This window comes from Zingiber officinale, chromosome 2B (genome assembly GCF_018446385.1).
Source record: "Zingiber officinale cultivar Zhangliang chromosome 2B, Zo_v1.1, whole genome shotgun sequence".
In the NCBI taxonomy this organism is placed as follows: Eukaryota; Viridiplantae; Streptophyta; class Magnoliopsida; order Zingiberales; family Zingiberaceae; genus Zingiber; species Zingiber officinale.
Window position 1 is genome coordinate 59,433,156 of NC_055989.1, and position 72,089 is coordinate 59,505,244.

A 72,089-nucleotide genomic window follows, 5' to 3' on the forward strand; every position below is an offset into this window, starting at 1 on the left:
TTGGTACATAAAGATAATTTCTTAAAATCAAAGTTTTATTCCTATCAAATGATAAGTAAACATCTCCCACTGCAACAGCCGTCACTTTTGTAGCATTGCCCATGTAGACGGTTATCGCAGACATGATCAGTGACTCCTGTATCTACACACCAGGTACTTGTAGATAACACCACTAAATATGTTTCAACTACTAGAGAATAAGATATACCTTTATTGTTCTCTTTCCTATGAGGACAACCCGCCCTCCAATGTCCAGACTGCTTGCAAATGAAGCACTTGCCCTTCAACTTCTTCACTCCTGCTTTTAGTCCAGTACCTAGAGATCGATTCATTTTCTTTGCCGAGCCAGCTTGTTTCTTCTTCTTCTTCTTGCCTTTCGACTTAGAAGTAGAAACATTTTTCAGCAAAGTGGATTTGAGAACTATGACGAAATAGCCCTTCTGCTGCCTAAAGTTCTGTTAGTAGTTCCGCCAATGAATAAATCCTTTTATTCATATTGTAGTTCAGGCAGAACTACTCAAAACTTTTGGGTAGCATTTGGAGAATAATATCAACCTGGGTTTCTCCATCGATTTCAACTCCAAGGATTTGTATCTCGTTCAAGTAAGTCATCATTTTGAGGATATGATCCCTTATAGATGTTCCCTCTGACATGGTGGTTGTCATTAAGTTTCTCATAGCCTCTTGCCTAGCAACCCGATTCTGGTGTCCGAAGAGTTCCTTGAAATTATACATCATGTTATAGGCAGTAGGCATGGAATAATGCTGATGTTGCAGCACATTTGACATAGAAGCCAAAATATAACACCACGCCATCTCATCTCCCTTGACCCATTTCTTATGATACTCAATCTCCTCTTCACTAGAATCACTATTAGGCTCCTTAGGGCAGACCTCTAACAGTACAAACTTATAGCCTTCAGAAGTTAGGACAATGTCCAGGTTTCTTTTCCAATCTATGTAATTTGGACCAGTAAGTTTGTTCTCTTTCAGAATAATAACATGTGGGTTGAAAATCATCCTAAGAATAATAAAATAAGTTTTGGTCAAAATTTAAGAATTTAGAATAATATTGATTCCTCAAACAATATTATTTAAATTCATCAACACCTCAAAACACCATGAATTTTGTATGAATAATATGGTCCTAGGAAGATCGTACCGGTTCCATTGTACAAAAATTTTATACAAGTGTCGAACCTTTCCTAACCACCCATTGTGTTCTTTAGAAATTAAATTAGGAATCGTAAATGGAACTTAACATTATTGATTCCAAATTTAACTTATATGTTCTTAATGGTTTAGACTTGGATCGCAAACGATGATTAACATTATTGATCCAAATCCACATACGTTATAAATTTAATTAAATATTAATTTCAGAAATCGGCTTCCAGGTTAAACATGGCGAGGCACTAGGCCTTCTTGGATATGGAAGCAACCACCACTTCCTAGAAAAAGTCTTTTAATGAAATCTAATATTTAATTTCCTTATATAACTCTAGGTGTAACCAAAAAGAACAATCGAATCACAAATTCAAAAAACAACAAACAAACACAAACTCGAATATCTAATCTGAAAATCTAGAATCATATGCATCTTGTGTTTGGAATTCATACAAAGAAAAACTAGTATGATGAGAAAAATAATTACTAGTTATACCTTTCTTTATATGCAACGACCTCTTAATCTTCTACCGTATTCCTCTTCTTATCTCGGACGTTGTATGGGCAACGATCTACCGAGATGAGAACCACCCAAGCACTTCTTCTTCCTCACCATGTTTCACCCACCAAAAACTCCTCCAAGGATGTAGAGGTTCGACTACCACCTCCAAGCTCCAAGGGATGCAAGAAACAAAGCCTCCTTTCTCTCTTTCTTCTCCAAGTAATATCCGGCCAACTTCCAAGCTCCAAATGATGAAGAGTTTCAGCCAAGGAGAAGAAAGAAAAAGGAGATGGGAGAACTAGAAGGGCCGACCACACCACCAAGGAAAAGAGGAGGAGAATAGAATAGAGTTCTTTTTTATGAAGGCACCCCTACCCCCTCTTTTATAATCCTTGGTCTTGGAAAAAAAGGAAAATTTAAATAAAAAACTTCCTTATTACTTTGCCATGAAAAGGAAAATTTAATTAATTAAAACATATTTCCTTTTCTTTAAACAATATGGCCGGCCACCTCATAATCTCAAACAAGGAATGTTTTAACATGAATTAAAACTTCCTAATTTGTTTCCAGAAATTTTAAAATAAAAATTCATCTAATAATTTATCCCTTCATGGTTGGTTATAAAAGGAAATATATAAATTAAAATTTCTCTATAAAACATGTGGATGATTTCCAAAAAGGAAAGTTATCTTTAAAATTAAAATCTCCTTACAATCTACAAATATGGAAAGATATCAAATATTTTATTAATCTTTTATAGAAACTTATAAAAGAAAATATTTAATTTTTAAACTCTCTTTTTAAATCATGAACATGGTTACAAAAAAGGAAAGTTTTATCAAAATTAAAATCTTCCTTTCAATCTACAAATAAGGAAAGATATCAAATCTTTTCTCAATCTTTTGTAAAAAGCTATAAAAGGAAAGATTTAAATTTTAAACTCTCTTTTAAACCATGGAATCCACATAAGAAAAATTTTAAAATAAAAATCCTTTTAATTTTCTTAGGGTCGGCCACACCATGCTTGGGTTCCAAGCATTGGTCGGCCACATACTTGTCTTATCCTATTGGTCTTGGCCGACCCCTAGCTTGGGTTCCAAGCTAGCTTGGCCGGCCCCATTAGGATGGGTATAAAGGTGGGTATAGGTGGGTATAATACTTTATAAATAAGAGGCTACGATAGGGACTGAGAGGAGAAATTAGTTTTGGTCTCCCGATGAAATTTAACTTCCCGTGTTCGCCCTGAACACCCAACTTAATTTCATCAATAATAATTCATACTATTAAGAAATTATTATTGAACTACCACACCAATCCCAAATTACGTTTTAGGCTCCTTCTTATTATGAGTGTGTTAATCTCCCTGTGTTTAAGATGTCGAATGCCCACTAATTAAATGAGTTACTGACAACTCACTTTAATTAATTTCTTAGTCCACGAGTAGTACCACTTAACCTTATCGTCATGTGCAGGGTTTAACATGACAATCCTAATGAGCTCCTCTTGGGGGCATTATCAACCTAGATTACTAGGACATAGTTTCCTTCTATAATCAACAACACACTATAAGCAATATCATTTCCCAACATATCGTGCCTATTGTTTTATCGAGCTAAATCTCACTCTTTGATAAGTCAAAGAAATAAATACTAAATATATGAAATTGTTATTATATTAAGATTAAGAGCACACACTTCCATAATAACTAAGGCCTTGTTCTTTTATTAAGTCAGTATAAAAAAAACTTACCTTAAATGGTCCTACTCAATACACTTAGAGTGTACTAGTGTAATTTATTAGTCAAGATAAACTAATACCTAATTATACTATGACTATTCCAACAGTTTGTTCCTTTCCATCTTAGTCGTGAACTACTGTTTATAATTCATAAAGAACCGATAACATAATCTTCTGTGTGTGACACCACACACCATGTTATCTATAATATAAATTAATTGAACAACTATATTTAGCATATAAATGTAGATATTGACCAATATGATTCTTATTTCTAAGTATACATTCCAACAATCTCCCACTTATACTAAAAGACTATGCTACCATATATCCTACCATACATTTGATTCCCATCCCTTTAACATGCCCATCTAAAGCTCTTGCCTTAAGGGCCTTAGTGAAAGGATCTCCCAGGTTATCACCTGATGCAATCTACGCGACAACAACTTCTTCTCATTATACGATGTCTCGTATTGGGTGGTACTTGCACTCTATTGTGTTTACTTGCCTTATGGGATCGTGTTTCCTTCGGGTTTGCTACTGCACCAAATAATTTTGGGCAAGCCAGGAATCACATCCAAGTCCATCATGAGGTTACTGAGCCATTTAGCTTCTATGGCTGCCTCTGAGGCTGCCACATACTCAGCTTCTATGTCCAAAAAACACCTATGCTTAACACTCCTCCATAGTTATGACTTCACCTCCTAAAGTAAACACAAAACCTCGAGGTCGACTTACTATTGTCCCTTTCTGATTTGAAGTCAAAAATCCATCACAGGGAGCAAATCATCTACTTTGTAAGCTAGCATATAATCTTTAGTCCCTCTTAGGTACTTCAATATATGCATTACAATAGTCCAATGTCCTTATCCAGGGTTACTTTGATATCTGCTAACCATGTCTTTGGCAAAACAGATATGCAGTCTCGTACACAGCATTGCATACATTAGGCTTCCGACAGTCGAAGCATAAGGAACTACTTTCATGTCCTCTATCTCCTTTGATGTCTTCGGAGACATCTCTTTAGATAAAGTTACTCTATGTGTAAAAGGTAGAAAACCTTTCTTGGAGTCTTGCATGCTAAAATGAGCTAGGATCGTATCGATATATGAAGCTTGGGATAATCATAATATTCTTTTCTTACGATCCCTTATTACTTTGATCCCAAGAATATGTGCATTCTCCCAAGTCCTTCATATTGTTTCCAACTACCAAATATGTTATCTACGTATAGTACAAGAAATACCAGCACTTTTCCATCACACTTCTTATATACATAAGACTCATCCAGACACTGAATAAATCCATAGGTCTGGATTACTTTATTAAATCGGATGTTCCAAGACCTTGAATCTTTGCTTCAGTCCATAAATAGATCGTTTGAGCTTACATACTAGATGCACTTTGCCCTTTGCAATGAACCTCTCTGGTTGCTTTATATGGATGCTTTCTTCAAGACTTCCATTAAGGAAAGTTGTCTTGACATCCATTTGCCAAATCTCATAATCCATATGAGCAACAATAGATAAAAGAATCTGGATAGAATTAAGCATGACTACCGGTAAAAGGTTTCCCTTTGTCAACAAGACTTGCTTTGAAAGTTTCCACCTTCCCGTCTGTCCCTCTTTTTCTATTGTAGACTTATTTTCACCCAATGATTTTTACACCATTTGGTGGTTCTATAAGCTCCCAGAATTTATTAGAATACATGGATTCTATATTTGAATTCATCGCTCTTTGCCTAGATGCTACATCTTTATCTTAGAGCTGTAACAACCCAATTTTCCCTATTTCAAGGTCTAAAAGTCCTTATTAATACTTAGAAATGCTATAGAAATATTCTAGTGATTTTTAGAAATTTTTAGAGTATTTTTACAAAAAATTTTGGAAGTCGTTTGATATTTTTACAAAACCAAAGAAGTTTTGACAAAAATAATGTTCAAGCCGAGATTCGAACTGGAGACTTCGGACCGAACCAAACCTTAACCAAATCTAGCTAGCCAACTGTTCTACGAGTGTTTCATGAACAATTAGAGAGCGGAATAGATTTAAGTAGTAATAGATGATAGAAATACCGAGAGTTATAAAAGGGATAAGTTAGGGAAAATTTGGAGATATTATTTTCCCTAAACCTAATTCCCCTCCCCTTATCCCTCGCGACGACAATCTCCTCTCTCGGGCGAAAAGGGGCGACAGCCGGTGAGAGGCTCTTTCCGACAGGCTTCCATAAACCCGCGACCACCTCGTCAAGGAGAACACGCGGATAGGAAGGGATCGTCGAGATCTTCACCTCCTCCGACTCACCTGTGGTAGGAGTAGTTCGAGCTTTAGGTTTTGTTTTCCTTGCTCACGGAATTTGCGGTGCCGAATAGATGATGCTAGGGTTTGCTTTTCATTCTTTCTTTCAGTTGCTTAGATATTTTGCCATGTATTCTAAGTTTTCGGTTGGACCTTGCTAATTTCCCAGGTGAGAGACAACTTATAGATTGCCAAGTTCAGTTTGGTTTTCCTTTCCTTGCTTACAGAACACATCAAACAGAGATTTCATTGCTAGGATTTAGTTGGTTTGGGTTCCTTCCTTGCTTTCTGTTTGTCAAGCGAACGATCATACCTATTTGCATGAGAATTTTGAGTTTTGTGATTGATATGCTTCAATTAGGATAATCCAAATAGTCCTCTAATTCTAGTACGTGATTCATGTTTTAAGCATGCCTTTAGCACTTGATGTTATATCCTTGTGCATTCCAGCAAGTTTAGTTTTCTTTTGGGCATGCAAATGGGCATAAATGATCTTTATCATTTCAATCTTACTTAGGTGGTTAATTAGTAGGCATGATCAGCAGGTTTTCTAAGTGGCAATATTAGTTTTGGTGCTATTCTTAAATACGAATAGCCTTATTTCATTCGACATTACAATTCTGAATTCTTTGCTTATTTTGGTTAGCATGAACAGCCATATTACTTGAGTTTGTCTTGCTACCTTATCTAGCATCCTAGTATTTAGTTCCTGTATTTGTAATCTTCTGTACTACCGTAAGCATGAATAGCATTTTCCTTGCTACTCAAAGAGCAAGATGTTAGCTAGAGAGCCAATCATTTGATGATTGTATTTTGGACTTGTTGTATTTGGTTATCATACCAAATAAACAGTATAATAACATCCTTAGCCTATATCAATAATCATTCCCTAGAGCCAATCATTTGATGATTGTATTTTTGTATCATATTCTATATAAATAAAGGCATTTGGTTTTGGTTATCATACTTACTTGTATTGGTGCCAAATAAACTAAGTATAATAACATCCTTGAGTGACCGTCACCTATATCAATCGGTTAGTTGAAATAGTGAGATGATATAGGAACACTACTCTTAATCATTCCTAGTCGAGTATTAATATTGGACAATGTTAATAATAAGACTAGCATGTAGGTCAACTCGATGACTTGATCTCACAAGTCATGGATATGGAGATATCAAGTTGACACATGGGTATGCATTGGAGAATGTATACTGAATGACCCGCCATGAGAAAGTATCATGGATCGTTATATGAGTGTCATATACTTTCTCATGTGACTATTAATATGACTATTGGTCCTTGAACCTGAAGTCACCATGGTTCCCTATATAAGGAGTTATGTACTAGTTGTCAAGCGCCACCGTACAGGTGGACTATAAAGGAGATTCTGGGTATGTAATGAAGGAGGATGTGAGTGATGTAGATGGAATCTATCCCTCCCATATGACGGGAGTGACATCGGTATTCTTGATAGAGTGAGACCACTAAGTGCAAGGTCATGCCCAAATGAGTCAATATGAGATATTGAGCTCATTTGATCGAGTGAGTCTACTTAGAGTTCAAGATTTAGATTGATTAGAGGATGACACGGTCTATGCCTCACATTGATCAATCTAGATGTCTAGGATAGAAGGACAATGTCACATATTGTGAGGAGTCACAATTAGTAGTCACAAGGTGATGTTGGATATCAACATTCTTGTAACTTGGGTAGCAATGATGTATTGCTAGATGTCGCTCATTGCTTATGTTTCTAAAGGAGTTTAGAAGCATTGCCAACGTTACAAGAACCTATTGGGTCACACACAAAGAATAAGTGGATGGAGATTGGGTTCATATGATGAACCAATTGGATTAGGTTCATATGATGCACCAAAGATTAGATTCAAATTAGACTTATTGAGTTAGACTCAATTAGATTCAATTGTTGAAAGAGTCTAATTTAAATTTGATTCATTGAGTCAATTTATATTAATGAATTGAGATTCATTAAATTAAAATTGACTTGAATCAAAGGTTGGATTTGACTCAACAAGGAAGAGAATTGGTCAATTTAGACTTGACCAAATGGAAGTTGAAACATCAAGTTTGACTTGATGCATTGCCACATCATGAAGGTTGACTCATCCTACATGGCATGACTAACCTTGCCACATCATCTCCACATCATGAGGTATGCCACCTCATGGAGGTTACACCTCCCATTCCATTTAATGTGGCCGGCCACATTAAATGGGGAGGTTACAAGGTGTGGCCGGCCACACTAATGTAGTGTGGAGGTTTTGGTTTTGTGTATTGATGTGTGCATTCATTCTATCATCTTCTTCCTTAGTCTTTCTTCCTCCCTGCTGTTGTTGCCGTGAGTTCTAAGCAAGGGTGAAGGTGAGTGAGTTGAGTTCCAAGAGAATAAGGTGGAGTGAAGGTCACAAAGGAGGGTACCTAGAGGAGTATGTGAGATTTCTTTTACTTTCTCTCCTTTCTCCCTTTTCAAATCCTACCCGAGAGCCCTAGAAAGTGCTAGCACACTTGGGTTGCTCTCTTCTCCATCCTTGAGTGTTAGAGAACACATCTTGTTCGTGTAGATATCACTAGAGAGTTGTCTACGTTGACAACTTCGAGATCCGGCATACCTTGGACAAGCGGGACTCGCGAAGGGCACGCATCGAAGGTATAAAATATTTTGCCTTTGTAGATCTACTATAGATCAAAGTTTGAAACTCGTACTCGTATTTTCGAAAGTTTTCATCGCACGGATCCAATGGCTAGGGGGTTTCGGGGTTTCCGCGACGCGAAAAAGTGGTTTTCGCGGCCCGAAAAATCCAACAGTGGTATCAGAGCCACGTGCGAAGCGAGTACGAGTTTAGATTCGTATTTTTATGAAAAATAAAGATCTGTAAACTCTCTGTAAATTCATGTTTTTATAGTTTTAATGGGTATTTTTCTCGTAGAAGCGAAGCACAAGTGTTTAGACGCTTATAGGCTTCGACTACCGAGAAGAATTTTCCTAAACGTCAATGTTTCGCCCCCAAAATTTTTTTTGGGACAGTGGGCTTAGGCGCTGTTAGATCGCAAAGGAACCCTCGAGATGGTTAGATCACGAGTAGGGGCGCTGCCCCTGGCCCCGCAAGGGGATTCGTTCCGCGATTGCGCCCGAAAGTACTAAACGGGACCGCCGGGAAAAGTTTACTCATAAAATTGTAAAAATTATGAAAATTACAAAAAATTATGAAAAATATATAATTTAGAATTATATATTAATTTTTTGATAGTCATGGCCCAAAAGACCCAATTGGATTGGAATAAATGTATTGTAATTCATAATACGTCCTGCGTGCCGTTATGTGATGTGTGTGCTGTATTTTTTTTTTTAATTTTATTCGTGACCTGCGCGTCGTGCCTTTCTCTTATATTTTGGTTGTAAATTAGATTTAGACTCGAATGTAACTCAAGTTTCAAAATTGTATTGTATAAAATTTGAAGCGGTGGAAGGTCCACTCAAGACGGAGTTACGAGGAAGGCGCGAGCAACACAAGGTGGTCAAAAGGAAGGCGCTTGAGAAGCTTTGGCCTTAGGTTGACCATCCGATCTTCTCATTGGCTTGAGAAGATTGTAGTAGGGCCATGACACAATCACAAAATAATTTAATTAATTACTTATATGTATGTGATGCATGTTTAATTAAGTAGTTAATTAGTGCCTTACGATTAGATTAGATCTAAGTCGTGCACATGATGCACCCTTCAATTAGATTAGATCTATCGAGTATATGATACGCATCATCGTTTAGATTAGATCTAAATCACGTCAACTCGTAATGCCTACCATGCGTGATACCTACTACCTCGATCGCATGTTGTTGAATGCAGCGAGCAACACATACTATCTTGGTAAGGGCACGGAGGACAATCTTGGTCCCGCCTATCACGCATGGGTGAGTACAACTCAATTAGATTGAGTATTCCTAGTTAACTCGGTTGGATCAAGTATAACTATAGGCATTCTTCCAACGGTTGGAAAGATAGATCAAAATCACATATATATTAACTCTCTCTCGCGATAAAGCTAACTCGAGTTTTAATATAAATCGGATTTTGATCCTATAAACAAGAGTTGCATAGAGATGTAATTGGTAATCGTTACCTACCGATCATACTAAGTCTTGGGCGTATTAGCCAAAGCTAACTCAAGGGTTAGTATGGTGTGGATCTTGTCCCACATGAATTATAGAATTCAGTGGAAGCATCATTTAGTTAAAGGCCTAATTAAATGATTAAGAATATGATACTTATTTCTACATTTATTTCTGTTGTAGAATTGTCATGACGTCAAACACGAACATCTTCTCTCTTTCTTAAGAAGGACAAGCTCAACGAACAAATTTCCGGACTGCGCAGAATGAATAGTTCTCACCCAAGAGTGCATGCTGGAGGCGGCCATGAGGCTCCTCCTACCAACGCCACACGACAGGCACCGTGATGCTTACAAGAAGCATCAAGATGGGCGATAGATGTGTCTATCTTATGCTCGACCATGAACTCGCTTCGAAGCAACATGAGTTGATGGGTGCTACGATATGGTTGAACATCTATGTCACCTATATCAAGGACAAGCAAGGAAGAGGAACTCCAAAGAATACGGATGATCTTAAGAAGAAGAGAAATAAGATTTCTACTTGGTATACATGTTATAGAAGTCAACCTCTCTATTTCTTCATCGTGGGTATTAGATACCGGGATTCGCACATTTGTACTAATGTACAAGCGTTGAGAAATAGCAGGGCATTGGCGAAGGGTGAGATAGACCTACGGTAGGCAATGGAGCACGGGTTGCTGCTATTGCTGTAGGAACAACTTTCTATCTCTGCCCTCAGGCTTGTACTAGAATTAGATGATTGTTGTTGTGTGCCTTGAATAAGAACATAATTTCAGTTTCTTGTTTGGACAAGAAAGGATTTTCATTACAATAAAGAACAAATGTTGTTCTATTTAAACGATATGTTCTATTGTAGTGCACCTCGATAAACGGACTCTATATTCTAGATCTTGAGAGCCCTATCTATAACATAAATATCAAGAGGTTCAAGTCAAATGACATGAACCAAACCTACCTCTGCACTGTCGCTTAGGTCATAAATGACAAGCGCTTATCCGACTCCATAAGGATGGTTTGCTGGACTCATTTGATTTAGAATCATATGAGATATGCGAGTCATGCCTACGAGGCAAGATGACCAAGACTCCCTTTAGTGGGCACTGCGAGACCGATTTGTTAGGACTCATACATAGTGATGTATGTGGCCCTTTCAATGTCATTGCTAGAGGCGGTTATAGGTACTTCATCACGTTCTCGATGACTTCAGATATGGTTATGTGTACTTGATGACATAAGTCGAATCCTTTGAAAGTTCAAAAATTCAAAAGTAGAGAACCAGCTTGGCAAGAGTATTAAGATACTTGATCAGATCGAGGTGGAGAATACCTTATCCATGAGTTCCGTGACTATCTAGCGAGTCGGATTCTCAACTCACTCCTCCTGGAACACCAGGTGGAATGGTGTATCCGAGAAAGGAGGAATCGTACTTATTAGATATGGTACGATCTATGATGAGTCACAGATCTTCGACATACCTTTGGGGCTATGCTTTAGGCACGGTAGCTTTTATACTCAACCGAGTTCCATCCAAGGCCGTGATAAAGACACCATATAGGATATGGATTGGGAGAGATGCGGTGTCTTTACGAGGATTGGGGTTGTGAGACTACGTTCAAGCGTCAAGTCTCAGACAAGCTAGGACCCAAATCCGACAAGTGCTATTTTATTGGATATCCCAAGGAAACTAAGGGATATTACTTCACATTCCCAGCTAAGACTGGGGTCTTTCTAGAAAGTGACTTTGTTTCTAGAAAGACTAGTGGGAACGCGTTCGATCTTGAAGAAGTTCAAGATGCGAACAATAGCACTGATGCCTCGATGGAAATTGAACGGGAACGACAAGGTGTTGTGGATGATGTTCCACAAGGAGAACAACAACCAGTTCAAGTAGACCTACCTCTTGGCGGTGCGATGTGCGTCGTCAGCTGAGATACTCATCTCTCTTGTCTATCCATGATGACGTTATGCTCATAGAGGATGAGCCTACCACCTATTAGGAAGCTGTGATGAGACCAAATTCAATGGCTAGAGGCCATGAGATCCGAAATGGAATCCATGTACACCAACCAAGTATTGACTTTGGTTGATCCACCTGAGGGTAAAACCCATTAGGTGTAAGTGGGTCTTTAAGAGAAAGATGACATGGATGGACTTATCTATAAGGGTCGCTTGGTAGCTAAAAGTTTCAAGCAGATTCATGGTATTGACTATGATGAAACCTTTCTCTAGTAGCGATGTTTAAGTCCATTCGGATCATGCTTGCTATTGCACCTACCATGACTATGAGATATGGCGGATGGATGTCAAAACCGCGTTTCTGAATGAAAACCTACTCGAGGATGTGTACATGACACAACCTGAGGGTTTTGTAGATCAATAGCAGAGTATGCAAGCTGCATAGGTCCATTTATGGACTAAAGCAAGCTTCTAGGAGCTGTAATCTTCGATTCGATGATGCAATCAAAGCAGTTTGGTTTCATCAAGAATGAAGATGAGCCTTGTGTCTACAAGAAGGTTGGGGACATAGTTATCTTCCTCATACTGTATGTGGATGACATACTACTCATTGGGAAGGACATCCCTTTGCTTGATCTGTCAAGACCTGGCTAGGGAGTTGCTTCTCAATGAAGGACTTAGGTGAGGCATCCGCATTCTAGGATACAGATCTATAGAGATAGATCTAAGAGATTGCTTGGCCTAAGTCGGAATACATATATTGACAAGGCTCCTCTTTGCCAACGAGAACTCCAAGAAGGTTCTAGCTGATGTCACATGGCGTGAGCCAATTCAAGGTCCCTCTTCTATGATGGATGATAGACTGCGCCACAGGATCGATCAGATGCGACCATTATGTTTGTCTCGTATGCATGTCTCAACGCTATGTTTGGTTCATTGAGCAATCTCTGGAAAGTTATGGATATAGCAAAATATTCTTAAGTACTTAAGAAGGACTAAAGAATATTTCTTGATATATGGAGGCAATGATGAGCTAGCTGTAAAGGGTTATAATGATGCTAGCATCCAGACCGACCAGGATGACTATCGATCGCAGTCAGGGTTCGTATTTTGCATTAATGGTGGTGTCGTCAGCTGGAAGAGTTCGAAGCAGGATACAGTAGCTGATTCTACAATAGAAGTCGAGTACATTGCTGCATCAGAGGTAGCAAAGGAGGCAGTTTGGATCCGCAAGTTCATCACTGAACTTGGGGTGGTTCCTAGCATTGCTGATCCCATTGAGCTCTATTGTGACAACAATGGAACTATAGCACAGGCGAAGGAACCTCGCTCACACCAGTGGACCAAACATATACTACGGCGCTTCCATCTCATTCGAGAGATCATCGAGAGAGGAGATGTAAAGATTTGCAGAGTACTTAAAGAGGCTAACATCGCAGATCCCTTGACCAAGGCTTTGGCATAGAGGAAGCATGATGGTCACACTAAGTCATTGGGGCTTAGAGCCTACACTGATTGGCACTAGTACTAGTGGGAGATTGTTAGCTAGAGCCCTAGAGCCAATCATTTGATGAATATATTTTGGACTTGTTGTATCATATTCTATATAAATAAAGGCATTTGGTTTTTGGTTATTATACTTACTTGTATTGGTGCCAAATAAACTAAGTATAATAATATCCTTGAGTAGACGGTTCTCACCTATATCAATCGGTTAGTTGAACCGATAATGAGATGATATAGGGAACACTACTCTTAATCATTCCTAGTTGAGTATTAACATTCAGGGACAATGTTAATGCAATAAGACTAGCATGTAGGTCAACTCGATGACTTGATCTCACAAGTCATGGATATGGAGATATCAAGTTGACACATGGGTATGCATTGGAGAATGTATACTGAATGACCCGCCATGAGAAAGTATCATGGATCGTTATATGAGTGTCATATAATTTCTCATGTGACTATTAGTATGACTATTGGTCCTTAGACCTGAAGTCACCATGGTTCCCTACATAAGGAGTTATGTACTTTAGTTTCGTCAAACGTCACCCGTAACAAGGTGGACTATAAAGGCGATTACTGGGTATGTAATGAATTATGCAGAGGGATGTGAGTGATGTAGATGGGATCTATCCCTCCCATATGACGAGAGTGACATCGGTATTCTTGATAGAGTGAGACCACTAAGTGCATGGCCATGCCCAAATGAGTCAATATAAGATATTGAGCTCATTTGATCGAGTGAGTCTACTTGGAGTTCAAGATTTAGATTGATCAAAGGATGACACGGTCTATGCCTCACATTGATCAATCTAGATGTCTAGGATAGAAGGACAATGCTACATATTGTGAGGAGTCACAATTAGTAGTCACAAGGTGATGTTGGATCTCAACATTCTTGTAACTTGGGTAGCAATGATGTATTGCTAGATGCTGCTCATTGCTTATGTTTCTAAAGGAGTTTAGAAACATTGCCAACGTTACAAGAACCTATTTGGTCACACACAAAGAACAAGTGGATGGAGATTGGGTTCATATGATGAACCAATTGGATTAGGTTCATATGATGCACCAATGATTGGATTCAAATTAGACTTATTGAGTTAGACTCAATTAGATTCAATTGTTGAATGAGTCTAATTTAAATTTGATTCATTGAGTCAATTTATATTAATGAATTGAGATTCATTAAATTAAAATTGACTTGAGTCAAAGGTTGGATTTGACTCAACAAGGAAGAGAATTGGTCAATTTATACTTGACCAAATGGAAGTTGAAACATCAAGTTTGACTTGATGCATTGCCACATCATGAAGGTTGACTCATCCTACATGGCATGACTAACCTTGCCACATCATCTCCACCTCATGAGGTATGCCACCTCATGGAGGTTACACCTCCCATTCCATTTAATGTGGCCGGCCACATTAAATGAGGAGTTTACAAGGTGTGGCCGGCCACACTAATGTAGTGTGGAGGTTTTGGTTTTGTGTATTGATGTGTGCATTCATTCTATCATCTTCTTCCTTGGTCTTTCTTCCTCCTTGCTGTTGTTGCCGTGAGTTCTAAGCAAGGGTGAAGGTGAGTGAGTTGAGTTCCAAGAGAATGAGGTGGAGTGAAGGTCACAAAGGAGGATACCTAGAGGAGTATGTGAGATTCCTTTTACTTTCCCTCCTTTCTCCCTTTTCAAATCCTACCCGAGAGCCCTAGAAAGTGCTAGCACACTTGGGGTGCTCTCTTCTCCATCCTTGAGTGTTAGAGAACACATCTTGTTCGTGTGGATATCACTAGGGAGTTGTCTACGTTGACAACTTCGAGATCCGGCGTACCTTGGACAAGCGGGACTCGCGAAGGCACGCATCGAAGGTATAAAATGTTTTCCCTTTGTAGATCTAGATCCAAGTATTTAGTTTCTTGTATTTTGAAATCTTCCTGTATACCATAAGCATGAAAAGTGTTTTCCTTGCACTCAAACACAAGAACAGCCCTTTATTTAGTTAGAATGAGTTTAGCATTTTCCTTGCTACTCAAAAAGGCAAGAACAACCTTAATTTAAAGTATGTAGTGTTAGTTTCTTGGTTTCTTGAACATGAACAGCTATTAAGCTTATCTTGTAGTTTTATTGGCTTTGCTTTATTTTTATAGTATGCTCAGTTAGTTGCAATTCTCTACTTGTTAGATATACTTACAGTATTCTAGTAAGCTCTATTAGGGGATTATGAGAAGTTATGAGTAGAGAAAAGACCAAGGTCTAGTTAGAAAAGATAACAAGTAATTTAAAGTAAGAGGCTAGTACCTGACTTCCAAGGTTGTCGTTAAACAAATCCAGGTGACAAATTCCAAGCACTACAACAAAAACCCTCATAGACATCGGTTTTCCACCGGTGTCTATTTCATTTTCGACCGATGTCTATGAAGCCGATGTTAAAAGTCTGCCATTTTAGACATCGGGTTAAAACCGGTGCAGTATCACTTAACGACACCGGTTTTCGAATCGGTTATTAACCGGTGTAGTATCACTTAACGACACCGTTTCATCAACGGTGTAAAACTGATGTAATATTGTATGTTAATAACACCAGTTTTGGCAGCAGTATACAACCGATGTAATAGTAGTTAATAACACCGATTTTGCAGCGGTGGAAAACCGATGTAATATCAGTATTTTTTAACAGTACAAATTTGATTTCCGAAACAGTAACCAAAAAAATACACAAATATTCACAAATTACACAAATATTCTTCATTCAACAGTATATATAAAATACACAAATATTCATAAATTACATAAATATTTTTCTTACAATAGTATCCATAAAATACACAAATATTCTTTTTACATCAAAAGCTAATAGATATCAGAATCAAGGTAAAACATTCTTTTAACAACACATCAAGATAGAACCGCACTTCAAATGTAATCTAGCATGCATTCAACCCACTCGAATCGCACTTCATCAATTTCAACTCTAGAGTACTTGAGATTTGTAAACTGTAAAAACACATAAATAATATATTAGTAAACCAAGACTAAAAATTATAGTTGAAAAAGCAGTAAGAGCACTAGGTAACAAGATGACTAATTGGAATGCTTAAAAAGAGAAACATTCATCAATACTATGCTTTGTCCCGGCGGGCGATTGTAGTACCAAATTCCTAGATATCCATTCTCCGAATCTTGATTAGGACTGAAGAAGCCAAGCTGGAATATGCCTCCCGCTGATATCAAGGTTTGGCCATCGATAAGTGAGTTGTTCGGCGTCATTGAATCTCCTGCACAAAAGGTTAGGCTATGAGCAGTCTAATGATAGATCCTGTCATTGTTATAGTTTAATTATGGAATAATTAAGATTTCTTTCCGATACATACCAGATGAAGACTGACCAAGAACAACCAGAGCTGTTGCTGATATGATTTCCAGCGAGAGGAAAAGAAAGAACTGCGGCTTGGCCATGGAAGTTTATTGATTTGCGTGGCTTGCACCAGCAATCTACTACTGCATTTGTTTCTCAAAGTTGCTCAATGAGTCTCTATAATCCACAAACTTATCTCTGCTCTACGTAACAAATGTGGAAACAGAATTCTTAAGTTGAGGATTTTTCTTTTTCACGCATGTTGTTGACTTCACTGCATATAGTGTGGGGGCTTAAAAGCCTTTAAAGAGATACAGCGCAGCAGAAGAACTGTAAGAAGAAATTTAACATCAAAATAGTAACTAACTTAAATCAAAATACAATACTATTTTGAAAAGAAACCAGGAAAATATATAATAACAGTAGTCCTACAAAGACAATGAAAATCAAGTAACTAACTTAAATATGAAGGTGATGCGTAAATTCAAAAATCTTAATAAAATACTTTGAGTGAGGCCATATTGATAACAGGTAGTCAAAGATTGTAAACCTCAAATTTCATTCCCATGCTCTGATGAATCAAGATATAACAAGATTTTAATATTTACGAACTACTAAACAAAAATATCATGAGGAAGAATCTATAGAAGTACTTGGACAACATGGGAAAATTCATTAAGAAGTACCTTAAGGCATTTCTAAAAAAACACATAAAGCTTATAAATTATCAGAACGTTTGTTCAAGTTTGCAGACACACTAGCCTCATTAAATTTGCAAATGCACAACACTTGTACATACAGTGAGAAAGGAATTGCAAATTCTATGGGTACATGATTAGAGTGTTGACTGCCATCAATAAATTATTGTTAACTTCAAATGAGTTAAATGCAGGTCAAACTAAACTAAATACAAATAGAGAAAATGGTTTGCTGTATTTGCCAAGTTAATTGCAGAAAACAATAATTGCTTGTGGGGCAAGCGAATTCACACAAAAAGTCAAAAATGTCTTAGTAATAGCTCAATTTGGATGCTTTCTGAACCATCAATCCGGTACATGAGCTTTCAAGAGCATTCTCAATGTCAGGGATCACACAAGTCGCCTTAACATGAACCGAGTAAGAAGATGTTGAAAGAGAGAAATTATGAAAATTCAGGCAAAAGAGATACTGATTAGATGGGCATGCACCATTCTCATAAAAACATCAATCACCTCAGTCTCAAATCTACCATGAACCAAGTAAGAAGATGTTGAAAGAGAAATTATGAAAATTCAGGCAAAAGAGATACTGATTAGATGGGCATGCACCATTCTCATAAAAACATCAATTACCTCAGTCTCAAATCTACCATGAACCAAGTAAGAAGATGTTGAAAGAGAAATTATGAAAATTCAGGCAAAAGAGATACTGATAAGATGGGCATGCACCATTTTCATAAAAACACCAATTACCTCAGTCTCAAATCTACCATTAACCAACTGGACTGCATCCTTCAGCATTGAGACATCCACATCTCCGTTTGGAAGAGGAACCACGATATTATCCAACATAATCCGAGTCAAGGATGTTCTATTCTGACTAGAAAATTCCAATAACTCTTCCAACTCTTCCAAAGTCCTTATCTCCACCTGTTTCAACATCCACTATTATGGTAGAAGGATTGGCATGATACTGTGAGGCATATATATTGCATACAGATGATAGGGTAAAAGAGCAAAACAGATTTAGCACATCTTCAATTTTTTTGCCTTGTAGGATATATTTGAATGTTTGCACTATATTTGCATCATGGCACTGCATTTAACATAACTATCACAAGAAGCAAAGGGTTTTAACATGATGGATCTTGGAAACCAGAAATCTTAGATGGAATCATTGGAAAAAGTATTTCATGAAAGTTTACTACTAAGCAAATATTGTTCTGTAAAAGGAAATTTGAAAAACAAAGGCTAAGAATTTAGTTGCATTGACTAGAAAAAGTGCCAATTACATTGTCATCCCCTTGACTAGGTAGTTCTACCCTACCAGCTCCAAAGAAACTAGTACTGCTTCCGCTTCATATCCTAATCAGAATAAAATACTCGGAAGCCAGATCGAACCCAAATCGAGCAGGGTCGATTTGTTCGGCTTGTATAACCTGCTTCAAAGCTGTCAAAAACAGGCATGGAGTATATCTGAAAACTGCTGAGGCAGTTAAACACAACCAAGAGGAATGTTGTTGCTAGAAGCCCTCTTGGGATATCATGGCTGTGATATATATCATGTATATCTATGTTTTTACAATAGACAAACTATAAAAAGATAAATGGAATTGAGCAGTTTCATATAGTTTTATCCACCAATATTCTTAATTTCTAGATGAAAAAAAAGTTGGCTTTAGATTTCATATTTATTGAAGTAATAAAAGAGAGAAACATTTGCACTGTTGTAAGGACAAAGACCAAGCTATGGACAGCATATACTATAATTTGAAGCTAGGGAAGTCAATAACTCACATTGCTTTAGAAGCCCCAGGAACATGGTACTTAAAGTGCATCCTGGCCAACCAGTATCGTGCATGAGTATTCATGTTGTCAATCTCAAGAGCCAATTCAAAGTTCTCCTTTGCACCCTATTTGCAACAAGAACATACCACTGAAATGAACCTATCTCAGTTGTTCAGGTGTTCTCTTCAATTTTTTTTTTTAAAAAAAATCTGTTTTCTTTTGAAAATTCAATAGGAAATAAGAGGAAAGTGAGTGTATGCTCGTGAAGGATACAAGAAAAACATTCGATTAGAGAGAAAAAAGATTATTCAGTTAGTTTGTGAGTCCATACTCTGAGTTGCGGGATGAGGCGAGTGTTATTCCGATCGGCATAGTCGATAACCCTATCTACTTCCTATAGAGCACTCCACCCTTTTGCCACTAGTTCCATTGCCTTTTTGTTACGACTATGAATCCCTCTCTGTAGGGTGAAATAGCAAATCAACATATGCAATGCGTTAAAACAAAGGCAAAGCGAAGGAAGAAATGACCTTGTGCATAAAAGAGGGCAGTGGCTTCCACACTTGTTTGGCAACTCTAAAGCATTGTTGCTGAATCATTTTTCAGATATCTCGGTTACACAACCTGCCAATTTTGTCACTGCGAAACACCTAAAATCAACCCTCAAATTGTTAATGTCCAAACTCTGATCGGGTACACCACGTGAGGAGAGGAATCGAGCGAAGGGATCGGGAATCACGTCACCTGCTAGTCTAATTCCCAAATTTTAAATTAGTTAGTTTTTCTAGAATTTGTAAATACACATTTACATGGATTGTATTCTTATTTCATATAACAAACAAACAAAAAAAAAAATCCAGATTTTCATTGAGATGATGGAAAACTTGGTAATTTTTTTAGGTTATGTGAAAGAATAGAATTCTCGAGTGGAAACTCTCTTTTACCGCTGTGCCAGTCACTAGTATGTAAAAGTCTGTAGGTGCTTCGTTCTACAAGATCACATCTTCCCTGGGTGGATAATACTCGGCTTTCATCTCAGATACCTTCAAATATACAAAAGATGAGATACTGAGGTGAGAGCACTATGTTGTGATATTCTGTCTGGCAAAATCTAGAGTTAGAAAATTCTAATAATTACCAGTTGGAATAGCAGGTCATTAGATATTCCATGGAACAAGTAGACACTTTGAACCAGTGAGTAAATAGATAGTGAGTAATGCTGGATCTGATGGCTTTGGGAAGAGCATCCAGTGTCTCTTGTTGTTGGAGGCCTTCTGAGTCAGTCTTGAACTTCAAACTGAGATGTGAGATCATTTGTTCTTGTAAGCGTTCTGGAAGCTAATTTCTTTGTGCAAACCCCATGGCTGCTTGGATTGTATCCCTCTGCAATGATCAGTACATATCTTTAATGCTATAAAAGTAAAACAAGAGTAAATATTGGTTGCAAGTACAACTTGCTGCCATCTGAATGGATTGATCAAGTTTTGCATTGCGAAACTTACATATCTTCTAGTTCTGCTAGTTCCATGAACTACCAAATTGGTCATATTTCTGATTAAATAGGTTGTTAGTCCAAGATTAAAGAGCATGTAGAAAATGTCAAAAATCATCTCTCCTGTATTTTCAGCATGCAAGTCTCCATAACCAACGGTTGTAAGGGTGGTGATTGACTAGTACATCGAGGTCACATAGCGGATCCACAAGCCTCGCTCGTGGAAATCTGGCATAGAAGCACCGATCCAAGTACTGCTTGGATTATGATACCTTGCAGAGAAGATAATAGAATCACCCAGCACAGTGCATAGAAAATAGAGTCACTTATGAGATTGTTATGAAATGACAGTATCAGTCGAAGTATCAACTGCAAAAGGTAAGTGAATGCATGAATTGATGGTAAAGAATAAAGATCCTTACACAAATAAGTTTTGCACATCGAACCCAAAAGTAGTTGAAGTGCCTATCTTTCTCTAGTCTGGTAAATGAAAAATGAAGTGTGTGGAATTAGTTGGAAGGCAATAATATCTCCCCTCAGGGAACACAAAAAGCATTCACATAGTTATTTAAGAAGCATACCTGCAAATAGTGCACTAACTCTTCTGAGACGCCAGAGACGGAGCATGTTGAAGAATCCATAAGAGCGGAGCTTATGAGGCAACAATTTGCGTGCAAGTTCGGAAGGGATAGTGGAAGAAACATCAAGAACAAACCAACTGGTCAAATATTTCCATGCTATTAGCTTAGGATCGTCAACAAGTAGATAAGTTGTTCTATCAAGGTAGGCTAAAAAGAAGGTTAAAATGATGTCAATGGCAAAGAAGGCGTTGACGATATTGTCCACCAGGGCAAGAGTTCCCTTCGCATGCCCAAGGAATCCAAATTCGAATGGAGAAACCCAAGCAGAATAGACAACGAGAACAATCAAGAAAATCTCCCACGCCCTGTGACAGAAATTCAAACATCAGAAATGTCTGCAATACAAAAGTCTCCAATCAATTATCTCTTGGATGTAGTATTCATGAATAGGACGACTGAGGGTTTCTTATTTCCAGACAAGGATAATAAATTGTCACGAAAGAAAGAAAAGTAAAAGCAAAATTACCCCAACAAAAGATTTAGACAACGTAAACCCTGATGCTTTTATATATGAAAAACAAAAAAAAGCCTTTTAGAACCAAGAAAAAATAGAGATGGGGATTAAAGAAGTTTATATGCAATGAAAGAGTAGAAAATCAATATTTACGCATCTGAAAAATTGCACCTTGAAGACTAGGATCCTTAGCTCGAAGCCCTAAATCTTTCTCACAATATCTTCACTAAATTATACAAATTAGGAGTTAGGAGAGAATACAACTCTTTTCAAAAAAATAATAATCATAATAATAATAAAGGGTAAAAAGTTATTCAAAGAGAATCCCACATCAAATCTATCACCGAAGTTCCACAAGAAATATCGATCCAGAAGAAAGTTCGAATTTTTCAAGGGTTCATGACCAAGAAAAAAAGGGTTTACATGCAAGAGGGAAAAAATCTGAACAAAAAGAAGGCAAAGAACAAGAGAAAAAACCCCACAAGCTTTCCATCCAGAGCAAATCCCACAGCTCACAATCTCCAACGGAAAAAAAGGAGTTCGCCCTAGTAATGGCAGAGGGAATAGAACACCAAACCTGTATCGCCGATCGTAAGGGGAAACGATGAACCTCCGGAGCTTGACCCTGTGGTTGCTCCTGGCCCCGAGGGAGGGGAGAATCCCGGTGGAGAGGCTGTAATGGCTGCCGTCCCGTGAGATCTCCTTCTCTGTCTCGATGTCGCACATCATTGCCAACGACATGTTGAACACCTTCGTCGTATCCGCCATAGTCGCCAATTCACGTTATCTACACCCACACTCCCTCTCTCCAACCGCTCCCTTTCCGGATTCAAAGCATCACAGCTCACAAGAATCTCGATTGGTGATGGCGGTCGCTGAGGCATGAGCAAGAGTGGAGAAAGCAGCAACAGCAAGATGACCCGTTGTAAAATGGAGGAGTTGGAGGAGATGCGGAATTGTAAAAGGGAGGAGTTGGAGGAGATGCGGTGTGGTTGGACGGAGAAGCAAGGGCATCGTGCCTTGATCCTGATCGGGAGAGGAAGGGGCGTCGATCTAGGAAGGGGAAGAGGGAGATGAGGTTGAGAGAGATCGTGGAGGTTTAGGTTTAGGTTTAGGATGAGACAGATGGTCGAAGGAAGGGGCGCGATATAGGTTTAGGTTTGGAGGGAACTTCACAGTGTTGCAAATTTTGGCTGGTGGAATATTAAAAGATTTTATTTTGGTTCATTAACACCGGATTTTAAAAAACCGCTGTTAAAATCGGTGTCTATTAATGAAAAAAAAGGCGCTCATAGACATCGCCTAAAAAACCGATGTCTATGAGCGAAAATCTGCGCTCATAGACACCGGTTTTTAGAAAAACCGGTGTAAAATACTCAAAGACATCGGTTTTTGCTTAAAACCGTTGTTGTTCCACGGATGTCTATGAGGGTTTTTGTTGTAGTGAAGGTCTTGGCCCTGGTAAGACCAAGGTCTTTACCCTCATAGGACTGGAGGCTCGCTCCTCAGTCTCTATTAGGGAGCGCGCATTTGGTACTAAGCCTGGGCCCAAGAAAGAGAAGAAGAAAGTAAAATATTAATTTCAAGTATAAGGCTATAAGTAAATGAAACAAGTATCACCTATGTTTAGAACCAGCAAAGTTTAGCTCTTATAATTCTAAGCATACAATATTTATTTTCATTTGCTTTCCTTATGAGTTTATTGAGCATGATTAGCTTTATTTCCAGCATGCAGATTTATTCTTGTATATCATGAGTATGCAGATTATTTTAGTGCTTTGCTATTAGATAAGCATGAGTAGCTTTTCTTTTTAGCATTTCAGTTTTAGCATCCTTTGTATCTTATGCACTTTTGAGTTTTGTGAGATAGTTTAGTACTTACTAAGCAATTCACTTATAGATTTATTTTCCTCCTACTGCAGATAAAGGAAAAGCTAAAGTATAAAGAGGAAGGCGACAAGGAGGATGCGTGATGGATGTGTGTGATGTTTGGATCTATGGAAGCTTGGGACCTTGCTAAAGGATTTAATTAGATTTTTGCTAAGAATCTATTAAGAGTTTATATGGATTCCTCATTCATATTGTTAAATAAGTTAGTAGCTGTTAAAGATTAGTTCTTCTTGTGTTGATAGAATTGAGTTATTTTGCGTTCTTAGTTGTATTCTTTTCCTCACTGCTGGAACTATTCACTTTGTGATGCTGGAAATATTTTAGTGTTGCTGGAATTATCTTCTTAAGACAAATGCTTAGCTTAATTAATCATCTGCCATGTGTTACATGTGAAATATTTGTGATGAATGCTACATGTCGGAACTTTTATTCTCGGGATTCTTTCTTTATGTTGCCACTCCCGAGAAAGAATTGTTATAAGAGTTAATTGGGCAATTTGTAGTGCTTTAAACTGCTAAATGTCGTATGGTCTCTATGGGTTTTCTTGCTTACCTGCTGTTATGATTAAAGGTTAAATGTTATACTTATTATTCCTTTGCACCTTCTTAGTGGTAGAAAATAGCTTGTACATGGGTTCAGTTTAATGTTTCACATTGCTTTATTTGATGTATTCCTTATTAATGTTTAAAGGATTGGCTACCAATTATGTTGCATGCACCACCAGTACCATGACCGAACCAGGCAAATATATATATATAAATGTATACAAGTTCTAAATGCCATGATGGAAACATAATATTACACTTTGTTCGAACATAAGGCTATGATTGATAAGCTTGATTTGTGACAAAATTTAAATGTTAGTAGTAATGCAGCATGCCTTCATTTAGGTTTCAAAAAAAAAATGTTAAGTTTACTATCTTTAAAGAAAGCAATATCAGTTAAGTAGAATGAGTAGTTAAGTAGCGTCCACCCCTAGAGAGTAGTAAGGAGGGTGGTCGTTACAGGAGCACTTCGTCATATTTTCAGGATCAGGTTCATGTTCACTAGGGATCAAGTCCAAAGACTCTCCCAAAACATGAATTTTTAGGTCGCCTAACAACCCTCCCACTACAACGAAGCACTATCTGTAATTGTGTATCATTTGTGATACGTGTTGCAGTTTCTTGTGATATCTCATCTTGTACAGATGGTACTAGATTAGACGTGTCCTTTATGATTTCCTTAAGAACAAATTTACTTAAGGGCTTGTGGTTCATTACATAGTCCTCTTCTAAAAATGGGGCATTGGTGCTAACCATGACCTTCTAATTTTTAGGACTATAAAACTTCTTTCGTTTCTCTAGGATAACCCACAAACAAGTGAACTCCTGTCCATCTTATTAGTGTCTTCCTTCAGCATATGTGCTGGACTACCCCGAATCTGAATATGCTTCAAATAGGCTTACGCCTATTCTATAATTCTATGTGAGTAGAGAGTTCTGACTTAGAAGGCACTATGTTCACTTCTGTTTCCAGAGTATATCCTCAAAATGAATTTGGTAATTTTCTGAATAACTCATCATCGATCTAATCATTTTCATAAGAGTCCTATACCTTCTTTCTACTACACCATTTTGTTGGGGCGTACCAGGTGCAGTTAGTTTGGATTGAATCCCGACTTCTGATAAGTGACTCCTAAACTCTCCCAAGAGGTACTCGCCACTACGATCTCACCGTAGTGTCTTGATACTTTTACCTTGACGTTTCCCCACATCAGCCCTGTACTCTTTGAATTTATCAAAGCACTTAGACTTGCGGTGCATCAAGTAAATGTACCCGTATCTTGAATAGTTGTCTATAAAATAGATGAAATATTCGAATGCACCTCTTGCCTGGATAGCCATAGATCCACACAAATCAGAATGAACCAATTCCAACACATCTTTAGCTCTATACCCCTTAGACTTAAAAGCTTCTTGGTTATTTTTCCTTGCAAATAAGACTCGCAGGTTGAAAAGATTTCCACTACCAATGAACCTAAAAGTTCATCGGCTATTATCCTTTAGATCCTACTTAAGTTAAAATGACCTAGCCTTAGATGCCAAAGATATGGTTGGTTCATTTCCGAAGGTTGCTTTCTCTCTTTAGAAGATATGTTATTAATTTTCATTTGTTGCATCATGGGAGATATTGGATTTATAAATTGCCAACCAATGTACCAGAACAGATAACTTCCCTCTTTTCCTTAATAACAACTTTGTTATTAAAAGAGGCAGAATATCAAGTTCTTTGAAAGTTTAGAAACCGAAATCAAATTCTTTCCAAACTTGGCACGTAAAGATAATTTCTCAAAATCCATATTTTATTCCTATCAGAGGATAAACATCTCCCACTGCAACAGCTGCTACTTTTGCAGTAGTGCCCATGTAAACAGTGTTTTCCCTTTCATGTAGTTGTCGAGTTTCCTGGAACCCTACAATGAATTACAGACATGATCAGTGGCTCCTCATATCTACACACCAAGTACTAGTAGATAATACCATTAAACATGTTTCAACAACTAATGAATAAAATATACCTATATTATTCTCAGTTCTGAGAAGATAGTCCATCTTAATATCCATGTCTTATTTCCAATCATTATAATTTCGGACTACTAAGTCTATTCTATAGTATAACAGCTAGGGGATTGACAAACATTTGAAATCCTAAGAATTACTAAAATATTTGGTCAAGACCAACACCTTAAAATCCCCGTGAATTTTATATGCCATGATAGTGTGGACGTATACAAAATCAAAAAGGAGATTTTATCCATTAATTTTATTATATCGTCAACCTAACTTTATGACAAATAAAATTAATAGTTGGTCTATCTTTGATCAAATATTTGGTCAAAACTTTGAATTTAAAATAATATTGATTCCTCAAAATAATATCATTTAAATTCACTAATAGCTCAAACTTCGTGAATTTTGTATGCCACGATAGTGTGGACGTATACAAAATCAAACATTTGTAAGAGGAGGGGTTTACCCATTAATAACCTTGTCAACCTATCTTTATGACAAATAAAATTACCTCAAACACCATGAATTTTGTATGCCACGATAGTGTGGACGTATACAAATCCAAACATTTGTAAGAGGGGTTTTGCCCATTAATTTTATTATCTTGACAAATAAAATAACCTCAAACATCGTAAATTTTGTATATCACGATAGTATGGACGTATACAAAATATCAACATTTGTAAGAGGGGGTTTTAATTTTATTATCTTGTCAACCTATCTTTATGACAAATTAATAGTTGGTTTTCCTTCGGTCACACAAATAATAGCAGTGACTCCGATGAGGAGGATACTATTAGATGTGGCTAAGTGTATACCATTACTTGACACTTAGTCCATTAATTAAGATTGTGCCTGTAACACCCCACCCTCCTCACTACTAGTCTGTGAGGGTGGAGCACTACTGGACTACTAACTTTACTTAATTAGAGTTGTTCACATGTAAAGATCAATACATAAACTCTCTAAACATGCAACTGATAGCAGCGGAAAACATAAACAACTTATCTCTACATTCTACTCCAGTATATGAACACAACTAAAACTATACATCAATCTAATCATGCTGAAATATATGTATTAATCTGAACATGCATGCAACCATTATACAACTCAGATCATAGGTCTAATGTGCATAACAATTTAAATGAAAGAATTCTAAATACATGGCAATCTTAATAAATTGTTATGCTAAATCCCAAGGCTTCTATTGTCCAAACATCACACATCCATCCGCACCTCCTTGTCGCCTTCCTTCGCTATAGTTTTTCCTTTCCTTTATCTGCAGTAAGAGGAAATGCAACTATAAGAAAAATTGCTTAGTAAGTGCTATCTAACTCACAAAACTCGAATATGCATGTGAACATACTAAAATGCTAAACATGTAAAGCTGCACATCTTAATAGCAAATAACAGCAAGAAAATTCTAAATGACATGCTAGCATAAAAGGGAACTAAACTTGCTGATCTTTAAACTTATGTGAAGCTTATTTCTTTTTTTTTAAAACTAATACTTTAATACTTCAAAATAATAATCAATCTCTTCTTGGGCCCAGGCTTAGTACCAAAGCGCGCTCCCTAATAGAAACTGGGGTAGCGTGCCACCAGTCCTACGAGGATAAAGACCTCGGTCTTACCAGGGCCAAGACCTCGGAATTGGTCACCTGGATTTGTTTAATGACAACCTCGGAAGTCAGGTACTAGCCTTTCAAAGTAAAATATCTTAATTACTTCTTCTTTAAATGCCTTGGCATTTTAACAAGTACCTTGTGTGCCAAAATCCCTAAAATCTTGACTTTGAGATCTACTTGAGGCCTTAGCCTTTTTCTTTCTTTCCTTTATCCTTCTTATACTTTTCTTAAACTCAAAATACTGATAGGGAACTCAAAATCTGGAACTAAAATGCTTAATGAAAAATCTGCACTACAATGCATATTAAAAATCTACAATGCATATTAAAAATCTGCACTAATGCTTAACAGAAATCCGCACTAATGCTTAACAAAATCTGCACTAAAGATTAACAGAAATCTGCACTAAAGCTTAACAAAAATCTACACTAATGCTTAACGAAATCTGCACTAAAGCTTAATAGAAATCTGTACTAATGCTTAACAAAATCTGATCTACATACTAAAGAGGAACTGTACATGCTTATCAATTCAGCAAAAGAATAACTCTACACTTCTACTACGAGTTGTTCCTGCCTAATTACTGCTAACAAAACGAAGGAGATTCTGATTGCAAACTAAAGAACCTGTTCTTACCCCTATCAGAGCACAACCTGCACTGCACATCAGCTCTAAAGAACTATTCATACACCCCTAACGAGTTTAATAGGGTACCTATATTCCACATATAAGCAAACTCTAGGTTTCTTTATTATAGGGCACAGAATTCCTTCAACTAACTATTGCAGAAATGAAAAGAGATGACAAATCTCAGAATTTCCCTTAGCCCACAACAAATCTCAATTCTTTACAACATATTTCGAAGCCAAGAGGAAAACCAAACCGAAATCTGCAGAATTCCAGTCCATAACAGCATATTCTGAAATATGAACTTGCATTGTACTGAAAAGAACTAAATTTGCAACCATGCTAAAAAAAAAACTATTCTTAAACTAACTGTTCATGCTATTAAACCACACGACTGAATCCTCTTTAAGCATGCTACAACGGAACACAAAGGAGCAAGCAAATCCTTTTTTAAGTGTGCTACAACAGAACTACAAAGTAGCAAGCAAATCTCGAAACTACTCTTAACCCTCTAGCACCCTAAATTCTGCACAACATGATCCGAAACAAGAAGGAACTAAATCCCTAGCAAGCATAAATTTGGCACAAACACAATCTGAAAAAAAAAGAGCATGCCGTGGATGGTAAGGAGTGAAACAAAGCTCCAAAACTACTCTTACTGCAGGTGAGAAGTAACTTACTCTTGTTCTTTGACTTACAACCGGAAACAACTTCTAGGGTTTTGGCGAGCTCGAGATTTCCAGCAACTCCCCGCGTCCATGCACTCTCCTCGACGAGCGGATCGTGAAGATGTGAAGAAACCTTCGGATTGGACCCTTAGCCAGCCACCGAAGACGAGTCCTAACCCTCCTTGCTTTCCGCCCGAGCACAGCCGTCACACGTAGAAGAGGAGGAATTAGGTTTCGGTCCCGGACAACAGAACAATGCTTATCTCTCTTATAACTTCGAATTTATGTTACCTACTTCCATATAAATAAATTTCCGCCTGATATTTGCTCAGCACCGCCCGCTTGGGCGCTTGGTCATCGTGCTTCACTTAAGCCTCTGACCGGGTCAGAGGTCGCGGGTTCGAAACTCAGCCAAATCTCTTTTATATCTAAATATTTTCTGTTTTCTATTACTGCTTAAATAAATTTCGCGCCTTCTTTAATCAGCACGGCCCTGCTGGGTTCCTGGTCAGCCGAATCAACTTAAACCTTTGCTTAACCGAAGGTCTCCAGTTCGAACCTCGGCTTAACCTCTTTATTTTTTTCAACTTCTTTCTTTTGGTAAAAATACCAAACGAACTCCAAAAATTGCATAAAATTACTCTAAAAATTCCTAACAATCTCTAGAATATTTCTAAAGTATTTCTAAATATTTTCAACCACTATTAGAACTCATAATGAGGAAATTTGGGTTGTTACAGTGCCCTTCCGATGGGAAAGATCACACGCTCCTAATTAATTTTCTATAGTCATCCAAAATGAAAGTTTGATCTAGTGATCCACAAACAAACTAATCCGATGTAGAGGAAGGCACTCAAAGCCAACGTGCAAGTTTGTTTATATCACTTACAAACCAGTAATGGAGACCGTGGAATTTATTTAAAAATCCCTCTCCCACTTAGTTATTTAAGGTGAGGAATTTTAACTAACAAGCACACATCACAGTAAATAAAAGCAATAATTATGGAAATTAATTTTTTAACTATTATGACCTTTTCCATCACTGTCCTTCACGTGCTGTCAGCCCTAGGGTTCCTGCTGTCGAGTCCATCGAGCTTCCTTTTCTGCTGCGCCTCCGGTCCTCCAATAGCACCACGCCTCACAAGGATACGATCCGCGACATAAAAAATAAAATTTTACATACTTCGATCCTATATTCCACGAGGGAATGTACAGCAAGTCTAGATCGAACATAAATGCAAAATCCTAGGGTTAATACAGCTCCTGCTGTATTAGTTAAATACAATCATGCACACACAATAAAATGCCCTTGACATATCCAAGGGTCCAATCACACACAATAACCATAAGCCATAATAGTTGGAGCCTGGAACCACAGAGTTAGCATATCCTACTATTATCCTGCCTAAATTATGTATGTTATATGCATAATTAAACTGAAAACCAAACACACAGAGGTAAACCCTAGCTCTTATACCAATTGTTGGTTGGTCCTAGGAAGATCGTACCGGTTCCACTGTACAAAAATTTTATACAAGTGTCGAACCTTTCCTAACCACCTATTGTGTTCTTTAGAAATTAAATTAGGAATCGTAAATGGAACTTAACATTATTGATTCCAAATGTTCTTAATGGTTTAGACTTGGATCGCAAACGATGCTTAACATTATTGATCCAAATCCACCTACGTTATAAATTCAATTAAATATTAATTTCAGAAATCGGCTTCCAGGTTAAACATGGCGAGGCACTAGGCCTTCTTGGATATGGGAGTAACCACCACTTCCTAGAAAAAGTCTTTTAATGAAATCTAATATTTAATTTCCTTATATAACTCTAGGTTTAACCAAAAAGAACAATCGAATCACAAATTCAAAAAACAACAAAAAAACACAAACTCGAATATCTAATCTGAAAATCTAGAATCATATGCATCTTGTGTTTGGAATTCATACAAAGAAAAACTAGTATGATGAGAAAAATAATTACTAGTTATACCTTTCTTTGTATGCAACGACCTCTTAATCTTCTACCGTATTCCTCTTCTTATCTCGGACGTTGTATGGGCAACGATCTACCGAGATGAGAACCACCCAAGCACTTCTTCTTCCTCACCATGTTTCGCCCACCAAAAACTCCTCCAAGGATGTAGAGGTTCGACTACCACCTCCAAGCTCCAAGGGATGCAAGAAACAAAGCCTCCTTTCTCTCCTTCTTCTCCAAGTAATATCCGGCCAACTTCCAAGCTCCAAATGATGAAGAGTTTCAACCAAGGAGAAGAAAGAAAAAGGAGATGGGAGAACTAGAAGGGCCGACCACACCACCAACGAAAAGAGGAGGAGAATAGAATAGAGTTCTTTTTTATGAAGGCACCCCTACCCCCTCTTTTATAATCCTTGGTCTTGGAAAAAAAGGAAAATTTAAATAAAAAACTTCCTTATTACTTTGCCATGAAAAGGAAAATTTAATTAATTAAAACATATTTCCTTTTCTTAAAACAATATGGCCGGCCACCTCATAATCTCAAACAAGGAATGTTTTAACATGAATTAAAACTTCCTAATTTGTTTCCAGAAATTTTAAAATAAAAATTCATCTAATAATTTATCCCTTCATGGTTGGTTATAAAAGGAAATATATAAATTAAAATTTCTCTATAAAACATGTGGATGATTTCCAAAAAGGAAAGTTATCTTTAAAATTAAAATCTCCTAACAATCTACAAATATGGAAAGATATCAAATATTTTCTTAATCTTTTGTAGAAACTTATAAAAGGAAATATTTAATTTTTAAACTCTATTTTTAAATCATGAACATGGTTACAAAAAAGGAAAGTTTTATCAAAATTAAAATCTTCCTTTCAATCTACAAATACGGAAAGATATCAAATCTTTTCTCAATATTTTGTAGAAAGCTATAAAAGGAAAGATTTACATTTTAGACTCTCTTTTAAAACCATCGAATCCACATAAGAAAAATTTTAAAATAAAAATCCTTTTAATTTTCTTAGGGCTGGCCACACCATGCTTAGGCTCCAAGCATTGGCCGGCCACATACTTGTCTTATCCTATTGGTCTTGGCCGGCCCCTAGCTTAGGTTCCAAGCTAGCTTGGCCGGCCCCAATAGGATGGGTATAAAGGTGGGTATAGGTGGGTATAATACTTTATAAATAAAAGGCTACGAAAGGGACCAAGAGGAGAAATTGGTTTTGGTCTCCCGATAAAATTAAGCGTCCCGTGTTCACCCTAAACACCCAACTTAATTTTATCAATAATAATTCATACTACTAAAGAATTATTATTGAACTACCGCACCAACCCCAAATTACGTTTTGGGCTCCTTCTTATTATGAGTGTGTTAATCTCCCTGTGTTTAAGATGTCGAATGTCCACTAATTAAATGAGTTACTGACAACTTACTTTAATTAATTTCTTAGTCCAAGAGTAGTACCACTCAACCTTATCGTCATATCGGACTAAGTCCACCTGCAGGGTTTAACATGACAATCCTTATGAGCTCCTCTTGGGGACATTATTAACCTAGATTATTAGGACACAGTTTCCTTCTATAATCAACAACACACACTATAAGTAATTTCATTTCCCAACTTATCGGGCCTATTGATTTATCGAGTTAAATCTCACACTTTGATAAGTCAAAGAAATAAATACTAAATATATGTGATTGTAATATTAGGATTAAGAGCACACACTTCCACAATAACTAAGGTCTTGTTCTTTTATTAAGTCAGTATAGAAAGAACTTACCTTAATTGGTCCTACTCAATACACGTAGAGTGTACTAGTGTAATTTATTAGTCAAGATAAACTAATACCTAATTACACTACGACTATTCCAACGGTTTGTTCCTTTCCATCTTAGTCGTGAACTACTGTTTATAATTCATAAATAACCGATAACATAATCTTATGTGTGTGACACCACACACCATGTTATCTATAATATAAATTAATTGAACAACTACATTTTATCTTTTAATATAGTCCAGCACAGTGCCACTGATAAAAGTAAAAAATACTTGTTATCTTTTCATACTTCTAATATATAATGCCTCGGCATTTTAATAAGCACCTTGTGTGTCAAAATGCCTAAACTCTTGACTTTGGGATCTACTTAAGGCCTTGGCCTTTTTCTTTCTTTTCTTTATCTTGCTTATACTTGTTAATACCTCTATTAAAAAGGTGTCTCATACAAAACTGCACTAAAATGCTTATTAACTCCGCACTAAAATGCTTAACGGAATTGCATGGAAATACTTAATAGAACTGTACTGAAATGCTTATTGAAACTGCACTAAAACTAAATCTGCATACAAGCGTAATCAAATCTGCCTACAAACTTAATCAAAATTCTGCACTATAAGCTTAATCAAAATTCTGCACTAAAAGCTTAATCAAATCTGCCTACAAACTTAATCAAAATTTTTCACTGTAAGCTTAATCAAATCTTCCTCCAAACTTAATCAAAATTATGCACTATAAGCTTAATCAAAATTCTGCACTATAAACTTAATCAAAATTCTGCACTATAAGCTTGATTAAAATTCTGCACTATAAGCTTAATCAAATCTGCACTATAAGCTTAATAAAAATCTGCACTATAAGCTTAAATAAAAATCTGCACTATAAGCTTAATTAAAATCTGCACTATAGGCTTAATTAAAATCTGCAAATCTAATTAAGCTACTAGAGATCTAATTGGATCTTCCAATGCTAAACCATCAAAAATCTGAAAGTAAAGTTTCCATCCTTAATTTACGTCATCAACATTTGATCATCATCTTTTCTGAATCTAATATTCCCTTAAATTTATGCATTCTCTTCCCATAAATTAATCAATATGATATCTGTCTCATGCTCACTGCATAACAAAACAATTTACTCCTTTCCAAATCTAAATGAACTAAATTTAGTTTAGCACCAATCAAACAATAAGGAATAAACTAAACCACATATTCAAATTAATTAAAACCTCTTCTCATCTTCTTTATGAAACTCACGGCAGGAAATCTTCAAAATCATTAATCTTTGCGGCATGCGTCGAAAATCAAGAATACATGAATCCGAAACTACTCTACTGCAGGTGAGGAAGCACTTACCTTGCTTCTTGGACTCACAACCGAACAAGAAGGGCTTCTAGGACCTTGGCCGACCGCCGGAGACGATGCCCTAACTCCCTTTTGTTTTCTGCCCGAGCTCCATCATCGTACGCAGAAGAGAAGGAGAGAATGGTTTAAGTCACGGGAAAACAGAGCATCAACTTATCCCTTTTTATAACTTAATATTTCTGTTAACTCCTTAAATAAATTTTTCTATCTTTTCTAAACAGATTTGTCCGTTTGCATTCTTGGTCCGCCGGATTTGCCCTCGGTCAGAGGTTGTGGGTTCGATTACTCAGCCGAACCCTTTTTCTCCTATTTATTTCCTATTTATTAATTACTACTTAAATAAATTTTGTTCCTTCTTTTAATCAGCATCGCTCGCTGGAACACTTGGTCAGCCGCGCTTCCCTAAAATCAGGAGTCGCGGGTTCGATTCCTCAGCCAAACCCTTTTTATTCCAATTTATCTCTTATTCTTTAACTACTGCTTAAATAGATTTTTCTCCTTCTTTAATCTGTAATGCCAGCTGGAACAGTTGGTCAGCCGCGCATTGTTTAAGGCTTGGCTCGTGGGTTAAAATCTCGGCCGCAACCTTTTTCTTCCTATTATTTCCTGTTATCAACTTCTACTACTTAAATATATTTCATACTTCTTTTAATCAGCAACAACTGCTTGCACACTTGGTTAGCCGGACTCGCTTAAAGCTTGGGTCGGTCGGAGGTCTAGGGTTCTGTTGGGTTTTTCGGGCCGCGAAAACCGCTTTTCGCGTCGCGGAAACCCCGAATCACCCAAAGTCGTAGATCCGTGCAAGGAAAAACCGAATGAAATACAAGTATGAGTTTCAAAAACTTTAGATCTACTCCTAGATCTATGTGTTGAGAGCTTTTACCTTTGAAGCGTGCCCTCGCAAAATTCCCGCTCATCCAAACGGTGCCGGATCTCGAGAGTGTCAAAATAGACACTCCTCTAGAAGTATCCACACGAACTAATTAGGTGGAGATGACCAAAAACCAAGGTGTGCTAGCACCTATGTGGTTCGGCCAAGGAAGGAGGAGAGGGAGAGCTTGAGAGGAAGAAGGAAGAAAAATGCACACTTGAATGAAAATGAATTCTCATTCAAACCAAAAGTGGTCGACCACTCTCCATTGTGCAACTCCCAAATTAATTGCATTAATTGCAATTAATGTGAAGCCATTAAAGAGAATGGCTTTGTAACTTCCATGAGGTGGCACCCATGATGATGTGGAGTAACATCATTGGTCCACATCAATGCCAACTCACCAATGAGGTGGATAAAGTCAAGTCAAACTTGACTTTTAATCTTCCTCTCAAGTCAAGTCAAACTTGACTAAATCTCTTCCATGGTTGATCGAATCCAACCATTTGATTCAAGCCAACTTAATATAATGAATCTAATTCATTTAATTAAATTGATTCAATGAGTCAAAATCTAAATTAGACTCATTGGACACATGAATCAACTTGAGTCAAACTCAAGTTAGCCCAATTAGGATTACTCTTAATCCAATTTGATTCATCAAATGAATCTAATCCTCTTGGTTCATCATATGAACCTAATCTCCATCTAATTGTCCTAAGTGTATGACCCTATAGGTTCTTGTAACGTTGGCAATGCCTAAACCCATTTAGGAGCATAAGTAATGAGCGGTATCTAGCAACACATCATTACTACCCAAGTTACAAGAAATGTCGAGATCCAACATCACCTTGTGACTACTAATTGTGACTCCTCACAATATATGACAAGTGTCCTTCTATCCTAGACATCTAGATTGATCAATGTGAGGCATAGACCATGTCATCCTCTGATCAATCTAAATCCTGAACTCCAAGTAGACTCACTAAATCAAATGAGCTCAATATCTCATATTGACTCATTTGGGCATGGCCATGCACTTCGTGGTCTCACTCTATCAGTAATACTGATGTCTCTCCCGTCATATAGGAGGGATAGATCCCATCTACATCACTCACATCCCTCTGCATAATTCGTTACATACCCAGTAATCGCCTTTATAGTCCACCCAGTTACGGGTGACGTTTGACGAAACTAAAGTACATAACTCCTTATGTAGGGATCTATGGTGACTTCAGGTCTAAGGACTAGTAGTCATACTAATAGCCACATGAGAAAGTATATGACACTCATATAACGATCCATGATACTTTCTCATGGCGGGTCATTCAGTATACATTCTCTAATGTATACCCATGTGTCAACTTGATATCTCTATATCCATGACTTGTGAGATCAAGTCATCGAGTTGACCTACATGCTAGTCTTATTGCATTAACATTATCTCTGAATATTAATACTCGACTAGGAATGATTAAGAGTAGTGTTCCCTATATCATCTCACTATCGGTTCAACTAACCGATTGATACAGGTGAGAACCATCTACTCAAGGACATTATTATACTTAGTTTATTTGGCACCAATACAAGTAAGTATAATAACCAAAATACAAATACCTTTATTTATATAGAATATGATACAATAAGTCCAAAATACAATCATCAAATGATTGACTCTAGGGCTCTAGCTAACAGGTTCGACTCTCTGCTTGGACATTTTTTTTGTCGAAACTTCTTTCGTTTAATAAAAATACCAAACGGCCTCCAAAAATTACATAAAAATACTCTAAAAATTTCAAAAAATCTCTAAAATTTTTCTAAGGCATTTCTAAATATTTTTACGTACTATTAGGACTCATAATGAGGAATTTTGGGTCGTTACAATTCCCCATATCTTATAAAAAGTTCGTCCTCGAACTTAGAATAATTCTAGATATCTCTGTCTTATACTGTCCTCACACTCCCACGTAGTCTCCTCACATTTCTGATGCCAAATGACCTTTACTAGTGGTACTTCTTTGTTCCTTAATCTCTTAACTTCTCTGTCCATTATCACCTATATCGCATTGTACCCATTAGTGGTCCTTGGAAGACTTGTTATAAAGTCCCTGGAGACCGTAGGTGCATTAGTCACACCAAATGGCATGACTATGAATTCGTAGTGTCCACATCTGGCCCTGGGAACTGTTCTGGGTGTATCACTTCCTTTCACTTTCAACTGATGGTTCCCAGAACGCAGGTTTATTTTAGAGGACACTGTTGCCCCCTTTTAATAGATCATCTATTCTGGGAAGAGGGTACTTGTCCTTAACCGTTACTTCGCTCAGCGCTCTAAAATCTATGCACACCCGCATAAATCCGTCTTTCTTCTTAACATCTAATTATGTAGAGAGAGAAAATCTGAAATTGTCTCTATACTCTCTAGACATATTAAAAAAAACATAGAAAGACAATCAAGAACTTTTATCTAACTTAAGCACATATAAACAAATTCTTCTAAAAATTTCTCTTTACTGTAGAGAATAAGAAAAGCATACTAAAAAAAACTAAATACTTTCTTACTTGAAGACGGCAAGGTTGGTGCTGATGTGTGATGCTGGAGAATAAGAACTGCTCTGATACCAACTTGTAACACCCCACCCTCCTCACTACTGGTCTGTGAGGGCGGAGCGCTACTGGACTACTAACTTTACTTAACTATCCTTGTTCACATGTTAATAGTAATTCCTAAAACTCTCGGAGAACTCAAAACATACAATTAACTAGCAGCGGAAGACTAAATGACTCATCTAATACATTCTTATGCTAAATCCCAAGGCTTCCATAGTCCAGGCATCACACATCCATCCGCACCTCCTTGTCGCCTTCCTTTGTTATAACTTTTCCTTTCCTTTATCCGCAATAAGAGGAAATGCAACTATAAGCAAAATTGCTTAGTAAGCACTATCAAACTCACAAAAATCGAATATGCATATTGCTGGAAGAATCTAAAACTGAATGCTCAGAAAGAAATACTACTCATGCTCATCTAATAGCAAAAGAAACATAGCATACTGAAAAGCTAAACATGTAAGCAAATCTAAACAACATGTCAGCATATAGGAAAACTAAACTTGCTGAATTTTAAACTTATGTGAAGCTTGTTTTACGTGTTTAAAAAATTATACTTTAATACTTCAAAATAATAATCAACTTCTCTTTGGGCCCGGCAACTATACTTGCTATGCGCGCATCCCTAACTAGACTCGAGGTAGCTAGCCCCGAATCTAGTAGGGTTTACTAGGTTATCTAAACCTAGGGACGACTATGGGAGTCCAACCCATGGACAACTGAGAGTCCAGCACAGTGTCACTAATAAAAGTAAAATACTTGTTATCTTTTAATACTTCTAATATATAATGTTCGTGCGGGAAGCATCCGACGATCGAACCTGAGTTTTGATTGTAACGACCCAATTTTCCTCATTAGGAGTTTTAAAAGTTCTTAAAAATATTTAGAAATACTTTATAAAAATTCTAGAGATTTTTAGGAATTTATAGAATATTTTTATGTAATTTTTGGAGGTCGTTTGGTATTTTTACTAAACGAAAGAAGTTTCGACAAAAAAATGTCCAAGCCGAGGCTTGAACCGGCAACCCCTAACCCGAGCAAAACCCGGCTAACCAACTGGGCTAGCAATTGTTACTTGAACAAATAGAGGAAGAGATCTATTTAAGTAATAGGAATTAATAACAAAGAAATAAAAGGAAGAAAAAGAGGTAGCAGCCGAGAATTGAACCCGGGGCTTTTGGCTTGGTCAAAACCCAGCCAACCAACTGTTCCGCGGATATTTCACGAAAGAGTTGGCAGCTAAATAACCTTAAGTTAACAGAAATACCAGAGTTATAAAAGGAACTTAGGGCTTGAGAATTTCCCGAGCCCTAATTTCTCCCAAATCCCTTCTTCTCTTCTCACGTGTGCGCGGCGTCGGCGACTTCTCTCGGGCGGAAAGCGAAGCCGAGTTAGGGCTTCTCTCCGGCGGCCGGCGGAGGGAGATTTCTGAGAGCTCTTCACACCGCCGAGCTTCTCTCGACTAGGAGAAGTCGGGAGCACGAGGAGGAGCCGCGATTTCGAGTCCTCTGATCAGAGCTCCGAAACCCTAGAAGTTCTTTCCGACTGTGAGTTCGGGAACAGCAAGGTGAGTTGCTCACTCACCTACAGTAAGAGTAGTTCCGACTTCGTTTTGATGTTTCCTTGCTTGTTTGGAGTTTCTTCCATGAAGTTTCTTTCGGTTTTGTTTACTGCCGCGGGGGGGGGTGGTGGTTTAAAGGAAGTAAGGAAAAGGTTAGTTAAGTTTCAGCAAGTGGGTTGATCCCTTCAGGTTTTGAAATTGGTTGGGACCTTGATATGCATGTTCGGTTCATGTGGAGTTTTTTTTAGTTTCCAAATTCTGTTGTTCTTTTATGGTTTTCTTTCCTTGTTGCTGTGAAGTTGTTTGAAGCTTGCTGCTAGGGTTGCTGCCGTGAGTTTTTGTAGGTGGTTGAGATAGGGTTTGGTTTACAATCACAGATTTAGGGCTTTTGGTTGAGTTTTATGTGCCGTGTTTCTTCTCACTAGTTAGAATTTGGTAAGTTCCTGGTATTTGGTTCCAGCGGTGGACCTTGCTTCTTCTTGACTAGTTAAGTTGTTTTTTTAGGAATTGATTCAACAGATTGTAAAATATCTGCTATGGTGATTTCAAGTAATTGTTATGTTCAGGATTATCGAATTGGAGTTATTTAGTTATGTGGTAGTAGATATTTTCATTATCTCCTTGGAGGAGTAGATCTAGTTATGCATGCTTTAGTATACCATGTGTTATGAACAATTAGTCTCAGTCTTTAGGTTCTTAAAGTATGAAACAGTTTTAGTTTTTAGGTTGTTTGTGACCTTAACTAGCTTTTGTTTTTGTGTTGAATTACTAAGTGTGAACAGTTCTTTGGAGCTACTATACACTTTAGCTCACTGTTTAATTGTCGAGGCAATCTTAGAGCTTGTAGAGCAGAATTATGTTAGCTTAGCGTGAAGAATTTTAAGTGCAGATTTCATTAAGTGCAGATCTTATTAAATACACAAGTGCAGATTTTATTAAGTTTACAAGAGCAGATTTTTATTAAGCTAGTATGCAGATTTCTGTTAAGCATTAGTGCAGATTTTTGATAAGTATTGTATGTATAGATTTCTTTTGTATTCTATGCATAATTATGTGTTACATAGTTAGTTTCATTCATAGATGCACATGAAAGATACCCTAACAGTATTTTGGATTTAAGAAAAGTATAAGAAAGATAAAGAAAAGTATAAGAAAGATAAAGAAAAGCATGAGAAAGATAAAGAAAAGAAAGAAAAGGCCGAGGCCTTAAGTAGATCCCAAAGTCAAGACTTTAGGGATTTTTGCCACACAAGGTGCCTATTAAAATGCCAAGGCATTTAAAGAAGAAGCAATTAAGATTATAAGTATTTTACTTTTAAGAAGAGGCTAGTACCCGACTTCCGAGGTTGTCGTTAAACAAATTCAGGTGTCCAATTCCGAGGTCTTGGCCCTGGTAGACCGAGGTCTGCTCTTTTAGGATTGGTGGCTTGCTACCCCAACCTATTAGGGAACGCGCATAAGATGGTACTATGCCTGGGCCCAAGAAGAAATTGATTATTATTTTGAAGTATTATAAGTATAAGTTTTTGAACAAGTAAAACGAGTTTTACATAAACATAAAGCATTAAAGTATAAGTTTTTAAACAAAAGAAATAAGCTTCACATAAATTTAAAGATCAGCAAGTGTAGTCCTTTATTCTACCATGTTTATCTAGTAGATGAGTAGTTTTTCATATTTACCTATTAGATGAGCAGCATGATTAGCTATTAGAATTACATGAGTAGATTCCTTAGCTTTTCTTTGATATTAGTTTGACATGAGCAGTTATGTTTATGCTTTATTTCTTTTTAAATCATATAGTTTCTAGTTCTTTTCGTATACATGCACATTCGTGATTTTGTGAGTTAGATAGAGCTTACTAAGTAAATTTTTCTTATAGATTGCATTTCCTCTTACTGCAGATACAGGAAAGGAAAAGATATAGAAAGGAAGGCGACAAGGAGGTGTTCGAAGGATGTGTGATGCCAGGACTATGGAAGCCTTGGGACTTAGTTAAGGATTTGTCTAGATTAATTCTTTATTTAGAATGATAAGAAAATTAGGAAGTAAGAAGTGGTATTTCATTATTAAGTTTCCGCATTTTAGTAATTGGGATGATATATGTTATTTGATGTTATTAGGACATAGTAGATGAATTGTGATATGGTGTGATGAGCTGTGGTATTGTTTTCTTTATTTTGGATTTATTATACTGCGTGGTTGATTGATATGTGTTCCAGCCGCTTGTGGCTGAGTATATATTGCATGTATTGTTGAATATGGTCACGAGTACAGGGGAGACTCTGCCGAAATTTTCGGTAGGGTTTCCATGTGATTTTTTAATCATACCGGTTAAGTAGAGTTAGTAGTTAAGTAACGGTCATCCTTAGAGAGTAGTAGTAGTAATAAGGGTGGTCGTTACATTGATAATAGCAAAGGATTCAAAGTTAAGGTGTGTTGTGGACTGACGTGCTTGATTGTGTGTCTCAGGTAAGTTCTAACTGAGGTTAGGCAAGGTAAAAACCCTAGGGGGTGGTAACCCTAGGTCATAGGGAGTGGTAACCCTATGCGGAAAGTCTTGGTGGGTCGAGTGCTTCAGGCAAAAGTCCTAGGGGGTGGTAACCATAGGTGGAAAATCCCGGTGTTGCGAACTAGGTGGAAGACTGGACGGGTTGAGAAGCGGGCGTCCAGCAGAAAGTCCGGAGGCATTGAACACCGAGCAAAACTCTAGTCGATCTGGAGGATCATACTGGCAAAAGGTAAAATCTCCTGAGTGGAGTAGGTGAGAACGCGTTCCACGTAGAGGGAACAGTAGGCGTCGGGTCGACCTAGGGTTTCTGGTTGGAAACCCGAAGTCAGACCCGGACAGTCCGATGACTGTCAAATTTATTTATATATTATCTTTCGTGTTCTAACTTTGTTTTGCAGGCAACTAATAGTTTTATGCAGGGTTAGAACTGACCAGGATCGGTCGACCGAACCTTGGGATCGGTCGATCGAACCTCCAAGCTACCAGATCAGATCTCTAGAAGCTGGACCGAGTTCGACCAGGGATCGGTCGACCGGACCTCGGGATCGGTCAACTGAACCTGGGATAGGTGTCGACTGGATCAAGCCGAGGTGTGCGGGTCAGAGGAGACTGATCGATCGATCGAACCTTGGGATCGGTCGACCGAACCCAGGGATAAAGTTTGACCAGATCGAAGCAGAGCGACGGTGTAATGACCCAATTTTCCCTATTTCAAGTTTTAAAAGTCTATAAAAATATTTGGAAATGCTTTTAAAATATTCTAGAGATTTTTAAGAATTTTTAGAGTATTTTTACGTAATTTTTGGAGGTCGTTTGATATTTTTACCAAGAGAAAGAAGTTAAAAGAAAAAAATTTGTCAAAACCGAAGCTCGAACCCACGACCTCGGGTCGGACTGACCCAACCGGACACGACGCAACCAACTGGGCTGCGAGTGTTTCGTTAACTATATATGTAACGAAGTATATTTAAGCAGAAGTTAGGGAATTAGGAATAAAAAGGGGGTGCGACAGGATTCGAACCCGCGGCTTCAAGTATGAGCCAAGCAACAGCCAACCAGCTGTGCTGTAATTGTTTCGTTAAACATATATAGAGCGAATATATTTATATAGTAGTTAATAATGGAAATGTTTAGGTATTAAAAGGAGAACTTGAGTTTTACCCGAGACCTAATTTTTCCTCACCTTTCTCTCCCGACGGCGCTGTTCCTCTCCTCGGGCGAAAACGCAGCGGCGTTAGGGCTTCGATCCGGCGGCCGACGAGCACCTTTCTTCGAGAGCTCTTCACACATTCGTGACCGGCTCGTCGAGGGGAGCACGCAGACACGAAGAGATCGAAGAATTTCAAGTCTCTGCAAGCCCTAGAAGCCGATCTCGGCTGTAAGTCCAAGAAATCCAAGGTGAGTTGCTTCTCACCTGCAGTAGGAGTTGCTCCGAAGTTTATTCCTCGTTCGTTTCTTTGTTTCCGAAGCTTCGAGTTGCTTCCGGTTTTCATTTTCCTTGCTTTCAGAAATCTTTGTGCCGAATCTGTGGTGCTAGGGATTTAGGTCCCTCTTGGTTAAGATTAAGTTGTATAGGGCTTATTGTACCAAGGTTGTTTCAGATTATAGAGTACAAAATTGGGTTAGTCCGGGAGTTTAAGCATAGCATGCGTTCTTGGGCTTTTCCTCTTAAGACCTGTTGTAGAAAAATTAGGATCATGTTGCTCTATAAAAGTATAAGAATTGTAGTCATTTTTAGCTTGTTTTCTGTTGCTGTTGCTGGACATCAGATCTGTTTTAGAAGGGAATCACGATTCCTGCTGGGTTTCAGGAATTTGGAAGGATAGTAAGGTTGTTAAGAGTTTAATAGGAGTCTTTCTTTTAATCGCTAGAGAAATTATAGGTTTCACTTGCTATTGGTACTGCTGGATTTAATTTAGTTGCCTTTTCTATTAGCAAGTGCAGAATCAGCAGTATGAAGGGTGGTCGTTACAATTGGTATCAGAGCAGTGTTCCATTCTCCAGCATCACACACACATCAGCATCATCCTTGCCGTCTCCAAGTAAGAAAGTATTTAACTTCTTTCTTTATTGCTTTCCTTTATTATTATTTGCAGTATAGAGTGATTGCTTATAAGTGCTTAAGTAGATAAGAGTTTTTGCTATTTTTCCTTCTTCATATACAAAAATGTATGTTTCGAAAGGATAAAGGAATGTTTAGAAGTACCTACTCATAGGTGTTGAAAGTCAAGAATCATGTATAAGTAAGATATATCTAGAAAGTATAGTGATAATTTTAAGTTTTCTTTTCCTCTGCCTGACTTGATGGCAAGAAGAGAACGTTCCCGTACCGTTCGTACTGAGAACCAAGATCAGGAGAACGAAAAGCTTAGATTAACTGAGCCTAATCTCTCTGAAGTTGTTGCCCAACTCCAGAGACAAGTAGTAGAGCAACCTGATGGCAAATCAGCAGCCAGCTCCTCCCACTCCCCCAACCATCAATGTGGAGACCACAGTGGTGACTGAAGTCCTATCAGTTGCCCTTGAAGTCGTCACAACACCTAGAAGACAAGAAACATACCTCATCCAGTGGCTGAAACTGAAACCATAAAGCTGAGCCCTGGAATGTCCAGGCTTGGTTCAAGACATTTGAGAGCACAATGGAGTTTCTTGACTGACCAGAAGTCGAGAAGGTTGATACCATTAAGTGTGCCTCTTTCTACCTATCTGGAGATGCTTATATGTGATGGGAGCGAATTAAGAGTAAGAGAGCAATCAACCAGATGAGCTGGGTTGACCTCGAGACAGAGTTTTACGAAGAAGTATTCCGTCAACGGATCACCAATAAACAGTATGAGAAGCTTATAGAATTCAGACAAGGTGACCTACCAGTAGAAGAAGCGATTAAAAGATTTAACTGGCTAGCTCACCTTTGCCTATAGTTAGTAAGTACAGTGAAAGAACGAGTCAGACTGATGCTCCTAATGCTGAGACCAGAAATAACACCTAATGTGAGTAGTGAAACTCACCGACCATAGATTGGTAAAGAGCTGGTCAGCAGGGCATTAGTGAGCACTATCTGAACAACATCAAGGTACAACAAACGCAACACAAGCCAGTCAAGATAGAAGACAAGACAGTGGGGAAACAGAGATCCCAGTCAAGTAATCAGAACTAGAAGGACAAAGATAACAAGAAAGACCCAAGCAGGAAGATGTTCAGGTAGTCTGTGAGTATCCATAGGTATTTCCAGAAGAGCTACCTGGACTACCTCCCAACAGAGAAGTGGAGTTTGAAATTGAATTGGTTCCTGGTACCGGTCCAATTTAAAAGCTTCATACCGAATGTCTCTAGCAGAGCTAAAAGAGTTACAAGAACAATTTCAGGAGCTACTTGACAAGGGTTTCATCCGCCCTAGTCATTCACCCTGGGGAGCTCCGAGTTGTTCGTTAAGGAGAAAGACGGATCTATGCGGATGTGCATAGATTTTAGAGCGCTAAGCAAAGTAACAGTTAAGGACAAGTACCCCCTCCCCGGGATCGACGACTTATTTGATCAGTTGAGAGGGGCAACAACGTTCTCAAAGATAGACCTGCGCTCTAGGTACCATCAGTTGAAAGTTAAAGAAAGGGATATACCCAGAACGACTTTCAGGACCAGATACGGACACTACGAGTTGGTAGTCATGCCTTTTGGTGTGACTAAGGCACCAGCGGTCTTCATGGACTTAATGAACAGAGGTTCTGGTGGTCTGGACTCAAAAGAGATGTTGCGAAATATGTCAGTGCCTGCCTGACATGCCAGTGAGTCAAAGCAGAGCACCAGAGACCAGGAGGAATGTTACAACCTCTTCCAATACCAGAGTGGAAGTGGGAAGACATATCCGTGGACTTCATAAAAGGTCTTCCAAGAACTACGAATGGATATGACGCAATATGGGTAGTAGTGGACAGATCGACTAAGTCTGCCCATTTTCGAGCCATCAAGGTGTCCCACTCTATAGAGCAGTTGACACAAATATACGTTAAGGAAGTGATCAGACTTCATCGAGTTCCGAAATCTATTGTTTCTGATAGAGATGGACGTTTCACCTCTCACCTTTGGGAGTGTGTTCATAAGACACTAGGCACCAAACTCAAGTTCAGCACAGCCTTCCATCCTCAGACTGATGGACAGATAGAGCGAGTAAATCAGATCTTAGAAGATATGCTCAGGGCTCGTGTACTAGATTTCAAGGGAAGTGGGTGCAAGTATCTGTGCTTAGCTGAATTTGCCTACAACAATAGTTATCAGGCCACTATCAAGATGGCACCTTACGAGGCACTGTATGACAGGAAGTGCAGATCACATATTTGCTGGCAAGAAGCGAGTGAAAGAAAAGAAATGGAAGTAGAGCTGGACATTTAGACTGAGATGAATGATGAGATCACTCAGGCGATCCAGAAAATCAGACAGAGAATTGAGACTGCCCAGAGCAGACAGAAGAGTTATGCTGACACACGCCGTAGGCCATTGGAATTCCAAGTAGGAGATTCAGTTTTCCTCAAGGTCGCTCCTATGAAGGGAGTGATGAGATTTGGCAAGAAGGGCAAATTAAGTCCTCGTTATGTAGGACCTTACCTGATCACAGAAAGGATTGGGAAAGTAGCTTACAAGCTGGATTTACCACAAAACATGTCAGCAATACACAATGTGTTTCATGTCTTCATGTTAAAGAAGTGCCTCCACGACCCTAGCCAAGTGATTGAGCCTCAGTCAGTGCAGATCCAAGAGGATCTTAGTTATGAGAGTAGACCTACACAGATAGTGGACAGAGCAGTCAAGAGACTAAGAAGCAAAGAAGTACCACTAGTGAAGGTCGTCTGGCAGAACCAGAAGCACGAGGAAGTCACTTGGGAGCGGGAGGACAACATGAGACAGAAATATCCAGAGCTATTCTAAGTTCGAGGACGAACTTTTTATAAGGTATGGGGAATTGTAACGACCCAATTTTCCCTATTTCAAGTTTTAAAAGTCCATAAAAATATTTGGAAATACTTTTAAAATATTCTAGAGATTTTTAAGAATTTTTAGAGTATTTTTACGTAATTTTTGGAGGTCGTTTGATATTTTTACAAGACGAAAGGAAGTTGACAAAAAAAATTTGTCAAAACCGAAGCTCGAACCCACGACCTCGGGTCGGACTGACCCAACCGGACACGACGCAACCAACTGGGCTGCGAGTGTTTCGTTAACTATATATGTAACGAAGTATATTTAAGCAGAAGTTAGGGAATTAGGAATAAAAAGGGGGTGCGACAGGATTCGAACCCGCGGCTTCAAGTATGAGCCAAGCAACAGCCAACCAGCTGTGCTGTAATTGTTTCGTTAAACATATATAGAGCGAATATATTTATATAGTAGTTAATAATGGAAATGTTTAGGTATTAAAAGGAGAACTTGAGTTTTACCCGAGACCTAATTTTTCCTCACCTTTCTCTCCCGACGGCGCTGTTCCTCTCCTCGGGCGAAAACGCAGCGGCGTTAGGGCTTCGATCCGGCGGCCGACGAGCACCTTTCTTCGAGAGCTCTTCACACATTCGTGACTGGCTCGTCGAGGGGAGCACGCAGACACGAAGAGATCGAAGAATTTCAAGTCTCTGCAAGCCCTAGAAGCCGATCTCGGCTGTAAGTCCAAGAAATCCAAGGTGAGTTGCTTCTCACCTGCAGTAGGAGTTGCTCCGAAGTTTATTCCTCGTTCGTTTCTTTGTTTCCGAAGCTTCGAGTTGCTTCCGGTTTTCATTTTCCTTGCTTTCAGAAATCTTTGTGCCGAATCTGTGGTGCTAGGGATTTAGGTCCCTCTTGGTTAAGATTAAGTTGTATAGGGCTTATTGTACCAAGGTTGTTTCAGATTATAGAGTACAAAATTGGGTTAGTCCGGGAGTTTAAGCATAGCATGCGTTCTTGGGCTTTTCCTCTTAAGACCTGTTGTAGAAAAATTAGGATCATGTTGCTCTATAAAAGTATAAGAATTGTAGTCATTTTTAGCTTGTTTTCTGTTGCTGTTGCTGGACATCAGATCTGTTTTAGAAGGGAATCATGATTCCTGCTGGGTTTCAGGAATTTGGAAGGATAGTAAGGTTGTTAAGAGTTTAATAGGAGTCTTTCTTTTAATCGCTAGAGAAATTATAGGTTTCACTTGCTATTGGTACTGCTGGATTTAATTTAGTTGCCTTTTCTATTAGCAAGTGCAGAATCAGCAGTTTTCCTGGCCAAAACAGGGCACGAACAGCTATATATAAAGTGTATTCTGTCACATGATTAGTAAGATTAGATGTGCTTTCTTTTCCTTTGATTTTTACAGCATGATTAGTAAGCTCAAGTTGCTTTTCTTTGCTCTATTTTTACAGCATGATTAGTAAGCTTAAAGTTGCTTTCTTTGCTCTATTTCATAGCATGATTAGTAAGCTTAAAGTTGCTTTCTTTAGCTCTATTTTACAGCATGATTAGTAAGCTCAAGTTGCTTTTCTTTGCTCTATTTTTACAGCATGATTAGTAAGCTCAAGTTGCTTTTCTTTGCTCTATTTTTACAGCATGATTAGTAAGCTTAAAGTTGCTTTCTTTGCTCTATTTCATAGCATGATTAGTAAGCTTAAAGTTGCTTTCTTTAGCTCTATTTTATAGCATGATTAGTAAGCTCAAAGTTATTTCCATTTGCTATTTTAACAAGCATGAACAGCCATGTATTCTAATGGAAAAATAAGAATCCTATTAAATACTTTTAGAAGTATTAACAAGTAAAAGGAAGATAAAGAAAAGAAAGGGAAAAGGCTAAGGCCTTAAGTAAAATCCCGAATTCAAGACTTTAGGGATTTTGGCACACATGGTGCTTATTAAATGCCAAGGCATTTTATTATAAGAAGTATTTAAAGATAAAAAGTATTTTACTTTTAAATGGCATGTACCGGACACAAGATCCAAGGGATGGGCTCCAAGTTGCCCCTAGGCACATGGCCTAGAAGGGATGGGCTCCAAGTTGCCCCTAGGCACATGGCCTAGAAGTATCTTAGTAGTTTCGGGATTAGCTACCTCGATTCTTATTAAGAATGCGCGCAAAGTGGTACAATGCCGGGCCCAAGAGAAGTTGATTATTATTTTAAAGTATTAAAGTATAAGTTTTGAAACAAATGAAACAAGCTTCAAATATGTTTAGAATTAGAAAGTTTAGTTTCTTGTTATTTGAAGCATGCAGTAGTAGTTTATTTGTTTCTTGCTATTAGATTATTCAGCATGTTTAGCTTTATTTGCTTTCAGCATGCAGTTAGTATATTATTCTTGTGAGCATGAGTAGCTTTACAAGTTTAGTAGCTTTACATGTTTAATATTTCAGTTAGTATGCTTCCTTTATTGGATTATGAGCATGATTAGCTATACATGTTTAGTATTTCAGTTAGTATGATTCCTTTATTGGATTTTGAGCATGATTAGCTATACATGATTAGTATTTCAGTTAGTTTGATTCCTTTGCTATTTATGAGCATGAGTAGCTTTACATGTTAGCATTCAGTTTTAGCATGTTTTTATTTATATACATGCATATCGAGTTTTTGTGAGTAGATAGCGCTCACTAAGCTTTATGCTTATAGACTGCACTTCCTCCTACTGCAGATAAAGGAAAGGAAAAGATTTAGCAAGGAAGGCGACAAGGTGGTGGTGATGAAGGTGTGTGATGCCAGGACTATGGAGAGATCATGAGTTTGCTAAGGAAACTGTCAAGACTCCCTTGAGTTTTCTTTCAGTTATTAAGTTGATAGAGATTGTATTAGTTGTTTCCTTTGTCTATGTTGATTAATTGAGTCTATTCCGCATTGTTAGTTGAGTTATTTCCTATTGTTGGAGCTATATAGTTTTCTATTGCTAGAATAGTTTCTTTTTAGTGTCGTGTTATTATTTCTGCGTGGTTGTGAAAAATATGTTCCAGCCGCCTGTGGCTGTGTATATAGTGTTTGTATCCCAGTTTGGGGTCACAGGTACAGGGGAGACTCTGCCGAAATTTTCGGTAGGGATTCCTCGTAGTTAAGTAGCGTACCGGTTAGGTAGAGTTAGTAGTTAAGTAACGGTCATCCTTAGAGTGTAGTAGCAGTATGAAGGGTGGTCGTTACAGACGGATCGACGGATCAGATGCGGTGGAGATCATCTGATCGGTCGACCGAACATGAGGATCGGTCGACCGATTTGCTTCGGGTCAAATCTGATCCCTAGACTTGGGGATCTGGATCAGACCTTGCAAAGCTATAGAAAGAGGCCTCGAGGTGCAGCTCAAATAATCAACTTCGAACAGAAAACTCTGCTCTTCCGTGTGCTGCTGCTAAACGCCTCAACAACACTCTGCTACTCCAACAAATCACTCCAAAGTTCTCTATTCTCTTTTTCGTTGGTATAGTTTCCTTACTGCACTTACTTGTAATTATTCACTTGTAAAGATTTGCGCTATATAGTTTTTGCCCACGGAAAGCGGTCAAGGACCGCGGGCCTTCGAGTAGAAGTTGAAATAGGCTCCGAACGAAGTAAACCAATTGTGTCTTTGTATTTACTTTACTTTTCATTTCCGCTGCGTTACTTTAGTTACTCGAACGATTTCCGTAAATCACTAAAATAGCCACGAGCGCTATTCACCCCCCTCCCCCCTCTAGCGCTTTCGATCCATCAATTAGTATCAGAGCGGAGTCATTTTGAATCGGTGCAACCACCATTCAAAATAATTTTTCGTGGTATTTTCAGATTTTTTCGGAGTCAATTAGAATTTAGCTTTATAGCTATATTTTAATTCTTTTCTCGAATCAGTTTCTGCTCGAGGTTGGTGCAACACCACCCGAGTTCGTGTTCTATTTTCTTCTTCCCGCACTACTAATCCAGGACCAAGTCCTGGGATTTCCTTGTTGTTTATTTTTTTACAGTTGATCTAAAATGGCCCTTCAAGAAGGCTACAGTACATCCCACCCCCCGGTATTCACCGGAGACGATTTCGGGTACTGGAAGGGTCGGATGGAGGCATATCTCCAGACTCATTTTGAAGTCTGGATGATTGTCAAAATCGGACTCCAACTATGATAGCGCCGGCAAACCACTACCATACGAGGATTGGGACGTATCTTTGATTAAGAAGGTGGAAGATAATGCCAAGGCGACCTGCACCCTCCAGTGTGGCCTATCAAAAGAAGAACTCAATCGCGTCGGCCCCTTCAATAGTGCCAAGGAGCTGTGGGAGAAGATCATTGAACTTCACGAATGGACGTCCGACACCAAAGTAAGTAAAAGAGATTTAATTTTCAATAAATTATTTAATATCAAACTGCAGGAAGGTGAGATAGCTGCCCAACTCCATGCCCGGATTCAAGATCTGCTCAACGGTCTTCATGCAATTGGACAGAAGGTAGATAACCAGGACATCATAAGGTATTCTTTAAACGCCTTCCCGAGGAACACCTTGTGGGCATCCATGGTAGATTCCTACAAGGTTTCTTAGGATTTATCTACCATTAAGTTAGATGAACTATTTGCAGAATTCGAACTTCATGAACAGACTAATGCACGCCTAACCGAGAAAGCGTTAGCTTTGGTTGCAGGAACAGGGAGAATGCGCGAATCAAAGATGAAGCGCAGAACCGAACCTAAGTCAGAAGAAGAACCAGATTCTGAAGACGACGATGAGCTTACAACCGAAATAGTCAACTTGGTAAAGAAACTCTATAAAAAGAAGGGCTTCAACAAAAAGGATGTCAGAAAAGTCATCCAGTCCAAAGAAGCCCAACCAAGCTCGAAGGTCAAATTCGAAGTAACCTGCTACAGGTGCAATCAAAAAGGGCACATCAAGGCAAACTGCCCGAACCAGAAGGATCCAAAGAAACCAAAGAGAAAGAAGGCATTGAAGGCAACAAGGGACGAGTCTTCTTCCGAGGAATCTGACGACGAAGAACTCGAGCAAACGAATTTTCTTGCGTTAATAGCCCGGGACTACAACAACGAATCCGGAAGCGAGGACAAATCGGAAGCCGAGTCTGAGAGAAGCCACGGATCTGCATCCGTTTCCGAAGGGCCAAACCCCTCTGTAAGTAAAAATCGTTTATATAGCTTAATTAATTATTTAATGCATAAAGTAGCTAAGTCCAAAATTCGAATCAAATCGCTTCTAAAGGAGGTAACACTCCTTAAAGAAACTACTAATAACGAATCCTTGACTGATCTAGTTCAAATTGGAACCTCAACTCAAGTTCAAAAACTTGAGGAAGAGAATTCCAACCTGAAAAATCAAGTCAAGGATTTGAAGACAACCTTAGAACGATTTTCCTTGGGATCCAAGAATCTTGACTTGATTCTTAGAACACAAAGGGCAATCTACAATAGAACTGGACTAGGATACAAATTGAAAAAGAAGTATAAGTCATATTTATCTCTCATTCAAAGAACAAATAGAAAAATGGTCCAAGCATGGGTTGCCAAATCCAACCTGATCAATCAAGTTGGACTCGGACAATATTGGATTCACAAGGATCAAATACATTACCTCGATAGACCATATCGAGGCTATGATCCAGGGGGAGCTAAAACAATTAAAATTAAAAATTAAATTAAGAAAAAATTAAAAATTCTAAATTAAAATTAAATTATAAAAAATAAAAAATTAAAATTAAATTCAAAATTCAAAATTAAAATTTAAAAATAAAAAAATTAAAAAATTAAAATTAAAAACTCAATTAAAATTTTGAAATTAAACCTAACATTCTAAATTCAATTGAAAATAGAAGGAGGATCCAGAATAGCTGGCACCCGCAACTAAACTATCCAACTATGTAATCAAACTTAATCTACCCGAAATGGGTAAACAAGAGTAGACTACCCGGTAGGGTAATTTAAGTTAGATAAAATAGGCTAGGTTTAACTTGACCCACGGTACTGGTGAAGTTTTTGGATGATAGTACGTTAGGGAAGCTTGGGCATCGCATGTCTAGGAAGATATGGCTTCGACCTGGTGCATTTGGCCAAGTGGAACTGACCGAAGCTACCCTTAAATGAATCCTAACTAGTTAGACCAAGGTTTAGTATTAAGTTCAATGGGTAGGACTATTTGGAAAACCTCAAAGGCATGGTTATTTTAATGAGTTCCTTGTGACTCACCATAGCCCAGAAGTTTATCCAAAAAATGCTAACTTGTTGAACCCAAAGCTAAACCTGAATCTAACACAAAGTTAAACATAATCCTAAAATTGAACCTCAATTCATCTAACAAAAATTATAGGAGTCCCTGATTGAAAATTAAGATCAGGTGAGATGACTAAGGAATAGAAATTCAAAATTAATTCATAATTGAAATTCAAAATTCAAATTCAAATTCAAATTCAAATTCGTAATTAAAAAATTAACTTAAATATTTTCAAAATTAAAATTAACTTAAATATTTTTCAAATTAAAATTAACTTAAATATTTTTAACTTAAATTAAAATTAACTTAATTATCTTTAAAATTAAAATTAACTTAAATATTTTCAAAATTAAAATTAACTTAAATATTTTCAAAATTAAAATTAACTTAAATATTTTCCAAATTTAAATTAACTTAAATATTTTCAAAATTAAAATTAACTTAATTATCTTTAAAATTAAAATTAACTTAATTATCTTTCAAATTAAAATTAACTTAAATATTTTTCAAATTAAAATTACCTTAAATATTTTTAACTTAAATTAAAATTAACTTAAATATTTTCAAATTAAAATTAACTTAAATATTTTTAACTAAAATATTTTCAAATTAAAATTAACTTAAATATTTTTAAAATTAAAATTAACTTAAATATTTTCAAATTAAAATTAACTTAAATATTTTTCAAATTAAAATTAACTTAAATATTTTTAAAATTAAAATTAACTTAAATATTTTTAAAATTAAAATTAACTTAAATATTTTCAAATTAAAATTAACTTAAATATTTTTCAAATTAAAATTAACTTAAATATTTTTCAAATTAAAATTAACTTAAATATTTTCAAATTAAAATTAACTTCAATATTTTCAAAATTAAAATTAATTTAAATATTTTCAAAATAAAATTAACTTAATTATTTTTAAAATTTAAATTAATTTAAACATTTTTCAAAAATTCTTCAATTAAACGTCAAACCTGTTGGTGCAATTTCCAGTAGGTCAAGGTTGACCTAGTTGACCAAGCGTAAACCTTGGTGATGGTTTCGATGTTTGACAATGCAGAAAGACATGTAGACATGGACAATGCAGGTGCAGTTGTCCATGCGTAGAGATACTGATCAGGGTTTGATCAGGTTGGATGAAGAAGAGTCAAGTAGGTCAAGGTTGACCGGATACTTGACTGGGAAGTCCTAACTGGGATGTTAGGCAGTTCGGAAAGTCCTGGTAAGTGAAGCCAGGCAGTTCGGAAAGTCCTGGTGAGTGAAACCAGGCAGTCGGGAAATCCTAGTGAGTGAAGCCAGGTGAAAATCCTAGTGAGTGAAGCTAGGTGAAAGTGAAAGTCTTGGTGAGTGAAGCCAGGCAGTTGGAGAAAGTCCTGGTGAGTGAAGCCAGGCAGTTGGAGAAAGTTCTGGTGAGTGAAGCTAGGCAGTTGGGAAAGACCTGGTGAGTGAAGCCAAGCAAGGGAAAGACCTAGTGAGTGAAGCTAGGCAGTTTGGAAGTCCTGGTGAGTGAAACCAGGCAAGGAAAATCCAGATGGGTCAAGGTTAACCAGACATCTGGTGAAAAGTCCAAGCAGGGAGCTTGGTACGGGAAAAGTCCAAGTATGGAGACTTGGCACGGAGAAGTCCAAGTGTGGAAACTTGGCACGTGGAGTCGGAGAGGGCTCGGTAGCTCGTTCTCCGGACTGTGGTCAGAGAGGGCTCGGTAGCTCGTTCTCTGGACCAGACGAAGTCGGAGAGGGCTCGGTAGCTCGCTCTCAGGACCAAGTAGGGTTTAGGGCTGGGAGCTCTAAACCTGGATCGGTCTGGTGACCGATCCAGTGATACGCTGGGTTATCTGATCGATCTGGTGACCGATCAGTAACCAAACAGAAGAATTTTGTTGCTTATCTGATCGGTCAGCAGACCGATCAGTGATCGATCAGTAGCATACAGTGAAGTTCCTGATCGGTCTGTAGACCGATCAGGAGACGATCAGAAGGAGATCACCTTCGGGAGGGAAAGGTCCTGATCGGTCATGGGACCGATCAGGGAAGGACCTGATCGGTCACCATGACCGATCACGGAAGGGCCTGATCGGTCTTGTGACCGATCAGGACCCTTGTGGACCGATCAGGATGAAGCCTGATCGGTCCACATCCTAGCCGTTGCGTAGCAACGACTAGTTTCTTCTGTGTCTTCTTCGCAGGTTATAAAAGGGATTGAGGAGCTACTGTTCAAAAAGACTTCTTCCTCTCTGATCTGAGCTGCTGTTCTGTGCTCTTGAGCTTTGCTGAGCTCCGAAGCTTCGGGTGAGCTTTCCTCGACTGATCAGCTGCTGCTGTGAGTTTCCTGAAGTTGCTGCTTCGGATTCTAGTCGACAAGAATAGTTGGCAAGCTTTGTTTTGTACATTCATATTGTCTTCTGTTCTGTGCTATATTTTTGTACACCTTTCTTGCTGTTGCAAGAAGTTTCTGTGGCGAGGTTTCTCCACCCAGAAGGAGTGTTCTTATTAGCCGATTTTCCGGGGACTCATCCACCGACGGATTGATAGGCTTCGTCCACCTTACGGACACGCCGAGGAGTAGGAGTTTCATCTCCGAACCTCGTTACATCATCGCGTTGAGGTTTGATCTTTCTCATTTGCGTTTCTATTTTGTTATTTCCGCTGCGCTAACCCTAATCATAGGAAGAAATGCGAAGATTTGGGGCGGCTATTCACACCCCCCCTCTCTAGCCGAGTACATCGATCCTAACAAAACCACCATACGAACACCCATAAAATTAACTAATTGTTAACTCAAATTGGGTAAGATGCAAAATTAAGGACTTACTTCAATCAAACTGTCTTTTGATCCATCAACTACTTTATGTGTAGGAATTGGATCAATGGATGTTGGACAGTGGATACTCCAGACATATGACTGGAGATAGGTTGAAGTTCACTAAGCTAAAACTAAAGAATCTAGGATCTGTTGCATTCGGCAACGATGGAAAACTGAAAGTAATCGGAAAAAGTAATATCGAACTTAACTCCGATTTTATTATTCGAAAAGTGTTATTAGTTGAAAATTTTAATTTTAATTTATTAAGTATAAGCCAATTATGCGATACTGGTTACTCAATTAATTTTACCAAGTCCGAATGTATAGTCAAACATATTGATAATCCAAAAATCATACTTAAGGGCACTAGGAAAGATAATGTCTACACCATTTATCTACCAACACCCTCAATAAAGTGTTTTCTAACACAACAAGAGGAAACTGAGTCATGGCACAGGAGATTGGGTCACACTCACACAAGACTCATTTCAAAAATGAGTCAAAATGGACTAGTTAGAGGATTGCCCAAATTAAAAGTTATTGAAAATTCAATCTGTAATGCATGTCAACAAGGAAAACAAACCAAGTCAACCCACAACTCAACCAATCTAGGTAGAACTACTTGTTTACTTGAGCTCTTTCACCTAGACCTATTTAATTCACACGGAGCCAAGTCACTAAGCAAGAACCAGTATTGCTTAGTTATAATAGATGATTTCTCCAGGTTCACCTGGGTAAAATTTCTAAAAACAAGAGATGAAACCTTTGAAATATTTAGTAATTTTTGCAAATTAACAGAAAATGAAAAAGATACTAAAATTAAAAGAATAAGAAGTGACCATGGAGGAGAATTTGAGAATCACAACTTACTGAATTTTGTGAAATAAATGGATACAAACATGAATACTCCTCTGCCCTAGGACCCCTCAACAAAATGGTTTAGTAGAACGTAAAAACAGAACCCTACAAGAAGCTGCTAGAACCATGTTAAACGAATATAAACTATCTAATCAATTCTGGGCTGAAGCAGTTAGTACAGCATGTTACATTCAAAATAGGATTTTAATTAACAAATTACAAAATAAAACACCCTATGAAATTTATTATAATAAAATCCCCAACTTAAACTACTTAAAAGTATTTGGGTGTAAAGTCTTCATTTTGAACACTAAAGACTACTTAGGAAAATTTACATCAAAAACAACCCTGGGATTATTTTTAGGGTATTCAACAACCAGTAAAGCATATAGAGTGTATAACAAAAATACCCTAAAAGTAGAAGAAACAATAAATATAATATTTGATGAAGAAAATAAATTACCCAACACAATAAATGAAAATGAAAATATAGAAAATATTAACCCAATAAACAGAGAAGATGACGAAATTCTGTTGGTGCGGTTAGCACTAACGGTCTAACTCAGGTTTTGATGAATGACAAATCAGGTTAAGTTAGGTTTGTTGTTGTCTGACACCTTTATCAAGTGTGCAGGAAAAGTCCAGCTAGGTCGACGGGCTGACCGGATAGCTGGCGAGAAGCCCAAGCGGGTCGACGGGCTGACCGGACGCTTGGCGAGAAGTCCAGACGGGTCGACGGGCTGACCGGACGTCTGGCAGGTAAGTGAGGTAAGTCACTGGAGGGGAGTGACTGCGAGGACGCGTTCCCGGGTAGGGAACATTAGGCGTCGATCCGGCTTAGATCCATTTCGGATATCTAAGTCGAGATCGTGACTAGATTCCGGTCTCGGAAAAACGGAATCTAAGTCATACTTTGCTCATCTATAAAACTGTGCTAACATTCTTTGCTGCAGGGTACATTTGCCTCGGACTAACCTTTTCTTGCAGGAGAAGGACTTTCTGGAGAAGAGGGGTCCGGGCGCCTGGAGGGGATCTGGGCGCCCGGAGGTCCGGGCGCCCGGAAGGGATCCGGGCGCCCGGAAGGCAAATTTCATCCAGCCGAGTCGTCGCCACGTGGAGCATCATGGTTTGTGCAGCTACGTCACGTTCCAGGCGCCCGGGACAGCATATAAAAGAAGCCCCAGGCAGGAGCTTCAGAATCAATCATCAACTGAGAACTTTTCGACTGCTGGTCCTGCTGCTCTACGTTCCTGCGACGCTAACAAAGCTCCGACAAAGTGCTTCTTCGTTTTTTTTGGTTAATTTCCTTGTCGGTATTACTTTGTTTCATTAGCATTTCCTGTATTCATTTTGTAATTATATTCGAATTGCTAGTGATTGCCCAACGAAAGTGGTCAAGGACCACGGGCCTTCGAGTAGGAGTCGTCACAGGCTCCGAACGAAGTAAAAACAACTGTGTCTACTTTACTTTTCCGCTGCGCTTATACTCGATATTTTCGAATCGATATTCACCCCCCCCTCTATCGAATCTAACGGTCTTACAAGTGGTATCAGAGCAGATACCACTCTGATTTGGTGCAACCACCAATCAGACAGGGGGTGAAATATTTTTTCAATTCCAAACTGATATTATTATCTTTTTGGAAGATTTTTTTTTCATTACACTTAGAGTTTCTATTTTTTCCCGCACTGCTAATCCAAGACGAAGTCTTGGGATTTTCTTTTTTCCAGTTAATTTAGTGTGTGCAGGATAAGATGTCTCAACAAGAAGGCTTCAGCACAGTTCGTCCTCCCCTATTCAACGGGGATGACTTTTCGTACTGGAAGAGAAGAATGGAGGTCTACATGAAGACAGACTACGACCAATGGATGAGCGTCACAAAGGCTTATAAAATTCCAGTAGACAACTCCGGGAAAATAATAGACCCTGAAGAATGGACAAATGATTTAAAGAAAAAGGCATCAATTGAAAACAAAGCCATCAACACTCTACACTGCGGACTAACACGAGAAGAACTGAACCAGGTCGGACCGCATGAAAACGCTAAGGAGCTCTGGGATAAACTGATCGAGCTGCACGAAGGAACAAGCGACGCGAAGGTAACAAAAAGAGATTTGCTGTTAAATAAAATTTTTAATATAAAAATGCAGGAAGGAGAAACGGCAAGTCAGCTCCACGCGAGGGTCAAAGATATCCTCAACGGTCTCCACGCGATAGGACACCAAATGGAGAACCGAGACTTAATAAGGTACGCGTTAAATGCTTTTCCGTGAAATAATTTGTGGGCATCAATTGTAGATGCCTACAAAATTTCAAAAAATTTATCTAAATTAAAATTGGATGAACTCTTCTGTGAATTAGAACTTCATGAGCAAACTAACGCCGGGGTCGAGAAAGGTGTAGCTTTATTTGCAGGTTCCTCTAAAGAAAAGAAGAACAAACCCGAATCTGAAGAAGATTCCGATCAAGACTCTGAAGACGAAGAACACCTGGTGAACCTGGTAAGGAAAATGTTCACCAGGAAAAAGAGAAACTTCAGCAAACAGGATCTTCAGAAGATCAGTTCGCCAGCCGACTCAAGAAATGTCACATGTTTCGGATGTAACAAAAAGGGGCACTACAAGAACGAATGCCCAAGATTGAAACTTGACAAACCAAAGTCAACAAAGAAGAAAGCCCTCAAAGCAACATGGGACGATTCCTCCTCAGACGAATCGGAGGGAGAAAGGCAAAAGCACCAAAGTCACCTCGCGCTGATGGCTCGCGAAGCTGAAACGGAAGACGAATCAGAGGAATCGGAAGACGAGTCCGAACCCGAATCGAGCCACGAGTCCGCACTCGTTTCCGAAGGTTCCGAAGAGGTATACCTAAACTTAAATCGTAAATTCTTTAGAATTATCTCGTGTTTAAATAAAAAATTAGTTAAATTGGAAAATGAAAATAAATCGCTTCTTGAGGAAAATCAAAACCTCAAGGAACAATTAAAAAATTCGAATCCAACTCAAGACCGAACACTTGAGGAGGAGAATTTATCATTAAAAAGTGAAATTAATAAGTTAAAAGAATTGTTGGAAAAATTCACAACAAGATCTAAAAATTTAGATTTAATTCTAAATAACCAAAAGGCATGCTATAATAAAATCGGACTTGGATATAAGTCAAAATCAAACAAAACCTTTAAATCATTATTAACCCAACACAAAGCAACTAAACAAGCTTGGGTCCCGAAAGCGTGCTTAACCACGCAAGTAGGACTTAATCAATTCTATATACCTAAAGATAAAATACATTATATAAACTTGAATAAATCAGATCAAAAACTAAAAAATAAATTTAACTTAAAATCAAAATTCAAAACTCAACAAAATTTAGACTATCACCAAGTTGATTATAACTATAAAAAGAATCGACACAAACCCAAAATCTAAATTAATGGCCAATAATTCAGGGAGAGGCTCCAAAACTAACATACCCGACAGGGTAACCCAAAACAAACTAACCCGATAGGGTAATCAAGATTAGTTAAAAAGAGACCGAGGTTAACTTGACTCATGGTACTGGTGAAGTTTTTGGATGATAGTACGTTAGGGAAGCTTGGGCATCGCATGTCTAGAAAGATATGGCTTTGATCTGGTGCATTTGGCCAAGTGGAACTGACCGAAGCTACCCTTAAACGAATCCTAACCAGTTAGACCAAGATTTAGTACTAAATTCCGTGGATAGGACTATTCGGAAAACTTCGAAAGGTTGGTTACTTCTAATGATGTCCCTGTGACTCACCAAGCTTAGAAGTTTATCCGAAGAATGCTTATTTGTGGAAACCAAAACTAAATCTGAATCTAACACAAGTTAAACCAAAAGTCTGTAATCAAACCAATTTCATCTCACAAAATCATAGGATTCCCTGATTGATAATATAGATCGGGTGAGATGAATAAGGCTTAATTTAATTTTAAATTTTCAAAATTTTAATTTTAAACTTAAAAATTAATTTCAAAAATTTTAATTTTAAACTTAAAAAATTATTTTCAAAATTTTAAACTTAAAAATTATTTTCAAAAATTTTAATTTTAAACTTAAAAATTATTTTCAAAAATTTTAATTTTAAACTTAAAAATTAATTTCAAAATTTTAATTTTAAACTTAAAAATTAATTTCAAAAATTTTAATTTTAAACTTAAAAAATTATTTTCAAAATTTTAAACTTAAAAATAATTTTCAAAAATTTTAATTTTAAACTTAAAAATTATTTTCAAAAATTTTAATTTTAAACTAAAAAATTAATTTCAAAATTTTAATTTTAAACTTAAAAATTAATTTCAAAAATTTTAATTTTAAACTTAAAAATTATTTTCAAAATCTTAAACTTAAAATTATTTTCAAAATTTTAATTTTAAACTTAAAATTAATTTCAAAATTTTAATTTTAAACTTAAAAATTTCAAAATTTTAATTTTAAACTTAAAAATTATTTTCAAAATTTTAAACTTAAAATTATTTTCAAAATTTTAATTTTAAACTTAAAAATTAAAAATTTTAAACTTAAAAATTAATTTCAAAATTTTAATTTTAAACTTAAAATTAATTTCAAAATTTTAATTTTAAACTTAAAATTATTTTCAAAATTTTAAACTTAAAATTATTTTCAAAATTTTAATTTTAAACTTAATTTTCAAAATTTTAAACTTAAAATTATTTTCAAAATTTTAATTTTAAACTTAAAATTAATTTCAAAATTTTAATTTTAAACTTAAAATTAATTTCAAAATTTTAATTTTAAACTTAAAATTAATTTCAAAATTTTAATTTTAAACTTAAAAAATTAATTTTAAACTTAAAAATTAATTTCAAAATTTAATTTTAAAAATTAATTTCAAAAATTTTAATTTTAAACTTAAAAATTATTTTCAAAATCTTAAACTTAAAAAATTATTTTCAAAATTTTAAACTTAAAAATTAATTTCAAAAATTTTAAACTTAAAAATTATTTTCAAAATTTTAAACTTAAAAATTATTTTCAAAATCTTAAACTTAAAAAATTATTTTCAAAATTTTAAACTTAAAAATTAATTTCAAAAATTTTAATTTTAAACTTAAAAATTAATTTCAAAAATTTTAATTTTAAACTTAAAAATTAATTTCAAAAATTTTAAACTTAAAAATTATTTTCAAAATTTTAAACTTAAAAATTATTTTCAAAATCTTAAACTTAAAAAATTATTTTCAAAATTTTAAACTTAAAAATTATTTTCAAAATCTTAAACTTAAAAAATTATTTTCAAAATTTAATTTTAAACTTAAAAATTAATTTCAAAAATTTTAATTTTAAACTTAAAAATTAATTTCAAAATTTTAAACTTAAATTAATTAATTTAAAAAAAAAAACTTAAATTAATCTCAAATATTGAACCCAAAACTGTAGCTGAATCTCTACTTGACCCAGACTGGGTCATAGCTATGCAAGAAGAATTAGCTCAATTTGAGCGCAATGAAGTTTGGGACCTAGTACCTCCACCTACCGATAAGAAAATAATAGAAACCAAATGGGTATTTCGAAACAAATTAAGTGAAACTGGAGAAATTACTAGGAACAAGGCCAGGTTAGTTGCCAAAGGGTTCAGTCAAGTTGAAGGACTTGACTACGATGAAACTTATGCCCCGGTAGCTAGACTAGAGTCCATTAGAATGTTACTAAGCTATGCAGCCCATAAAGGATTCAAACTATACCAAATGGATGTCAAGTCTGCCTTTCTTAATGGATTGATAAAAGAAGAAGTGTATGTAGGTCAGCCGCCAGGTTTTGAAAGCCTAGAACACCCTGATTATGTCTACAAATTAAAAAGGCATTATATGGACTTAAACAGGCACCTAGGGCATGGTATGAAAGACTAACCTCTTACTTAACCTCTAAAGGGTTTAATCAAGGTCAAATTGACCCAACACTATTTGTGAAATCAATAAAAGAAGATATTTTTATAGCTCAAATTTATGTAGATGATATCATCTTTGGTTCAACCAACTCAGAATTTTTAAACGAATTTACAAACCTAATGGAACACGAATTCGAAATGAGTCTGGTAGGAAAATTAACTTATTTTCTAGGGTTACAAGTCAAACAAACAAATGAAGGAAATTATATTTATCAACAAAAATATACTAAGGAGTTACTTAGAAAATTTGGAATGGAAAATACTAAAGAAATAAAAACACCTATGGCCGTAAACACAATCCTAGATGATGATCCTAATGGAAAATCAGTAGACTTAAAACATTATCGGAGCGCGATAGGTAGTCTACTTTACTTAACTACAAGTCGACCCGACATTTTATTTGCAGTTAGTATGTGTGCTCGATACTAAACCTGTGCTAAAGAATCTCATTTGACTCAAGTCAAAAGAATCTTTAGATACCTTCGAGGAACCACAAATGTAGGTATTTGGTATCCTAGGACCAACAACTTTGAATTAATAGGATATTCTGATTCAGATTATGCGGATGTAAATTAGACCGCAAAAGCACAAGTGGTGGATGCCAACTACTTGGTCCATCCCTTGTCACTGGTTTAGTAGAAAGCAACACTGTGTTGCACTATCTACAACTGAGTCGAATACATAGCTATAGGCGAGTGTGTTGCACAAATATTATGGATGATGCATACTCTAAAAGATTTCAACTTAAATATCACAAATGTAAAAGTATTAATTGATAATATAAGTTCGATTAACTTAATCAAGAATCCTGTGCATCATTCAAGAACCAAACATATTGAAGTTAGGCATCACTTCATCAGGGATCATGTTACTAAAGGTGATATTGAACTCAAGTACATTGAGTCTAAATCAAATTTAGCTGACATTTTTACAAAACCCCTCCCTGAAAGTGAATTTAGCAACTTACGACGACAATTAGGGATGTGCTCAATAGACTAGGATCCTTCAAAAATACTTTCAAAACTGATTTTATCAACTTATAGGCTAAACTTGTTTGTTTTCAAAATTTCCATTTTTAAACTTTCAAAAACAGTTTTGGCCTTAGACTAGTCTTACATCCTTAGAAAGCATGTACCCATAGGTTTAGTTCTTGAGCATCTCACCAACACCTTAGGTTTACCTTGCTTGTGGTTGATAAACATAGAAAGGGGTGAGATGCATAGGCCATCTGTCTGGACCTAAGATGCTTATTTCAGTGCATCAGTATAAGTCTGGACGTTAAATACAATTCAAATATTAATCAGATTAAAGTTCATCAGTCGAGTCAAACACTGACTGATTATAATTAACTTAATCTGACTAACCAAGTGAAAGCTACTATTTTCTAATAGTTAGTTAGTACCTAATTGGTTAGACAGCTGGTTAAAGTTAAATATCAAATTCAGGGGGAGAAATAAAACTACTTTAGTTTTCCAAATTGAATTTTAAACTTAATTTTGAAAATCAAAGTTTAAAAATAATTTGTTTAAAATTGTGAAATTTTTAAACTCACAAACTTTTTATCCTTTTTACCTATTCTTTGAAAACTGAACTTTTCAAGTATTTTAAACCATGGTTTTGAATCTAATACTTTTAAACTTTGAAAAATTTGATTTTGAAAAACAAACTTTATAAAAACATTCCAAAAAATTTTGATCTTACGTTTATCAAACTCCTTTGAAAACTAAAAGTAAAGATTTAAACTTAATTTTACTTTGAAAATTGTCCTGAGTCTACTTCTTAAAAATTTGATTTTACTTAATTTTGACAATTTGATTTGAAGGATAAATTTTACAAAATTTAGTTTACTAACTAAGCTTCTCAAAATTATTTTCCTTGATTTTGAAAATTGAATCTTGTACACTTAGTGTTGAAAAATAAAATTCAATTAGTTTTGAAAAATAGACTTTTCAAACTTAGTTTTGGAATTTTGGTTTTGAAAACTTATGTTTAAGTAGCATTTCAAAGTTGAAACTTGTTTTGAAAAAAATTTTTTTAGACCTTATACACTTATGTTTAAAAATTAACCTATCTAAACTTAGCATTTTTTCTAAAAGCTAAAAGCTAATGCTTTAAACAAATTTTCAAAACTTTATACTCCCCCAAGTCAATTTGACTCTCTTGGATTTAAAAACTCAGTTATTATTCAAGGTATTTCTCACTGTGATTATTTACCCTTGTTTTTTGATGAATGCCAAAGGGGGAGGGTTAGGTTGGTTAAGTTAGAGCAACTAAATGCAAACTTAAAAAACTAACTTAAACCTTAAAAACCTCAAAAATCATGCTTGATTTTTGCATATTTTTTATCACTAACTTAACCAGGTTGTCATTCCATCAAAAAGGGAGAGATTGTTGGTGCGGTTAGCACTAACGGTCTAACTCAGGTTTTGATGAATGACAAATCAGGTTAAGTTAGGTTTGTTGTTGTCTGACACCTTTATCAAGTGTGCAGGAAAAGTCCAGCTAGGTCGACGGGCTGACCGGATAGCTGGCAAGAAGTCCAAGCGGGTCGACGGGCTGACCGGACGCTTGGCGAGAAGTCCAGCTAGGTCGACGGGCTGACCGGATAGCTGGCGAGAAGCCCAAGCGTCGACGGCTGGACCGGACGCTGGCAAGGATCAAGACGGCCCGTCATGGACGCCTCGGCGGTAAGTGAGGTAAGTCACCGGAGGGAGTGACTGCGAGGACGCGTCCCGGGTAGGGAACAGCGTCGATCCGGCTTAGATCCATTTCGGATATCTAAGTCAAGATCGTGACTAGATTCCGGTCTCGGAAAGACGGAATCTAAGTCATACTTTGCTCATCTATAAAACTGTGCTAACATTCTTTTGCTGCAGGGTACATTTGCCTCGGACTAACCTTTTCTTGCAGGAGAAGGACTTTCTGGAGAAGAGGGGTCCGGGCGCCCGGAGGTCCGGGCGCCCGGAAGGGATCCGGGCGCCCGGAAGGCAAATTTCATCCAGCCGAGTCGTCGCCACGTGGAGCATCATGGTTTGTGCAGCTACGTTACGTTCCAGGCGCCCGGAAGGGATCCAGGCGCCCGGGACAGCATATAAAAGAAGCCCCAGGCAGGAGCTTCAGAATCAATCATCAACTGAGAACTTTTCGACTGCTGGTCCTGCTGCTCTACGTTCCTGCGACGCTAACAAAGCTCCGACAAAGTGCTTCTTCGTTTTTTTTGGTTAATTTCCTTGTCGGTATTACTTTGTTTCATTAGCATTTCCTGTATTCATTTTGTAATTATATTCGAATTGCTAGTGATTGCCCAACGAAAGTGGTCAAGGACCACGGGCCTTCGAGTAGGAGTCGTCACAGGCTCCGAACGAAGTAAAAACAACTGTGTCTACTTTACTTTTCCGCTGCGCTTATACTCGATATTTTCGAATCGATATTCACCCCCCCCCCTCTATCGAATCTAACGGTCTTACAAATTCAACCTGAACCTATTGAATCTGAAGAACAAGCACAAATTACCCATCTGACCAAATTTTGGGTGACCTAACTGTAGGAGTCAGAACTAGATCATCTTATAGAAACTAGAGCTAAATAGCCTTGATTTCAAAAATCGAACCCAAAACAATAGAAGAAGCCCTACCAGACCCAGATTGGACTCTAGCAATGCAAGAAGAATTGGCCCAATTTGAAAGAAATCAAGTCTGGGAATTAGTGCCTAAACCCATTAATAAATCCATAATTGACACTAAATGGGTTTTTAGAAACAAATTAAACGGTCAAGGTGAAATAGTTAGAAACAAAGCAAGGTTAGTAGCTAAAGGATTCAGTCAAGTAGAAGGGTTAGAATATGATGAGACCTATGCCCCAGTAGCAAGACTTTAATCCATTAGGATGTCGCTGGCCTATGCAGCACACAAAGGATTCAAGCTATTTCAAATGGACGTAAAATCCATATTTTTAAACGGATTTATTAAAGAAGAAGTATATGTAGGTCAACCCCCAGGATTTGAGGACTTAGAACAACCAAATTATGTCTTTAAATTAAAAAAGGCCCTATACGGACTAAAACAAGCACCTAGGGCTTGGTATGAATGTCTGTCCAATTACTTAATATCAAATGGATTTAACCAAGGTCAAATAGACCCAACTCTTTTCGTAAAAACCTTAGAAAATGACATTTTTATGGCCCAAATTTACGTTGATGATATTATTTTCGGTTCCACAAACTCAAAATTTCTAAAAGAATTCACCAAACTAATGGAAAATGAATTCGAAATGAGTCTGGTAGGAGAACTTAATTTCTTCTTAGGTTTACAGATTAAGCAAACTAAAGATGGAATTTACATTTATCAAACTAAATATGCTAAGGATTTAGTTAGAAAATTTGGCGTGGAAAACTCAAAAATAATCAATACACCAATGGCTACAAATGCTAAAATTGACTCAGACTTAGATGGTAAATCAGTAGACTTGAAATACTATCGGAGTGCAATAGGAAGTCTATGATAAGCAAATCTGTCACACCCGCTAATCAAATTGTACAAATGTATTTTTCACTGAACCCCTTGATTTCACAATAATGTTGTAGTAACGAGCCCAAGATCGATCTCTCGAGGAACAAACGATAGAATGTAATCTTAGGATTGCTTCTTATTCCTATTTTTGGGGTTTTAACATATAAATGGGGGTTTTAAAGCTTTTAATCCAAATTAAGCAAATGAAATGCAAGCAAATAAGAAACTACACTACTACTGAAATTAAAGCTAATTAAACTACAGAAAACTAAATTACTCACTAATACTTAACCCTAAGCTAAAGCAAGATTAATAACAACTTTAAAATCAATTGAAACTAAATTACTCCAAACATTTGAATTAAAACAATTAAGATAAAAGAAAACTATGATTACTGAATCCAAATAAATCTACCAACAACAAAAAGAATGCATAAAAGAAACCCTAAACCATCTCAACACCAAACCAATCTTCTTGGCAACTTCTCCTTGCCGTCACACAAGGAAACAGTAGAGAACACTCCAACTGTAATCAGAGAAAGACAACCTCAGCAACTGAACTCAGCTCAGCCTTCACAAGCACCATCGGAGACCACTCCAAACGAATCTGATGAAGATCGATGCTGCCAACCTAAGGAAATATGCAAATATGCGACTGCAACCTCAGATCTGAAATGGAGCTGATGGTGGATGGATTGTCGTCGGGAATGGTCCAGAAGCAATGGAGGAACGCCGCCAATGCTCTCGGATGGAAAACGGAACCATCGATTGGAGGAACACCTCAAAATCGATAGCGGCAGAAGCAGAGGTTTGCGGAGCAGAATTCTCACCGTAAGACCACCTTTGAGCGAGGTCAGATCGCCAGAAGCTGGTCGCAAGCACTGAGAATGTCGTCATCGATGAAGTTGCCGGAAAATTGATCTAGAATTCGAGATGGGGTCGGAATCTCGGAGAATGCCGCGGGACGCGAAGAACAGCGCTGTGGAGAATCGAAGAAGGAAGCTGGCACTGTAGCTTCTGTTTTGAATCAGATCCAGATCTGAACGGATGGCTGAGATTGATTTGGAGCTAAATCAACGGTGAAAAGTCATCCAAAATCTGATCCGAAGGTACTGATGTTGATCTAGGGTTTGGATCTACTCTCCCTTAAGTCGGATCGATCAGATCATCACTGGATGGCCAAGATCCGCCCAGTCTTCAATGAACGGTCCAAAATGTTTCGGGCTGGATCAATGGCTAGATGAACTCCGATCTGGATCAAAACTTCTGGATCTTCATCAATGGCTCATATCTGCTCCCCATTAGGTTGGATCGGCTAGATCTTCAACGGATGGTCCAGATCTCTCCTATTCTTGATGAACGGTCCATAATGCTCCAAAGCTTGATCTTCTTGTTTGAACTCCGATTTAAGCCCAATTTCGGTCCAAATAAATCTAAATCACAGATCCTTTGATGCCTATAAAATATGAATTAAATATTAGCACCAAATAACACTAAAAATAAGATAATTTGCAATTAGGTCCAAAAATACACACAATGCATAAAATGTGATGTAACCATGATTTTAACCTATGAAATCAACATCAAACCATGCATATATGAATCAAAATAATACAGTAAAATCATGGTTATCAAATTCCCCACACTTAGTCTTGAACGTCCCGTGCAAGTAAAGAAAACTAAAAATCATCTCCACAGAAAATTCTCTAGCAATATCTAGAAGATAGTAAAAAGGAATTTAACTAAGATCATCTAAAGATCACAAACAATCATGAATACAATCCAAATAATAATCAGTAGGTATGGTAGTTTCAATCCAATTGAAAAATTAAGCAAGTTGCATCTCACAAGGAATTTACCTAATCTATCTCTCACATTCAAACATATGTATAAGTGGAGCTCACTCAATGCAACTCACAACATTTCACTACCATAAGCTTGCTTATTTTCTAATTCTCTACCACTATAAACATAGCATACATGAATCAAAAGGATTTATCAACAAGAATTAAAATGGAAGCAAGAAGAACAATAAAAGTGAATGAAATAGGCAAAAGAAAAGTATTCAATGAAAAATTGAGAAGATGAGAGTATTAGAGAAATATACTTGATGAGTTGACCATTTTGATATGAAAAGAGATGAATACCATTTGTCGTTACCAATTCAAAAGATCAAGCTAACCTCCCCTTCAAATTGATGTCTAACCGAAATTCTTGATACTCTATCTTCAAATTTGATACTCTTTGTTTTGCCATTTTTTTTTTCTACTTCACTATTTTTCCACTTCAATTCTAGCATTTGGAAGCTCAAATAATCAATCAACTAACAAAGAACGCACTCCCCCACACTTAAACTTTGGCCGTCTCAGACAATGCAACAAATCGTAGAATCAAACAAAATAATCAAAGATGCAAGTTTCTGTTGTAATCTGTGAATGAATTCAAATTACTGTAATCTGCCGCTACAGATTCCAGCATCAAGAATTGTGAGTCAAAGAAGATTAAAATTTCAGCTCAAGCACTCCATTGCATTCTAAATTCTGCAATCTTCAGAAATGGCAAGGGAAAGAACAGAATTCAGCAACAAATTCATACATAGTTCCATTTCTGCAGATGTTACAGAATTCAATACCTTGAAACTTACTGGTTTCTTTAAAACCTTCCCAGAAACAAGATCTTGCTATATTCCATCTATGTTTAACAGAATTTCCCAGATCAGCTGTAACTACGTTTAACAGTAATTGATTTGAAACTCCACCACATGAAAAAGATTTCAATCACTTCAAGCTTGAATACAATTAGTTTTAGCTCTAACAAAACAAAATCTCCAAAGTGATACAGCTTTGATATTCAACATTTCAGCCTTTAACAATTCCAAATCCAAAACCAGCAACTCTCACTTTCAGAAATTAAAAATTCTGATGTGCATTTTGACTCAACCTCAAATATGATATTTGCCCTGATGTTTGCAAAAGAAATCTTGGCACACAACAAAACTGAATTCTGGTTTCTGGAATTCAGTTACAATCAGCAATCATATTTCTAAATTCAGTTTCCATTAAGTTTCTGTATTTCAGCATCAAAACTAATTCTGCAAAGTATCGGATCCTGAGTTTCAGCAATTAAATTCAATGTAATTTTGTTGAAGGTATGAAGAAATCAGCTCATATTAATGTAACACTTTAGGTATTTTTCAAATTCTGCTCTTATCACTGATGTGAAACACCAAAAACTTCCTTATCATCAACTACCTCCACTGCAAGCTGCATTCCAGTGTTTCTGCAAAATCTGCAAAATTCTGCCAACACTTTATTCACATTCAATTGAACTCATCTCTTCTGCAATATTGTTCGGTTAAACAATTTCAGAATCAGATTCACAATAATATTCAGAAAAACAGCCCTCTTGCACTTTTGTTTCAAAACTTCAAAGAATAAATTTCAGAAATCTGAAATGAAACAAACCAAGCTCCCTTAAGAATTTCAGTACTGCAGGAATAGAAGCAGATTTCTGATTCATTTAAACAGAACTCCAGAACCCAATTCTGAAATTACAGCACATAATAGCACTCAAGTACAATAAGGTGTAAAGAACTTAATAGCAAAAATTGACTCAATTCTGAATTCTATTTTTAGCCTCTGCTGTGCACTTCCTAGCATTCTGCTCTTTTCAAATTCTTCAGCTCAACTACACTCAAATCCACTCTGCCATTGATGTGCTGCTATTTCTGTAATCTGTAACAAAGATTCCAGTAACAGGGTATCACAGCTGGATTTCTCAGCATTATATACTCACTGGTCTTGCTCTACAGAACTGTCACGATGCTATCTTCAGCAGCTACAAAGTTTATAAGAAGATTTTTCAAATTCAACACTGCCTAATGCTAGAAATTGAATTCCAGTTTATAATCAGCACAATGAATTCAACTAGCTGGATTAAATTTCAGCTTAAATCATTAAGAATTCAGCTCAAATTCAGATTTAATTTATTCTCTGCATAATTCACAAAACTGCAGCAACAAAGCTTATCATTTTCTCAGCAATAACATAGAATTGAAATCATGCAATTAACAGCTCTTGACTAGACTAGCACATCTCCTATAAAATTTTCTTACTGCTGTGAAGCTGCACTCTTCAAATTCCAGCCACTCTTCAACTCTTCAATTATCAGAGAACTGCACAAAGAGATGGCACTCCACAGATATGAAATTGGCACACAAATCAGTTCCCAAAGCTGATCTGTAGCTTTCAAATTGGCACACAAGTCATTTGCATATCTGATTCCTAAAAATTCCAGCAACTTTCACTGCAGTAATGTATAATCTGATACAGATTTTTAGTTTTGAAATAAAAATGGTTGTAGACATTCTTCAGCAGCAACATCTTCTTCATTTGTTACTGCAATTAACAAAGTTCTAATTGAGTTCATAGCTGATTTAAAGGATGTAACTCGAATTTAACTTCAACCTGTTGCAGAACCCAAACTGCAGAATTGGTTTCCAGTTAAAGTTCCCAGCTCTGTGTTTCTTTTTCGTGCAGTAACTATATAAGTTGCTAATGAAGTAACAACTCAACTTCAATCAATTCCAACCCTTAGTTTCATATTCAGTCTCAAACTGCATCAAAATCTTTGGTTTCAGATTTCAGTCTCATGTTTGGCAATAGAAATAATAGGACTCCATTTAGCACTGAACACAAATGTTAAAGCTGATACATTCAGAACTGTCAGTGATCAGTTTCAGAGATAAAATTCATTGGAAAACTTGAAGAGGATTTGGCACAAAACATGTATCAAACATGGCATCGAAGACACCTTCTTCCTAGATTCTGGTTCTGTAGATTTTTTTTCTATTTCTGTTGATGTTTCTTCAGTTACAGATTTGTCAAAAATGTAGCAGAAAAATTCAAGATTTCAAATGACAATTGAAGGATAAACTTCAACTTGCACCTCCGAACTTCAGGATTCCTTTAAACTAAAATACAAACAACTTTAACTTGCTGGATTTAATGTTAGCAATAAATACTTAGAGTG

The 72,089-nt window shown here is 37.1% G+C and overlaps 1 pseudogene; it reads right to left on the reverse strand.

Moving 5' to 3' along the window:
• Positions 1-19,763: 19,763 nt before the first annotated feature.
• LOC122048294 lies at positions 19,764-22,516 on the reverse strand (annotated as a pseudogene).
• Positions 22,517-72,089: the final 49,573 nt, after the last annotated feature.